Source organism: Leptosomus discolor, chromosome 15, assembly GCF_034619465.1.
Source record: "Leptosomus discolor isolate bLepDis1 chromosome 15, bLepDis1.hap2, whole genome shotgun sequence".
NCBI lineage: Eukaryota > Metazoa > Chordata > Aves > Leptosomiformes > Leptosomidae > Leptosomus > Leptosomus discolor.
This window is the reverse complement of record NC_141405.1, coordinates 14893880-14961732: the sequence shown is the minus strand read 5'-3', so window position 1 is coordinate 14961732 and position 67853 is coordinate 14893880. Positions and strand designations below refer to the sequence as shown.

General features: G+C 49.5%; 6 protein-coding genes across 11 annotated transcripts in view; 2 read left to right on the top strand and 4 right to left on the bottom strand.

The window, feature by feature from the left end:
* Positions 1–4425: 4425 nt before the first annotated feature.
* Positions 4426–11253, bottom strand: SUMO2 (small ubiquitin like modifier 2). 2 transcript variants are annotated; one of them, XM_086473449.1, is made up of 4 exons: positions 11063–11253; positions 9201–9332; positions 6052–6123; positions 4426–4498 (listed from the first exon to the last, which is right to left on the bottom strand). In XM_086473449.1, exons 1-4 carry the CDS (start codon positions 11081–11083, stop codon positions 4436–4438), a joined length of 288 nt encoding a protein of 95 aa, XP_086329575.1. In that variant the 5' UTR covers positions 11084–11253; the 3' UTR covers positions 4426–4435. The 2 variants fall into 2 exon arrangements, with proteins under 2 accessions (XP_086329575.1, XP_086329576.1); XM_086473450.1 differs by lacking the exon at positions 6052–6123.
* Positions 11254–18061: 6808 nt separating this feature from the next.
* NUP85 (nucleoporin 85) lies at positions 18062–30316 on the top strand. 2 transcript variants are annotated; one of them, XM_086473466.1, is made up of 19 exons: positions 18062–18094; positions 18263–18356; positions 18432–18594; positions 18976–19046; positions 19572–19615; positions 20402–20471; positions 21376–21497; positions 21872–22006; positions 22590–22712; positions 23074–23205; positions 23577–23683; positions 23987–24070; positions 24687–24752; positions 25218–25369; positions 25462–25579; positions 26879–26979; positions 28682–28833; positions 29451–29537; positions 30127–30316. In XM_086473466.1, the coding sequence occupies exons 1-19, from the start codon at positions 18062–18064 to the stop codon at positions 30226–30228; spliced, it is 1956 nt and encodes a 651-aa protein (XP_086329592.1). In that variant the 3' UTR covers positions 30229–30316. The 2 variants fall into 2 exon arrangements, with proteins under 2 accessions (XP_086329592.1, XP_086329590.1); XM_086473464.1 differs by having other exon boundaries at positions 18263–18594.
* A 466-nt stretch (positions 30317–30782) lies between these two features.
* GGA3 (golgi associated, gamma adaptin ear containing, ARF binding protein 3) lies at positions 30783–51365 on the bottom strand. Of its 2 annotated transcripts, XM_086473817.1 has the most exons (17): positions 51326–51365; positions 45811–45895; positions 44982–45057; positions 44354–44452; positions 43413–43536; positions 42360–42463; positions 41745–41825; positions 40505–40642; positions 39439–39520; positions 38855–38971; positions 37583–37852; positions 36887–36954; positions 36165–36487; positions 35400–35665; positions 35046–35215; positions 34231–34341; positions 30783–33074 (listed from the first exon to the last, which is right to left on the bottom strand). In XM_086473817.1, the coding sequence occupies exons 1-17, from the start codon at positions 51363–51365 to the stop codon at positions 32964–32966; spliced, it is 2265 nt and encodes a 754-aa protein (XP_086329943.1). In that variant the 3' UTR covers positions 30783–32963. The 2 variants fall into 2 exon arrangements, with proteins under 2 accessions (XP_086329943.1, XP_086329944.1); XM_086473818.1 differs by lacking the exon at positions 44354–44452.
* A 153-nt stretch (positions 51366–51518) lies between these two features.
* MRPS7 (mitochondrial ribosomal protein S7) lies at positions 51519–55466 on the top strand. Its single transcript, XM_086473659.1, has 5 exons — positions 51519–51574; positions 52250–52441; positions 52750–52813; positions 53698–53865; positions 54699–55466. The coding sequence occupies exons 1-5, from the start codon at positions 51519–51521 to the stop codon at positions 54918–54920; spliced, it is 702 nt and encodes a 233-aa protein (XP_086329785.1). The 3' UTR covers positions 54921–55466.
* Positions 55467–56113: 647 nt separating this feature from the next.
* Positions 56114–60350, bottom strand: MIF4GD (MIF4G domain containing). 3 transcript variants are annotated; one of them, XM_086473689.1, is made up of 5 exons: positions 60269–60350; positions 59411–59520; positions 58679–58834; positions 57769–57932; positions 56114–56689 (listed from the first exon to the last, which is right to left on the bottom strand). In XM_086473689.1, exons 1-5 carry the CDS (start codon positions 60348–60350, stop codon positions 56404–56406), a joined length of 798 nt encoding a protein of 265 aa, XP_086329815.1. In that variant the 3' UTR covers positions 56114–56403. The 3 variants fall into 3 exon arrangements, with proteins under 3 accessions (XP_086329815.1, XP_009957462.2, XP_086329816.1); XM_009959160.2 differs by having other exon boundaries at positions 56114–56631; positions 57840–57932; XM_086473690.1 differs by lacking the exon at positions 58679–58834 and having other exon boundaries at positions 56114–56631; positions 57840–57932.
* A 6917-nt stretch (positions 60351–67267) lies between these two features.
* Positions 67268–67853, bottom strand: part of SLC25A19 (solute carrier family 25 member 19) — a 5577-nt gene continuing 4991 nt past the window's right edge. The window contains exon 6 of the mRNA XM_009948856.2: positions 67268–67468. Coding sequence (XP_009947158.2) covers positions 67268–67468 — 201 coding nt within the window. The remainder of the gene's footprint in view (positions 67469–67853) is intronic.

Genomic DNA, 67853 nt, shown 5'->3' with positions numbered 1-67853 from the left:
GTTTGGCAACCAGTTAACAGCCAGAATGAACAAACCTCAATAATCCGGAGAACGAAATGTATTAATTACATTAGTAATATAATTAAGAATAATTCAAGTTATTTAAATGCTTTTAGATTGTCTCTTAGTACTTTACAACAGCCCACCACACCAGCTGATACAAGTGTTCTGAGAAGAGGCCACAATGTAAAACTCCAACAAAAATCCTTCAATTTATTGTTCATTCTCAATTTAACAGATGATGATGACGGACGCATCTAGTTTTTCATTTTTAGCTTTGAAAACAAATCGCTATTCCCTAGAAATTCAATTCTTTCCAACTGGCTGAAGCATAGAAAGTATTCTTTCTTTAAGCCAGTCACATTATACCTTTTCATTAATGTTGCAGTAGCTCACAATAGAACCGGCATCCAACAGACAAAGCGACAGCACTTAGATTACATTGTCTGACTCAGAACTGATGAAGTGAAGGTCCTAGAAAGGAATATTCTTGCAAGAAAATAATCTTACTTAGACCATAACCTTTGCATAGACGCTGTATCTGTTTTGATACTGCCGTTATCTTGAAGCGGCAATTCTCTTAGTACTACTTTGGAGGGTTTTCTTTTGTTGGGAACACCTCCACATGCCAGTACAAGGATCCCTCTCACATTACCACTTGCAGCATTTCCTTACACTTTGGCAGTTCAGCATATTCCGTTTCCGAACAGCCTTGAACTCCCAGAACCCCTCCCGAACCAGCACCTCGGGCCACTTAACATCGATCCTCACACCCACCCTGTTCAGTGGGTATTATCCACGCTTGCAGACACACTAACGCACTGATGTTCAGGTGTTGACTAAGGGCCCCACCAAACTAGCTGCAATCTGTCATTACAGCCCCCTGGACGTGAACAGAAAAGCCTTATTTTAGGTGCCTGAAACAAGCAGTTTTGGTTATATCTTTTTAAATAACCAGTAGTGGCCATTCCACAACTTAACAGTGTTTGAGGGACTAAAGATCCAGCACACACTCAAGGCAAGGTCTTACCACCCACAAGAAGTCGCTAGACTATTGTATCTGATTATGACTTACCCCATTCTTTTACATTTAAAAACCACAAGAGGAACACTGACTACCTGGCACGGCAAACACTTTAGAACACGTTATTTGAAAATTGTGGGTAGTAACATAATTTGCCCAGGCTCTGAAAGACCCCAGCTGTTTAATAAACATGAAAATCTTACCTCCAACTAGCATGACAAGACCTCTTTGCCCAGTTTTCCTTTATCCTCTGACACGTGGATTTCTAGTAGCCCATTAGGCTACCAGCGTAAACATGAGAACTGTTACAAATCGAGCCAGGCCCAACGGCTGAGTGAACTCCAAATAATTTGATCCGAATTGTTTATATCCCTGTACTTCACAGCACTTCTGAATCACCATCCCTAGCAGCAGCTTCCTCAGGGAAGTCACAGCAAAACCACCGAGGTCCCAGCAAACAGGAACCAACAGGTACATTCGCTAGCAGCAGAGGAGCAGTACTGACAAGCAACGAGTTCTGTCATAAGCAGGATATTTGCAAGATCATGCAAGAAGAGTTCTAAAAAACCTAGTTTTTAAAGAAAAGGTTGGTATTTCTGCACTGCCGTGTACACAAACGCGTTATGTACCCGAACGTGCCAGTCCACCTAACAGTTTGCTAGATTAATGGAAATGAAATGTTTGGGGCTCTTAAGAAACCAAGTCACTTAAGATCTTTGGGAGTTTCTTGATTTTTATCTTATCAAGAAAACACCTCTCAGAAAAGATCATTTTATCAGTTTTTGATTGCAGTCACCATAATCTTACACAAACACTATTCAGCACTGTTAGAGGAATTACTTCAGAAATGAAACGCAACCTCAGGTGAAGAGCAGAAAGATGTCAGAAATGGAAAAATTTAGGCAATCAATGCCCCTCTCCTTTTTTTTAATAGCCTGTTGCTAAACACTAGAGGAAATCTCCAATTATGCTGAATTAAGGTGTATTTCCAAAGCTGCCACATCAATTCCAAGGTACAAACGCCTATGTTTTCCATTTTTGCACAGGGGAATTTCGGTAAGCTAATCAAAATTCATGTTAAATGGTCTCGTTTTCTTAATGGAACACTACAAGAATCCTGCCCATAAGTTCATGACAGATGAAGCACCACTCTACTAATTTAGGAAATTCAGACATTGTTGTTGACAGCATGTTGTTCGGTACCTGTCACTTGACTTCTATTGCCTCAGGAAAGAAAAATAGCGGGCAAGATACAACAGGGTTTTGAGCTTCACAGTCTTAAGCTGGGCTGAAAAAAACCCCTGTATTCAAGGAGACCTCACCCTTTCTTCAGAAACTAAAGCAAGTCCAAACATCTTTTTTGGCCAAACAAGATAAAGACAGCTTTCTCCTGGGAAAAGTCCTGGCATGACATCAAGTTGAAAGAATTTTATACACTGTTATCAGAAGTCTAGCCAGGTCGACAGCCAGAGATTCTAAAGCCAGAGGAACGTATTCCATGTCCAACCTATGAAAGGTGTTGAAATAGATCCTCCACCCCCCACCCTTTATTTCAAAGAAGATTTTTCCAGGCCTTTGTGGGTTTGGATATGAAAACACTTGTTCACAACAGGGAATTCCAACCTTGCAATATACCACGGAGGTCTACAACATAGATACCAGAATAACAAATAACCTGCTTAGCAGAATTAAACCAGTGGCATACAGCAGATTACATCCTTCAGCTACATAGTCAAAAGCAACTCCAAAACCAAACGTTATTTTTCTTATAGCTACATTAGACGCAAATAATGTAATACCAAATGAGCTAAAATTGTGACAGAAAACGAATAGGTCATTATCCATCAGCTAAATGCACAGACCCATCGTTTTGCCACAAAGTTAAAGAACTTCCAGGCCCAGCAGGCACAGGCCTAGCATGTAATAATCGCCTCTCAAATTAACTATCACAAAAACTACCACCAAAAAGTGAGCTCAGCTAACAAGTTAATACCTGAAAGAGCATTAACTTACTGCAAACGCTACAAAATATTAGTATTAGAACATTGCTAGGACATCAGAGAATGCTTTGGGGCTGTTGAGTAGACAGGTATATAATCTTTCATGAATGTCCACGGATTTCACCACCTCTAAACTTCCCCATGAGAAAACTCAAGAACAGCCCTGAGGAAAAGGCTCACGAAAAACATCACTGTCACTAGCTCCCTTCGGTACTTCAAGCCTCTCCCCATGACAAGCAGGAACACCACAACGGCAAAGCAGAGCTTGGAATCCACACCAGCATAGCTAAATACACCCGAAAACAGAACTCAAGTTTTTATTTTTGCTTTACATTTCCAAGCATTTCCCATTTGATACCACGGTAAACTGAATGGTTAACGAAATTATTTGCTCTTTTTTAACTTAATGCTTACATCAAAAAGCATTCAAATACAGAGTTTTAAATAAGCTATTGTAACAACAATATTGATGTTTCTATTATAGACTGACACAAGAGTTCAACCCAAAGGCATCAGTAAGTAGTCCAGTACTTTGCAGTTTGCCTAATCAAACATTTTTGGCTTAGCAGATCATACACACACACAAAAAAAATAAAATCAAAAGACGACAAAACTGACTTCTACTTCCAGTTCAACTACTGACTGACTGAGAGGTCTCAAGGAAGCCTTTCACTTCCAACAGTCTTCTGACTGTAAAAGGGGGATTATGCTTACTTACCGCGTACAAAGCTGAGAACTGAGAAGCATAAAGTGCTGCAGAGAAAGAAACACAAAGTGCTGAGTACTATTATTCCACAGAAAAATAAAGAAAACTGGTTATTTTAAACAAGAAGTTTATTTAAACAACAAGACGCTTTACTTGAAGGGAAAACTATCTAGGATTTTTGTTTAAAGAGTAATTTACCCCTACTTAGACAGAGATTGCTCTACATGTAACAGCTACGTACAAAAAAGTTATAAAATTGTCCTTGGTTTTACAATGATAAAAGAAAAACATTGAAATTATCCAATCAAACAAGGTATGCAAGGTTTTTGTTTTTAAACAGTGAGAGCAAAATAACTTACTGGAATATAAAGATAAAAGTAGAAGGAGCATGCCACTAACGGAGAAAGGGGCATTTTCACAGAACCAGTTTGTTTTCCCACCCCATCTCCATTAAATGTTGATCAAAACATACCATTGGCCATTTAGTTAAAAAAAATATGCATTATGTCTGTGCACATACACCAGTTACTTTATGTACAAGAGAAGGAATAGGAAAAAAATCAGAGAGAGAAGAGAGAAAACTATACTGCAGTAGTCAGGATGTGGCTGAACCAAGTCTCATTTTTCTAATTGTGGATGTGTCGCCTGTGGGAGCACAGTTCTGGAGAGGAAAGTAGCAGGTTCTTTTTTGTGTGTTTGTTTTTTTTAGTAAACTCCTCCTGTTTGCTGCTGGAACACATCAATTGTATCTTCATCCTCCATTTCCAACTACAGCAGAAAAAGAGAGAAAAAGGTTTTCAACTCTTCTCAGATCCCTACTATACGCTGGGGTGTTCTTATATTTCCTACCTCCGTGTTTACTTTTTTATGCAACCTAACCAGACCAGCCCTGCTCCCCTCCACCATCATCGCTTTGTACATTTAACCTACCTTGCTGTAACTCAAAAGCAAAGAAATCACATGGAAAAAAAAAAAAGCCAGCTGATAGCTGTTGTCCTAGAATGAATTCTAATAGGCAACTTCAGGGTGCATTGCATGACTCCTATGGAAAATATCAGCATTCATAACGTTTTAATTCTGTTGCCTACTTTGCCATTGCATCTTCTTTCGCCTATTTACTTCCTCAGTTTACCTTAGAACACTGCCACAATTCCACTTTGCTGCTGCTGTTCAAATGTGCAAATGGGCTTCAGCCACAGCACTGAAGAAAGGAGACTATAATTAAGGCCCCTAACCCAACAGGACAGCAAAACTGAGCACCAGCAAGCAGAAAAAAACCTAAAAATACCTTACATGGTCAACAATGAAACAAACTGCCAGTGAGGAAAGCAATACTTCATGAATATAAATCTTTTTTCACCGCAATTTTAACAGTCGGTATTCCTGGGATGTTAGCACTACCTACTGACAAAGTCTGCACCAAGACTGAAGGAGCTGCTATAACTAAGTTATATTTCTGAACAGTCTCAATTTCTGCTCCAGGAAAACAAACTGGTCTATGGCATTTACCACAGCTATAAATAGACTGATCCTTAGCTTCAGCTTAACATGGATGGAGAGAAAAGCACCCTGTTGCCTCAATTATCAGTGTTCCAAGCTAAAAAGTTGCATAAATTGTGCCCATGAGAGGCACGTTCTTCGGACCAACTGCTTAGAAAATGCAGATCTACTATAAACCTTCTAAAACCAGGAGTCCCTTCTTTTATAATAAGTGGTTCTGAAAAGCCTGTAAAACTGTACCACTTGGAGAGGCTGATTAAAACACAGCTACGTGGAGCAGTACAGAAAAATACTCAAGGAGTCACAGTCTCTTCTCGGAATGGCCTCCCTTTTAACCAGTTACAAACAGACAAGCCAAACTTCACAGTATTCATTAACGTTTACGCCGCTGAAACAGCTTCAAGTTACAAATAACAGAAAATTACTTTAGTATTACAACTGCAAGTTTGCAAATAGGATCTCCAATACCATCCTGGCAAGCTTTTATAAATAAATAAAGCCACTGCTTCAGGAAAAACCCAATTCTTAACTTACCGATTCTTATCTTAGAGCCGTGACTCAATAAAGTGACAGTTTTACAAGACTCACCATCTGTACCCTGTACTTCATTTGTGTATTTTATTACTACAGTGATACAGACTTATAATTCAAAACGCTGCAGAAGCTCACACTCCATTTCCAATAATTCTAAACTAGTTTAACCAAAAGAATGGTAAATACACTAATATATACAACTATGCAAGTATTTTATACGAAACAGAAGCATCAACTCCTGCAGCAAATTTCAAATACAGGTCTTTGGTCTTGCTTCTGAGGTTTACCTGTGCAGGTGTGTCTGTTTCATTAATTGGCTGCCCATCGAACCGGAATCTGATTTGCCTCATTGACAACCCCTGGACAAAGAGAAGTAACACAAAGGGAAGTAAGTCTGGTGTAAAAGTACTCAGCAGTTTTCTCTTTCACTTGACACTGGAATTGCAGCACGATCGTTACAAGCCACCATTCATAATGCACGATACAGTTTTCGTACTCCCCTCACGCACTGACTTTAAGGCATTTCACTACAAATCCTTGCAATCTGTTTTGTATTAAAAACTGTATTGTGTCCAGCAGCTAAGAGAAGCAACAGTGCCCCCACTGACTGCCAGTTAAAATAAAGCAATTTCTAGTACACAAGTCTCACCCCAAAGGCCAGGATTTTTATAGTTATTTTTAATAATAATTCTCTTAAAAATTAGATGCAACACTTCAGGTAACGAATGTCAAACAGTAATATTCACTACTCCTTTTTGATCTTCCCCAAAAGCAAAAGGTATTCTAAGATTATATTTTTTTCCAGAAATGCAACCACCATCTATTAGTCTGCCGCAGCAAAGAGTAGGCAGTGGTAACCTTTTGACTGTGAATTCCTATTAGTAAGAAATCCATGGATCAAAGTACTACTGAACCGTATTCTGAACTAGCATGTCTACCATACAACAGCCATTTTGCTGACTTCTTCCACCCCCAAAAGACTACTTCTCAGTCTCGCTTGAGCCAAGAGATTCAGAAAGATAACTAAGGAGCAACAATTCCTTCTACTAATAACAAAAGCTTCAAATTCACAAGTAAGTTTTCGAAGGTATTCTACAGCACACTACATTCTGCAAAGGATGATGAATGGAGTTTGAGGACACAACCAGAACCAAGAACCTTGATGTCTGCTTCTTTCCCCATGCTACCTACTCTCTCTACAGAGCATCTAAAAAGTCACTTTTGAAGTAAATCCCGTGTATTGCACGGTGCTGCTCTGGTATCTCTGAACTAGGAAAGAAGCCTTCATTTAGCAATGCAAGAGCCGATGTGGCACACAACAGAAAGCTCACTGTAATAAATTAGTATTAAGAAGTTGATCTGTCAGGAAAAATATTTCAATAAAGAACATCAGTAAACTTTTTGGTAAGACTTCGTAGTTCACAGCAAAATGCCGTCTCTTGCATGACTAAGATTCTGCACTGTTCACTCAGAACACGATCTTAAGAAAACCATGTGGCTGAGCGTCATGGCAGCAACACGTTTTTGCACAGCAACATTTGGTTTGAGCCTTTTTCTCCAACCTTGTGTTTCTTAAAATACTTATTTCCTATTCCAAAAGTGCCGGGTTTTGCAGGTTCCTGACAACTTTATCAGCTGAATAAATGCTAGCTGAAAACAGACTGAAAAACTGTTCCTTGGTGAGATTAGGATCCACAAAAAATTAAGTATATTCCATGGATTATTTTTCCCCCCACTTACAATAATCACAAATAGTCTTCATCTTCTAAACCTATCATTCAGGGTTTAGTTACTTCCATTTTAGGTCTACTACATGCAATACTTCATTCTATAAAGCTGCTAAATTCTGTACCAGATGTAGCTTCCACCTCTCCAAAATTAAATCTATAGTCTGCAGCTTAACGATTTTAAGATTGGGCACACCTAGTTAGAAACACAAACAAAATCTAACTTTGAGAGACACACAGAACAAATGCTTTTAAACAAAGTTTGAGAAGTAAGCACCTAAGAAATACAACTTAAAGGCAAGTCCATCTCCACAGAAATATCCTTTGGATACCTACTAGCTTAAAAGTAAAATCAGAAAAAATGTCTCCCATTCTACAGATATTTTTTTTTTCCTCTTCAATTGATACCTGAGGGTTTTTGTTTGTTTTGGTTTTTTAAAGCAGAGCAGAAATTTAGGTGAAAAGTTTTAGAACCTTTCTTTCGTTTGTATCCAAGTAACTGAGGAACAAATGGAACTTTCCAGGACTTTACAATCAACCAATCCTCAAACTCCCAAAAAGACAGATATAACTGCACTTTGTTTGGAAAAAGCAATACACAGCAATTTACATAATATAACACGAATTTGTGTGACAGAGGTAAGAAAAATGAGCCCACAGCCTCAAACGTTCACCACTTTATCCCCAGAACATGCATACAAAAACACGTTCACACATTTCATTCTGATCTTCCCTGTTGTTATTTCCATCACTATCCTGTTGTGGCAAAGGCTAAACCAAAGAGGTTTTACCACTCCGTATGTGAATGAGTTTGCTTTTCTTGGTGGTGAAATAGTTACCTCAATATTTTATACTGATTTTATTGTATTCCTTAGTGTATATTTGCATTTAAAAAACCAAAACAAAACAAAACACCTTCCCCAGTCCTAAATGCTTTCGTAGAGATGGAACTTTTTAAAGGCAGTCATTAAAAAAAAAAAAATCACAGACAGCAGAGACAAAATTTTCCTAACCAAAAGCTTCAGAAGAAAATGTTAAACAGCACTACTCTTATACAGGTGTTTTTAAACCTTCCAATAGATGCTGCAACCTAGCGGGTTGGCTGCAGTTGCCACACTAGCAAAACACATTTTTTTGTGTCCCTCAGAGGATTAATTTGACAACTAGGCCGCAAGAGAAAAAACAAAGCTCATCATTAAACGTGCAAGTTCCTTCTCAAACTAGACATCAGACACCTTTAAACTCTGGAATACTCATCGATATTCTCTCAATACAGTAATACTAAGCTAATAGATCGGAAGTCTATGACCAGACCAAGACGTTACTCAGAGTTGTAAAAGTACCTCCGGTTATCACTCAACCCTCGAGCCTAAGTTCATACCGCAGGTTCCTAACCCACCCTTTCCATACTGGCATTTTTGAGCAGCAGAGTTCACAGTCGCCTCCCAATAGCCTCCACCTACAATGCAATTTCACGAAGACACCAACACATCTTTATTTTACCCATTTCCTGTCACGACCCTGTCAGTCCACTCTGTAACAGACCCTAAGAGCAATACACTTTCCACAACATAATTAATTTCTGTTAAGTCTTTACGATAATTTTGCATATTTACATAGTTTTAAAACTTTACTGTCTTCATCTGTCTCTATGGAGATCCCCTCTCCCCCAGACACCGGTTCTCCTGATGATCACACAAGAACCATACCTGTCGTTCACAATAGGCTTTCATTAGTTTACTAAGTGGTGTATGCCTCTTAATCTTAAACTGCACCACAGACCCATCTTGCCCTGCCACCTTCAGATTAATGTGGTCATTGTTTTCAGTCTTCACTCCTTCCTGTTGAGGAAACAAAAAAAAAAAAAAGAAAAAAACCCTTTTTTTTAAAAAGGTATGAAACAAGAAGTTAACATTTTACCAAAGTGCAACAGGTCATTAAAAAGGAGGAAATAAAGGTATTATAGCTGTTTTACCAACTTGAAACTTGATTCATCAGGAAATAAATGTCAGTGCTTTTTATTTGAAAATAAAATTTAAAAAAGAGCCACGTGCAAAAAAAACCCAAACCTTACTAATATTAGTTGTCATTCTTGAGACTGGCTAACATGCAAAGTAGCACTGAAGACTTACTAGACCAGTTGTTTTACAACAAATTGAAAAAAAAAAAAAAGTTATTTCTATCAAGGGCACAATAACATGCAACACTACAGCTCCCAATCAAAGCAATAAAGTTATTTACGTTATAACTATGATCTCAACCACTATCAAGTCTCTCTCTTGCCATATCTCAAACTTTTTTCTATCAGTTGAGTCACTTCTGAAGAAAATTTCAGGATCCTTTAAAGGACTGTATTTGAAAAGGACAAAATCTGAAAAGAACGAAGCTCTCTCCTTCAGAAAACGTTTAAGGAAAGACCTTCCTAAATAAGCAGTCCGATCCTCTCGCTTCCATTAGAAGCCGCACGCAGAAACTGCACAGAACCAACTTCCAACTCCCTTGCTCGTGTTCCGACCCAGACTACACGGCAAAGAGAAGATCCCCAGGCAGCGCCCGCTCCCGAGGTGCCCGGCAGCATTCGCAGCTTTGTTTTCTTTAGGAGCAGCGACCCGAGGCCAGAGCAGCGGCCCGGGCCGGGTGCGGGTCCCCGCCATGTGACAGATCCCCGCACGCCGCGTTCCCGGCCCCGGCACACCGGCCCGACGCCGTTTGTTGTTTTCTGGCGCCTTCGAATTCAGTTTAAAAACAGGCAGGGGAAAAAGAAAAAAAAAAAAAAAAAAAAAGAAAGAAAAAAAAAAAAAAAGAGAGAGAGAGAAAAAAAAAAAGGAACGGCGGTAGCGCGGCGTTCCCTGGCTGTGGGTTTGTTGTGGTTTTTTTTTTTCGCTGTGGTTGTTTTTTTAATTCCTGCCGTTGGAAAGCGAAGGTCCCTCCGCCCGCAGGAGCCCCCCCGGGCGGCCCCTCCCGCGGCCGGAGGAGCTGGGGCGAGAGGCAGCACAAAAGGGGCAGGAGCGCTGCCCGCCCGCCCCTCCCGCGGCGGAAAGGCCCCGGCGCGCTCCCGCCAGCACCGTATGGGAAAGGGCTGGCAAGTGCCCCAGCCAAAGGCTGGTGCGAGCGGGGATGCTGCGCCCGAGCCAGCCCCAGCCACCGCCGGCCGCGCAGGGAAGGCCGGATCCGGCCCTTCGAAGAGGAGGAGGAGGAGGAAGGCAACAGCAGCAACCGCCTCCGGACCTGCCTCTCTCCCTGAGGAGGGCGGGAAGGGAGCCCGGATTCGCCCCCCTCGGCCCCCCCCCCCCTTTCCCCGCCGCCCTCCCCGGGGATCCTCCGCCCGCCCCGGGAGGCTGCGGCCCCGGCCTCCCTCCCCCGGCGGGGCGGGAAGGCGGCCGCGGCCTGGGTGCGCAGGAAAATGGCGCGCAAAGCCGGCGCGGCGGAGCTCAGGCCGCCGGCTGGCCAGGCCGGGGCCGGGCCCGCGGCCGGGCTCTGGCCTCCCGCCGCCACCGTCGCCTGAGGGGCGAAGTGAGGCGGCGGGGGCGAGGGAGGGAGGCGGAGGGGGGCGGGAGGGCGCCTGCCTCACCTTGGGCTTCTCGTCGGCCATGGCGAGTCAGCGATGTCCGGGCCACTCCGAGCGCCTCACAAAGGGGGGGAAGAACCGACCGAGCGCGGCGGAGGAGAGAGGAGAGAGAGAGGGAGAGAGAGAGAGGGGAAGGCGGGGGGGGGAAGGGAGCGCGCACGCACTGCCGCGGGGCCGCGCCTTGCCCCCGTGCGTGCGCGCGCCCGCCCCGTCCGCCGGGCTCTCCCCCGCCCCCCCTCCGCGCGGCCCCGCCGCCCATTGGGCCCCAGCGGACGGGGGGGGGGGGCGGGGACAGGGCGGAGGGAGGCGGGGAGGGGGGGGGGAGGGAGCGCGCGCGCGCCCCGGCCGTTACATAACGCGGCGGCGGGAGGCGGAGCGTGCGCGCGCCCCGGCCGCTGCCCGCGCTGCGTGCGCGCGCCCCGCCCCGCCCGCCCGCCCGCCGGGCGCAGAGGGCCCTGCCGTGCGGCGGGTATTGTCCTCCGCAAAATGGCCGCCGGGCCGCGGCGCCCCGCGCCCCTCCCCACCGCCCGACGAGGGGCCGTCGCCGCCCGCCCCGGCCCGCCAGTTTCGCGGCACACCCCCCCCCCACACACCCCCCGGCTCGGCCTCCTCAGGGGCGCCTCACCCGGGGGCCCTGCTGGCTGCCCTCGCTGTCGGGCCTGCTGCGCTCACCCCACCGGCACCTTTTCCCTGATGCTCCGCCGCGGGCGACCCCTCCGTCTCGGCCTCCTCTTGGGCCTCCTCAGACCCCACGCGTTTCCCCCCCCCCCCCGCACGCCCTACTCGCGGCCCTCTCCGTTTCACGGATGACACCCAGACAGGCTGGAAGGTTTGACAGCCATCCACTGCACTTCTGCAATCCCCGGCCTCCCCCCCCCCCGCCCCGCACCCCGCGGAAGGCGAGGCGTGAGTTTGCCGTGAAATACGTGTCGCTTCTGAAGAGGGAACTGAGACCCGCTGTGCCTCTCTGCCACGCCTGAAAAAACGCATCTTGAATGTAATTACAACAGTTGCAATCAAGGTTTACTTACATTCTTCAACAAGCTAAGGACGTGGTGCAGCACCTCAAAAATTATAAATAAGAGGATATACTACTAATGATTCGATTCCTTCAAGTTCATTCCAATGGAGGGAAGGAGGAAATTCTCAGTAACTCCTGGGATTTCACTGAACAGGTTGCTGCATAACAGTTTCTGAGCCTTTCTTCACCTGTGTTAACCCACTGCCATCATTTCTCAATCGTTTGATTTGATCATTTGACAAAATTGACCCTTGAAATACTTCAGGGTGGATTTACCAGGTGGGCATTAGTCCACACCAGCACCATTCCATGTGGTGAATACACTCTGGATCATGACACAGAGGTGGCCACATGGTCACACCCCCCCTCTGCTCCTCAGATGACAAAACCAAGGCCTGCATGTAACGCACCTCCTGCACCGTTTCAGAGACGTTACAAGCCGGGGTTTATCCAGAATAAACTACTCAAGTAGTAAAATACCACTGGCAGAGAAACTCACGAACAAAGCACAGCCTGGTCTCGCTTTTCACTGTTGATTCTGATCCCCCTCCTCTGCCTTCTGTCACATTACTTCACATTCCAATGAAGTACCTCCCTTCCGAGTGCAGACACACTGGGATTTCTTTGTTTTACTGCAATTGTCTGGAAGTTGAAGAAGAGTAACACCCGCTGAGGATAGGAAGCTGAAGCCAAACCTTTACCCAGGTCCACAATTGAGAAAATCCCACAGCCTGAACCCTACCTGAGGCAGCGAAGATGGCCCACGCAGCCAGCTGAGCTTCCACAGTATGCAGGCAGTGAAGTCTTTCACCATCTCCTTGTAGACTAGGCTCCCATATATTGTAAAATCTTTCCTCTGCTTCAGTGCTCTGAAAGATCAAATTTAATCTACAATTTCGTAGAACCTTTTAGTGTTTAGCGTTAGTATTGTGCTGAGTCTTTATGAGTCAGTTCTGGAAAAATCACAGGCACTGGAAGAGCTCAGTCTGACCCAGGAAGGCAGCTGAGATGCTGTTTTAAATGGTGACTGCGACCCAAACAGATACTCCTTTGAGCTGTACTTTCCACTCCTACCTGTGTCATTTTCCTTGATTTATCATCAAAAGACTGTTCTGATCAGCCTACCCTGCCTCTTTTCCCTGCATTTAATTACTCATGCTATTATTTTTCTCTTTATTTAAGCGACCGGGAGGCAAGAAGCACTTGTGGCTCGAGAAAACAACGCGGTTCTGTACAAATCCCCCTTGCACAGTCTGATGGTGTATCAGCCCCCTACGACCTCCCTTCACCTTTTATTTTAGCTCTGAAGAGCAATGGGCAATGCCATTTGGACCTTCTGAAGTCCATTATCACCTCTGAGAAGCAGGACTACATGTGAGAGCAAGGAAATAAAGCATCTTAAACCCCACTCTACTCTTCTACCTTTTACACAGCTTTTTAAAGTGAGACTCCAAACACACGGGGTACTTTACAGAACAAAAGACAAGTGCCATTTCCCAAAGGACCTTAAGTTCTATTTTTAGAAATGATGCAACATCACAGAGAAGCCACCGCTGTGAGGAAGGGCGTCACAAGACTGATGTTGCTCGACGGTCCCGTTTTATTTTGCTCTCGCCACTTCTTCCCCCTCCCTCTTTGAAGACCTGGGTGCTGCAGCTCCAGGAGGGGGATTTCTTTGGGAGGTGGGACGAAACTGGTCAAGGCCTGAGAGCGGCACGCAAGAACTGAATGCAGGAATGGCGCTAAGTGAGACACACGGTAAGGCCAGCGTCACAAACGCAACAAATGTGCTTAAAAGGAGACAGGGAAATATGCTAGATTTTACGGGAACCGATGAGATTTCGCTACCGCTGCAGCTCAAAAAAGCTGAAACCTGTTTCAGCCGTGCCACCGTTGGTCTTGCCACCAGTTACGCAGAGCCCCAGTCACAGAGCGGGTTTCTACAAACCTCATGTTTACGTGGTTTTTCTCCTTTCATAGCAACAGAGGAAACTCACATTATACAGGAGATTCAGGGAGCTAACAATAACCGGAGCGCCAAAACCCGCCAAGATAGCTGGCGAGACAGCAGCACTCGAGCGAGCGGCAGGGGAGAAGGCACACTGGGAACTACAAAGGACCCAGTCCTGCAGGGTCCGGGCTGCAGCAGAGGGGGGCAAAGACAAAGCTTTTTGTCTCTCTGAGCTCCTCCTCTTACACGCAGGGAGCTGAAGGGAAGTAAAAGGGGAACGCATCACAGCGAGAATTCCAGAGAAATTCCATCTCTGGGAAAAAAAAAAAAAAAAATCCACCTGTTGTTTCCTAAAATATTTCCATGCCTTGTTTCGTTCTCCTACAGCAGTTTTATAAGGACGAAATACAACTTAGCTAGATCTTGCAGGGCTCTTTGGCTTCATTCTCCACCCTTTCCTGAAGCGGGCAGGCGATACGGGCGCTCAACATACATTCCCTTTCACCCCGAGATGTTAAAACATTAAGATTTTTCAGACACTACGACAGCTACAAGCAGGCGGTGTGTGCTGCTGCCCATGAGCAAGCATGAGCCTACAAAAGCAACTCCAGCCCCTGCAAAACGGTGTATTTCTTTGCAACCAGTTCAAGGCAAGAAGGGAAAGCAAACAGTTATTTGAAGGTGGAAGCAGGTGAGTAGGGCTAAAGCTGCCATCTCAGCCTGGGCCCTGAAGGTCTGAGTGGTTTATTCAGGCGTTGCTCTTCGTTAATACTGGTTTAGCAGTGGAAACAGAAAATTCATTTCGCCTGGGGCACTGCCTGTTCTGTGCCTTCCCTCTTCATGATGCTGATCATTCCCTCTGTTGCCCACGTCATGAAAGAGCTTCCAAACCTCCTATTTCACAACTTAGTAATGCCTCTCCTCATCAGGCCTTGACTTTTTTGCCTGGGTTTTTTTTTTATTTTAATGGGTTTTTTCCCTGACTGGAAAACAGTAACACAGTTTCTCTTTGCCTTCCTCGCTGGACCCAGAGCCTGTACTCCAAAGCCTTTTTGAGAAATATGAATTTCCATGCTGAATTGCATGGACGGGACGGGCACAGAAGCCTTTTTGCAAGGTGTGCAGGAAGGTCTCCCTTCTAGATGTGTGCAGACCTCCAGCTGGTGTTCAAAGGAGGACCAAGAAATTTGAAGATTTCATACTAAAACTCACCTTTCCCAAGACAACTTCCCCGGGAACCACCAGCCACCCTCCTTATCAGTTCAAGAGCATCAGACGCTGCAGATACGAAAAGCCACTTACACTTTGGTGAGTGAGCAAAGTGGACCGTGTGTGCCAAGAGACAGCAGGAGAGGATCAAAGAGTTCCTGGACCAGCTTTTAGCGTCTCTTCACACAGGATGGATCCTGGAGCAGAAGAGGACACTGTCCCACTCCTAGGTCTACCACCTCAGTAATCAACACTTCTCTCTTCATGCTGACGAAGAGAAAATAAGACCAGTGAGACCGATGGGTGCTCGCTGGGGTTGTCAGGCCTTGCAATAGAGTTGGTAAAGGCCCATCACCCGCCTTTTTGGCTGCCTCTCCTGCAGGTAGGGCTGTGGTTCCCTACAGAGCGGTCCACAGAGACAAGCGTTATGGGTGGAAAAGGATAAAAGGAAAGCAAGAGAAGACACGCAGCACCGTGATGCTGCAGGCACTGGAGCGTCCCTAGGAAAGGCTCGGGTGTTACGTTCTGCTGTCACAGTTGATACTCAAATGAAGCTCACGGGGAGAGAACTCCTTAGCTCCGCTACGTGGAAAACACAGAGCGACTCCCATCCTCCTAACAGGGATCTCACTTGGTAGGTAAGTCTCAGATTTCCATTAAGAGTTAGCCAGCTCTACAGTAATTACGCATTTTAGTTGATTAGCAGCTTTTAATTATGATGCCCATACAAGCAGCGGGCTCTGCATTTTTCTCCAGCGCACTTCTGATAGCATAAGCCATTAGAAATCTCCTTCTACCAGTCACAAGAAGCTGATGCCTTTAGAAGCAGCACCTTACCCTCGAAGAATGGTGGCAGAAGACCTCTTACTGCTGAGTTTTCGGACATCCAGTATTGATTTGTATCTGGAGCCCCTCTGGTAACGTGTGAAGGATATTTTGGATCTGGCTATCGGCACTAACATCCTCAGAAGTCTGCAGCGCAGAGCAGCGCCGTTTTGCAAGACAGTAGATGAATTTGCCTTTGTACAACAGAGATTTGAATACATGCACGTCCTCAAATTCCCCCAAAATATAAGACTGTTACCCACAATAAAGCATGAGTTTTCTTAAAACTGATGGGTTTTAGTTTCTGAAGTAAGTTTCAGAAGATTTAAGCTCTTCTACCCTGCAACAAGCCATTCCTCCCTACTGACCTGAACAGACACCGCTTCCTTTTCTCAGTACTTTTGGAGTCACAACGTGCTCCTACCAAAGATAACTGCTATTCCAATATTTTTATTGGAAATGATGGATGCAGTAGCCAATAAAGTAAAAAAGGGCAATTTAGCAGTGGAGTGTTGCACCATTTGTCATATGAGGCCAGCGAATGATTTAAGCTGTCTTGAAAAATTAATTCTTAGTGAGCTTCTCTGAAAAGCACCAGTCTGAGCAGGGCTGTCTGCTTCTAGCTGCGAGTTCAGCAAGAACAGCATTGCTAATATGCCTCTTAAAAAGTGTATCGCTGGGCAAGTTTGTCGTGGAGAGGAACAGGCAGAAAGCGAGGAGTATGCAGAGATGGGAAGGCGAGCAGAAGGGAGGGAAGGGAGCAGCGTGCCGTTAGTGTTTTATCACACCAAGTTATTAACGGATATTCAAGTTCAATTCCATCAGTACGTGAGCTCCCGGAGTTGGCAGAAAGTTGATTAGGCAGCCTCAGAAGGCAAACTCTGCCCAGGCTCCAGGGGGCCTCAACTCCCACCCTGACCCCTGCCAGGCAGAGAAGGGAAAAAGTCTCATGACCCTGAGTAAGTGAACGAGGCACAGCGGAATTCTTCCTGACACCTGCCAGCACCTCTCCCCAACCTGCTGTGATGGATCTAATGCTTCCTCCCCCGTCCTTCTCCAGCCTGCAGGCAACCCACTGAAGTCACAAAGCACCTAACTCCATTAGTCAGCTTTAGCAACGAGCCCGCCCCAGAGCTCCAGCAACTCTACTCCAGAGAACGTCACCTTCAACCACCTGGAGGCTCATCCATCCGCAAGCGTTTGAAGCGCATAAAGAAATAACAGAAACTGGTTATTACAAAGCAATCAAGTCAATGAACTGAACCCGAAGACAATGTCGACCGACCAACTAGACCACGGCGCACCCGGAGCCCGCCCCGCATCCGCGCGGCACCGACACCGTCGAGACAAGAAAATGAAGTTGATCGAGATGGGGCGGCCTCCTTCCTCTCCCTCCTCCCCACCCCGGGCCCTGCGAGCCGGGTACGAGTTTCGGAGGGGCTCGGAGGGGAGCTCGCCCCGCCGTGCTGCCTCAGGCACCCGCTGCCTCTCCGCCGCGGCGCCGGGCCCTGCCCGAGAGCCGGCGCTCGGAGACCCCCGCGCAGCACCGGCCCTCCCGGGGCCGCCACTGCCCGACAGGGCTCCGGGGGCCCGGCCCGGCGGCTCACCCGCCGTGGAGCCTCGGGGAAGCACCCGAGGAAGCTGCGGGCGAGAGCGGAGCGGAGCGGAGCGGAGAGGAGCGGGGCCCACCCTCCCCGTCCCGCCCCAGCGCCGGCCGCGGCGCCCCGCTCCCGCCCCGGCGGGGCCCTTGGAGCCGGCGGCGCTTCCGGGGCGAGCGGCCGGCGCCTGCCCCGAACCGGCGGAGCCCCGCGGGTCCCCTTCCCCCCGGCCGGCGCCTCAGCTCGGGTCGGCGGCGCGGCGGGGAAGCGCCGGAGCGCGGCGAGGGCTCGGGGGCGGCGCGGGCAGCGGCGCGGGCGGCAGCGCAGGCAGCGGCGCGGGCAGCCGCGGCGGGGCCTCCCCGGCGGGCGGGAGGCGGGAGCGGAGCGCGGCCGCCGCCATGGAGGAGCTGGACGCGGAGCCACCGCTGATGGTGCGGGACGGGAGGGCAGAGCCGGGACGGGAGGACAGAGCCGGGCCGGGCGGGTGCGGGCAGGACAGGACAGGACCGGACCGGACCGGACCGGACCGGGCGGGGCCGGGCCGGGCCGGGCGGGTGCGGGGCCGCGGTCGCCGCTGACGGGCCGCCGTCCCCTCACAGGTGGTGCCGGGCGCGGACCCGTCCGCCAGGCAGCTGTGCTTCGCCTGGGGCCCCGCGGAGGTGCTGGTGTGCGAGACGCTCTTCGGTCGTAGAGGTGGGTCCCCGTCCCGGGGCGAGGGCGGGCCGGGCCGGGCGCTCCCGCCCGGGATGCTGACGGGGTGCGTTGCAGGTACCGGGGAGGGAGGGCCGAGCTCATCCCACGTCTTCGTGGTCCGCAAGGATCAGGACATCTACATCCAGACCCTGCGGAAACTCTTCAACGAGTCGCACGGGATCTTCATCGGGCTCCAGCGGAGCGAGGAGGAGCTGGTGGGGAAGTCGAGGAAAGCGCAGTGAGTGATGGAGTGATGGGGCGCGGGCAGCACCCGGCGTGGCTGCTCCTTCCCCGGGCAGGCAGATGCCATTGACTTACTAATGCCTCCAGTGAGGCACATGCCATAGACCAGCCTGCTTAGAGCTGCTGAAATCAGCAGCAGTACAGAAAGAATGACTGTTTTGGGGTAATTTTACAAAACAAGGCCCTGATCCTTCCAACAGCCGTGTTGACCAACGCCTTTGCCTGTCTGTAGCCAGCGTGTGTACAGCCACTGGATTCACCCAAGCACTGGGAGTGTCTGCTGCTGCAGAAGAACTTGCAAGGCCTTAGTGGACAATAGGTATGAGACTAAAACCCAAACAGCTCTCTCTAACCGAGGCCTTTTTGTGTTTGTCAGATTGGTTCAAGTGAGTAAAAACTACCGATCGGTGATAAGAGCCTGTATGGAGGACATGCACCAGGCAGCTAGTAAGTTTGTTTGTTCTCTCAGTGCAATAAAAGGAGATGTTATTTGGGATTATAAAAGTAGCATTTAGATCGTAAGTTGTTGTACCTACTGTGAAATAGCATGCGTAGATTTCAGTATTTATCAAGACTCCATTTCCATCTGGGAGATTTCCAAGTCGGTTTGTAAATCTGGTTAGAGGTTTGGTTTATTGGGGTTTTTTTCCACTGTGTTTTAACTGATTTTCTGGGGACTTGCAGGCTTTTTGTATCTCGGGTTGCAGTTTCATGGGAAACTGAATCCAAACTCCCCAAAAAAGTGTGAGACTTTACTCTTCCCTTCCATCTGTGCCTTGTAGCGATCTCCAGATTTGCACAGGATTTATAAAAAGAAGTTATAAAGTTTTGTATAAAAGTTAGCTTTGCCATGTGTGTGCTCCTTTAGGCCTGTGCACGGTGAGCGACCAGGTATTGTTGTCTCTATGAGCCTTGAAAGGGCTGTGAAAGGTAAATATGTTGCTCTTTTGACTTTCCTTATTCTTCCCCCAGTTTCAACGCGGGACCCTGCCCTGCACAGCCAGTACAGCACGCAGGTAATCCGCAGTCGTGTTGTGTAGCCACAGCTGAACGTGAACCACTGGCTAGTGCATTCATCAAGGCCAACACCGTGGCAGGACGGCGCTTTAGATTTAACTCTGGCTTAGTATATTGGATGCATTTCATGACCAAGAATAAATAGGAATAAATCATTTGCTCCTGTAGATCTAAAACAGTAAAAAGATGCCCAGCGCCTGGATTCACCACCACTTCTTAAACACACTTTCAGCGTTAAAGGTGTGATGTTTTCTTGTCGTCTCAAAGCCAGCTGTGGGCCGGCACTCGCCTGTCTGAAACTTCACCTCTCGAACACCTCAGCTGCACCTGAGCCTCGTAGCAAGCTCTAGATGTTCACCGTGAACTGTCGGACATGTTCACCGTGAACTGTCAGACACCACAAGAGTGGTGTGGGAAGAGCAGGGCGCTCAGAGCAGCTCTTGGCTGCGCTGGTGTTGCTTCATGGACCTTCCTGCCTTTGCTCTTTGCGTTGTTAAACCTTAGGAGCGCAAAAAGGCCAAAAAGAACACTTGCTGCATTTAGTGTTGCCCACTGATGACAGATGGCTGTTGCTTTCACACCAACAGCTTCACTATTTTCTGAGCTGAACGTGTGTAGAGTTGTTGTGGCCTGTTTCTGTCTTTTGTATCTCTGAAATGTCGGTGTGACGCTTCTCCTGTCGGTAGGAACGGAGCTGTCCTGATGGCTGTGGGCAGCAGATGCCTTTGTGTGATTAAAAAACCCCGTAACTGGCGTAATTTCCAAATGTGCGCTGCTTTTTTCAGGTTTCTATTCTCTCTGCGATGGAGCTGATCTGGAACCTGTGCGAGATTCTGTTCGTTGAAGCAGCTGCAGGTGAGCAGTGAACTATCCTGGTGTTAAGACTGAAGGGCTTTTTATTTGCATATTTATTTGTTTAAATGTGTCCATTGCATCATATTTTAATGTTTTAGCGATATGACAAGTGTCAACAAGCCTTTTAATAACTCTTCTGCCTCAATAAACTGCCTTCTTCATATTGAATTATGTTGAGCCATTAGATTTGCCTTCTGCTTTTCCCCCTCGTGTAGTTCACTACAATTTAAATTGTCTTTTTAACAGAAAGGTAGTGAAGAGGAGGGATATCAAAAGTTGATGCCAATTTATTTTACTTTGAAGCATAAACACATCTTTAAGCATCAAATGTGTTGATGCCAGCTAACATTTACGCATTCTCTGATGCGGCTCCTTTAGCTTAGGATGCCATTTTTGAAGTCAGTTTGTTTACACCGGCGTTTTAAAGTAGTAAATAATTTTTTAAGGAAATTGGATTATGCAAACAAATACGCCACTTGCACAGTCCCAAAATTCAGCAGAGAGATTCACAAACTGTAGGTTACTTAATCCCAAGAAAAGTTAATCACCTAGGGCCAGATTTCCTCCTCGTATTCAGTGAATAATAATGAGTTGAAGAAACATTCTCTGTGTGTTTTGGCATTGCGAGATCTATGATCGGAATCACTCCTCTCTCATTTCTTCAAGTGACAGGTTAGGTGTTTCTGCCGGACTCCATGGCTGTTCTCTCTAAAATTTGCCACACAGCAGTCTCAGCAGCCCGGTGCTCCCACGGCCTGGCCACTCAAGGAACTCCTTTCCTTTGTGGTTTGGCAAATAGAAATCAGTCAGTAAACCTCATGGAATGAGTGTCAAACCATTAAGATGAGGAGCGCGTAAAATAGCAGTTTGGGGACTAACAGAATGAAATCTCCTCTGCATAAAGCTGGTTCCCTTCTGCTTCGGCTCCTCGACTGGGTTCGCCTCCATGTCTGCGATGTGGACAACATGGTCCGTGAAGTTCTGAGCAGTGAAAACCCATCGAAACACGAGCTCTTCTGGAACGTGGTGAGCAGAGTCGCCTCTCGGGTTCTTAAACAAAGAGAATTCACGCCGAGGTGTTGTGCCTTCCTCCTCCCCACTCGACACTAGACTACATCTCAAGCTGACGCTAGGTCACTGCCGCTGTCTGCCTGTGTAGGGTTTGAGCTGAAGCTGTTCTAAAGCTCATCCTACTCCTCCTTCTCACCCTGATCCTTTCACTTTCATGCTCCATAAAGGCCTAGACTTACACTGTGCATTTGAATTAGCAGGTCCTACCGTTTCAACATTTTACCTCCACTTAACTTGCCTAAAGCACGAGTTAAAATTCCCTCCGATACTCTTCGGCGCGTTCCGTGGCCTCGCACAGCGCGGTGCTCACGGGCAGGGGGGGTTTGCAGGTGGATGTCTTTGTGCTGCAAGGCCGAATGGATGAAGCACGGCACTTGCTCTCCAAGGAAGCCAGCGCCAACCCCACGTCGGTGACCATGTACAAAATCTTGGATGACCTGATGAAGAAGATGCCTGTGCCCAGTGTATGTACAAAGTGGATTTTTTTTTTTTTCATGCAGTTCCATTGGGAAAAGAGATAAGAGGGATGACGGTCCAGACGATTTAATCTGGGCTGTGGCTCCTGTAACATCACAATTTGTTGACCATTAAAACATCTCAGTTCTTAATCCTTTACAGTAATATTTCTGTTCTTGCATTGCCCAAAAGCCCCAACCATACAGGCAAAAACCTGTTAGGTGACAAACCACCACAGTCAGATGGCTTTTGCAGCAGGATACGTTCTCCAGTTGTCTGAAATGATTCCTGCTGAGAACTTCTCTTGGTTGGAATGTTTTCTGGAGACTTTGCCAGCAGAGTTTCCCTCTGTTGCAGTGATCTCCTTGTGGAGGAAGAATTGCAGCTGCATCACGGTAATCTCCTACACGCTCTCATTTACCTTATTTAGATGGGTAGAGAAAGACACTTCAGATGCAACTACAGGGCAAGGAGCAACTTGAGAGCAGCCCTGTATTTAGTTTTTTAGCGTGAGTGACCGAGTTCAGCCCGAGCACCTGCTGCGATTTGACTTGGTGTTTTCTTTCTTTCATGTGTGTTACCTCTGTTCAGCTTGGCAACACTCAGACTCTGACTGAGATGGAGCTGAAGTGGCAGCACTGGCATGAAGAATGTCAGCGCTATCTACAGGATGGAACTTTTGCTTCCAATTCCCACATGGAATCCATCTGCAAGGTGTGTTTTTGCTGGGAAGGAAGGAAACTGGACGAGTATTGGATCCATCCTTGTGTAGTTCAGGAGCCCTGTGTAGCCATAAGTAACTTCAATGTTCTGGATGGTCTGTTCATTAAATCATGAGATTTCAGCCGGTCTTCCGTGCTGCGTTCTTTGTTTTGCAACAGTCTTGGCAAGCCTGGGCAGATGGTTTTCTCTTTGTGTCCAAGGCCATAAGGCTGATTAGGAAACTGGGCTCTGAGAAGGATCTTTGTCCTTTGTTATTTAATTTTGATTAAATTCTCAACTTTGCAAAAGTTACAACGCAGCTGTGTGCATTGCTGAGTTCACAGAATGACTCCCTGGGTTTTTCTCCCATTAGATCCTGCTGGGAGATGAGGATGCCATACTGGAGAAGAAGGAACTCATGACTACGTGGTACCACTTTCTCGTTACCCGACTCCTGTATTCCCATCCAACTGTGAAGCCAATGGAACTGCGGTTTTATGCACAGGCATGAAGTAGAATTAATTTTATGTTCTCCGCTGTTTCTGGCACACAAGGGTTACTGAACTGCAAGAGGAACTTTGGGAGGGTTGACATCTTACAGCAACTACAGACCTGTAAGATGTTTCCTGCAATTTGTAAGTGAACTGGGAGACTGACTCAGGGGACAGATAACTGTGGAAGACCCTGTCTCTTCAGTGTCTAATGTTACCAAGTTTCCTTACACTAAAATAAGGGAAAATCTTTGTTAATGTGTTCAGTCTCTATGACCTATTATTTCCCATAAAATGACCTAAATGAGGCTGCTACATCCAAACAAATGTCTTTTACCTTCTCACAACTTCTGCATTTATCATGTCCTGTAATCTCATTCCACAGTCTAGTATGGACCTGTTCCTGGGTGGAGAAAGCAGCCCCGAGCCTCTAGACACGATTTTGATGGCAGCCTTTGAATTCGAGATGCATCAAGTGATCAAGGAATGCAGGTTGAGTTTTAAGGGTTTTGGTTCTCTAGTTCTACAGTATGGCTTCTGTGTGCGTTCACTCCAGTAGTATTTGGGGTAGAGGATACGGCTACAGCCCACCTGATCATCCTTTCAAAGAATTTAGCAAAAATACGAGAAGCAGGCAGCAATTAAAAGGATTGCATTAGGTCTGGGACATCGCAGGCAGACACTGTACTGTAATACAGCTCCTGGGTTGGTAAGAAATGTCTGTGGAAAACGTGACGCGTTCCTTGGCAGCGGTAGGCTTAGGTTTTGTCTTTCTTTTGCTTGCTTCAAACACAGCATTGCCCTGAGCAACTGGTGGTTTGTGGCTCATCTGACCGACCTACTGGATCACTGTAAACTCCTGCAATCCCACAATCTCTAGTAAGTATTTATTTACGTTGATTATTCCAACACCCAGAGCGGGGATGACTGAAACACCATGTGGATTTTGGTTGAAAAGGTGCGTTTTGGGGCATATACAGAAGAGGGAGAATAAAGGTGCTGGCCTGTGCCTCTGAGGTCAGAGGCAGCCCGGGTGCTCTGAGAGGCAGAAGCAGTTGCTGACCCGATGAACGAGACATGCTATTCAGCACTGCCTCAGTACAGCCGTAGGGGGGTTTTTTAAATATAATTTTATCTGAAATATAATCAAGGGCTCAAATGTTTGTGATTATTGAGAATGGTAAGAAACTAAAGTACTTACATTCTGAATAAATTTAAGTTTGAGCAGTTGCGCTTTGCGGTCTGAATTCCCGTGAAGTTTCAGCTTCTTGAAGCACTTTCTCTCAGTTATATTCGCTAAGTGCTGTAAATATTTGGCAGGTCTCCCCACGGAGAAAGCTGACCTGCATGCTTAGGCCTGAGGGACGAAGCTTATTAAGACAGCCCATGAGAAAACATGCTGCATAAATTAAAAGCAATTGTGAAATAAAGTCAGCAGTTTTATCCAATGAGGTGCAAATAATAATGCCCATTATTTTCTCTCTTCCCCCCCCAGTTTTGGTTCAAATATGCGTGAATTCCTTCTGCTAGAGTACGCCTCAGGACTCTTCTCCCATCACAGGTAGCAACCTTTTTTTTTTTCACTCAGGGTCTAGACTAACATCGAGGCACCCGAAACAAGTAACTACGTGTTAATGAAGTAAAAAGGCAAAACTCACAGAAGCCCCTGTCAGGATTTCACAAGGTGTCCCTAAGGATCCCACGAGCCTGTTTCCTTGCCCGAGTGAAAGCCCCGAGCCATCTGTTAGAACCCATCGAGCACGTTGGCCAGGGTAGGGTTACTCCTGCCACCGTGGCCTTTTTGGTACAGAGCAGCTTGCGCCAAAGCTCCCGTGAGGTGCAGGTATTCCACAGCTTTCCAGTGGGCAGCGGGTATTCAGTAGAAAGTAAAAGCCTTTTTAGGTCTGAATACTGGGTTAATCAGAGCTGTTAATGCAGACCGAGAGCCTCCTCGTGCCTTTACTGTTGTGCTTATTGAAGCTCTAGATGATGGGAATGATTGATGGGGTTTTTTTCCCTCTCTCAGCCTGTGGCAGCTGGGGGTGGATTACTTTGACCACTGCCCAGAGTACGGCCGGGTGTATCTGGAGCTTCATATCGAGCGGATACCCCTTAACACGGAACAGAAGGCCCTCAAGGTGCTGAGGATCTGCGAGCAGAGACAGATGCACGAACAAGGTGACCGATGTTGAAATCTCATCGGTTTGTAGCGACACAAGTGAAACCCCTGAACCTAACTCTTTCCCTCTTCTCCTGTGTTTTCTCCGAAGTTCGTAGCATCTGTAAGATCATGGCCATGAAGGCGCTGCGGAACAATCGCTTGGGCTCTGCCCTGTCGTGGAGCATCAGAGCCAAGGATGCGGCTTTCGCTACGCTAATATCGGACCGGTGAGTCCGAGCCGGCAGCTCTCGGGCGACTGGAGCTGGAGTCGGGGGGTAGGAAGGGGAGCAGGAGCCGCCCTGCGATGGACCAGCAAAGGTCCTGCTGCAGGCGGGTGGGGAGTGTCTTTCCCTCGGACCAAGTACCTGCTTCTGGACTGGAAGATGACATCCCTGGGTACTCTCACCCGCAATACCCGAGCTGTTTCTTTTCTACGCTGTTTTACTTCATGAAACCTAGAGATGAAACAGATTGGCTTTATCTAACAGTCCAATCCTCTTTGACTTGCTTTGAGAAACATTTCTTTTGGCAATAGCTCTGTTCTATGCACTGCCCTGTGCCTTGCTCCGGCGTGGCTGTTCAGTGGGCCGTGCAGTGAAGAGGGAACTGATCTGGGTGGAGGATAATCCCCCACTGTGCTTTATTCAGGTTATTTTTAAACACTCTGGTTCACCGTGCAGTCTCCAAACAAGCCGGTAGGAGCCACTTAACCCACCGTTTCTCAAGCCACAATTAAAACTGATGTAACAAAGAGGAAAGTTTTATCATGTCCCTGGTTTTGCATAAGCTCGTCCCAGCATCTGACCCTGCAGGGCTGGGAAAGGGGTTACTGACTGAAGAGGGCACGAACACTTAGCTTAGGCCTAGACAACAGACACAGCAGCTCTCTCCGTGCTTTTTTTAATGTCTAGTGATCCATGTCACGTGTTTTTTTGCTAATTGGAAATAGGCAGCTACCAATCTCTTTGCATAGTTAGAGAGTAATTTTGAAATTACACTCTGGGTAGGTGGCCAGGCGCTATTCTGTCTTCAGCAGCGAAAAAAGGGAGTAGTAAGAGACTGCTGGTTTGGTTTTGGTTCTTTTCATTTGCTCTTTGGGGGAGTAGGAATCATGGCATTTCTTTCAACAGAAGGTGAAAGAGAACCATCGCAGGAAGCAGCTCTGAAAAAAGCAGCATAACAAAGGCTGTGATGAAACAGATGAAAAGCTTTTAGAATTGTTTTTTTTTTTCTGCTGCTTATCAACTTCTTTTTTACACAGCAGAAAAATACAGCTTTTGTTACGATCTGGGAGTGTTATTTATGCATCCACCAGCCTCAGCTTCCTGTGCTCCTTCCTTCACTTACTCCTTTTAAAGAGCAGACCACAAAATCTAGAGGAATAAATAAAGCCTCTGTTAAAGGCACAGTACACCAGTGCGTTGGCCACTCCCAGGAAACGTTTTGATGTCTTCTTAGGAGAGACAAAATGAATGTGGACGATGTTCTCCCCTCTGAGCTTTTATTGTGCTTTACTTTCTCCCTAGATTCCTTAAGGACTACTGTGAAAGGGGGTGCTTCTCTGACTTGGACCTCATCGATAATTTGGGACCATCCATGCTGCTCAGTGACCGGCTAACATTTCTTGGTAAGAAGGGTCTACAGTTTCCATTCTGGTCTGTTATTTAGAACACAGTTAACTCCAGACAATTATTTGGATTTGTCTTTTCCTCCACCTGGCTACATCCTGGTTTAGTGATGAGGGGAAGGCAAAGGACTGAAGGCCCTTTGGGAGGCAGCCTGCTTGCTCCCAGGAGACTGCATCTACAGCTGCACTCCCAGCGGGCACCTGTCCTGCACTGCTGCGAGCAGGACAGTCTGAAATTCTGACACTTGCAGGCTTCCCCTTTCTTGGCCTCTTTCCAGACTCTAGCGCTACCTCGAGACACTCTGAAAAACTAGCGAACACAATCTGCAGGGCCCTAGGGCCCTGCCTTAGAAGACTAACCGGCTGGTTTATATTGACAACGCGATCATTTTACTGACTTCACAGAGTTCTCCAAAATCCCAACAGCTTCGGTTGGTTCAGTGTGCCAGTTTCAGGCTCACTCCAACACAAGCTCTCTCCTCCCCTTGCACGTTGTGCCAAGCAGCAGGGAGGGCCTCCAGCACGTTCCCCTCACACACCACAGCTTCCTTCTCCGGGCTGTGGGAACCTGCCCCGGGGCTGCAGCTGCTCCGGGGCCTTTAATGGACCCAGACGGAAATGGAGCTAAACTGCACCTTTCTCTGGAGTTACACAAGCCCAGTGACCGGGGCCAAAATGGAACAAGAATTTGGAGTAGCTGTTGGCAACTGGGCTGACCCTCTGCTGGCTGACACCAGCATTGCAGCGATCCTGAATTGGAGCTTTTCCCATTTGGGCCAAGCTCGCAGAACTGGAACTGTATTTCCTTCATTTAACCCTTATCCTAAATCAAGCCGAGAAGCTGTGACTTACCAAACGGGTAATCCCTCATATCTCTGTATGCCCAGTGTCACCCAGGGACCCTTGCATCAGCCCCAAGGATTCGTACTTCCGTTGTGTCCCTGTGTTTATAGAGAAATTACCTCCCTTGCTGCTTTTTATAAAAAAAAATCCTGAAAGGCCTGAAAATATTTCTGCTTGTTTTTCCTTCATAGAGGTTTTAGAAACATCAGGTGTATTTTTGCAGGACAGCTTTCACAGGTCTCTGTCTTGAGCTCAAGCGTTAGTCAAAGGTGAATCTGGATGGGAATCATTACTTGCAGGTTTTTTGACAGTTTAGTGGATACAAACAAAGCTGCAAAATAAACCCCGCTTTCCTCCTCAGCCAGTTCTCCCGTGCTGGATATCGATCAAACTAATTCTTAGCAAAAGCAGAACTTCCCACATCAACAAAGATCTCGGTTTCCACTTAAACAATCAGGAAGACAGTGAAGCCTTTCTCCTCCCGATACTCTGTGATATCAAAACGAACATTCACCCCCCGCCTCTCCCCTCCGGTTCCCGGTTTTTGCAGACGCCACCAGGCTCTCTGCGCCTCTCGTGCTGTCGCTCACCCTGCACACACGCAGCGGCTGGCGAACAGGCTGGTTCAAACACTAAACCTCACCAAGAACACGAACGGGTTTTGGCTGCCTTTTCAGCCAGCCTCTCTTTTAACCTCTCTCCGTGCCCAAGATGCCCGTTCCCCCAGGCTCGGCTGCTTTGGAGCCTCATTTCGGGTGCGGGTAGTGCTACCACAGGCTTCACGGGAGCAAACAGAGCGCCTGGCATCCAGGCCTGACAGACACTGACGCCTTTTACCCTTCACCAACACCCCGTGTAGGCAAGTACCGAGAATTCCACCGGCTGTACGGGGAGAAGCGGTTCTCCGAAGCTGCCAAGTTGCTTCTGATGTTGATGACGGCTCACATCGCTCCGTGCTCCTTCTGGATGACCCTGCTGACAGACGCCCTGCCCCTGCTGGAGCAGAAAGAGGTGAGCACGCTGGGCAGAGCCCCCCGCACCCTTTCTTTTCTTCTTGACAAGGTACCTCAGAGCGGTGCCCCCCTTTCTGCCCCCGGGGTAGGACTTGCACGGCCAGGGCAGAAGAGCTGTCCTGGCAGTTCCAGCCCTGCACGGCTGCCCCCCGTGTCCGATCAGTGGGAGCACACGGGAGACCCCGGACAGGATAATCCTAACTTGGTTCCCTGCTTTTGGAAAACAGCAGTGGCATGCATAGAGCCTGATGATTTAAGTACCAGTTCCTCCTGGTTCTTGGCTTGAAGGTTTTTCTAGCGGGTTCCTTCTAAACCCAATTTTTGCTTTAAGATCCATCAAGAAAATGACAGTTTAGCAATTACAGACCCATGGCTGGACGAAGCACAGGCACCCGCTCTGCCCTCACAGCTGACCCTGTTTTGTGCAGGAGGTGGCACTAGAGACCTCCCAAAGTCACTTCCAGCCTGAATTACCCTCTGATCCCGTGATTTAATGGGTCAGAATGGCTCCGTGGGAGTCCGAAAGCATTCCCTTCCTCTCCACGGAGTTATCTTCTCGGACCGTGTGATGTCTGAAAACTTGATCATTTTCAGTAAATCCTTTCATTTCCACAGGTCATATTTTCAGCAGAGCAGACTTACGAGCTGATGCGATGCCTGGAAGACCTGACAGCGGGGAAGTCGGATAAGCAGAAATTCCAGGTAGCTCCTGTTTTGAGGACAACGAATCGGTGGGGCTGTGGGGAGGGTGGGGGAAAGCAAGCTCTGAATTTATATTCCCATGTCGGGGCAGAAAGGGGGAGAGCCTGAGTTACCGAGGCTGGGATGTGGTGGGGGTGTTAAAGGCCAACGGAGGCATCACCAGAGCTATCTCAGTATATGCAAAGCCAGGACAGGGGTACTGCCACTCCTCACTGTTCTGCTGATCTGGATTGGACTGGGATGCTTTTCCAAGATAAATAATTGCAAATCACCCGAGCGCTGAAAAGCTGAGATGCTGCCGTCGAACAGCTCGAGCCGTGACACGTTCCAGGCGCAGAGCAGGGAGCCGTTTGCTACACGTGCAGACCTCTGCAGCTGCCAGAGTAAAGGCCTGGCAATGCCGCCTGGTGTGGAGCTAAAAAGTAGGAACTGGAGCTTTTGCTCCTCTCAGGAGGTCCCTGTAACGGGTAAATCTACACGTGCTCTCCCTCTTAATGACCTGCAGCCTCGCTTTCCAAAACGCAGAAAAAGAACCTCTCGCCAGCTCACTGCTGCCTGTAGCAGCCTAACCCCAACTGCTCGCTTTTAGGACGATGACGTCGAGACGATGAAGGTGGAAATGCTGAGACTTGCCCTTGCACGAAATCTTGCACGAGTCATCGTCAAAGAAGGCACCTTGGAAGGCTCTTGAAGACGGCAGGATGTGATTTTACTCTTCCTCTGTGGCTCACTGTACATAAACCTGGCTGCTTTTCTACGAATAAATGTCTTGTTTTGCATATTGCTTGGTGATTTGTTCCGGTCTTCCATAAAAATAACTTTACAAAAATGTACATGTAACTTTTAAGAAGGAGCTGCATCACAAGGTTAAAAAGTTGCTTGTTCCAACTTGGCCTGGCAACCCTCCCCTGGTAAAGTGAACCTCATTTCCAGTGGCAGCGCGGCCTTGGCTCTTCCAGTTGCTTTGCCTCTACTACCCAGCACTGAAATGAAGCCACCTTTTAAACCACTGGGGACTCAGAAAACAGCAACTTCTCCGGTTCCACCTAGTTTGGATGGTCGTGAGGTGATGGGCTGAGTTTTAAGATTTCCAGGAGCGGCACGGTACTCGCGAGCAGGCAGGGCTGTCCACAGGGCAAAGTAGGGAAAACAATTTATTTAACATGCAGCAGAACCAATGCATTTGAGATGTATATACAGTTACGGCTGTTTGGTATGAAGCAGGAACCTCACCCTACAGACAAGGAACATTCATAGTTTAATTTCCAAAGCTTTTAACAACGCATTTCCACGCAGCAAGACTACGGCCTCTTTCCATTTGGCTGTACAGCGCGGGCGGCGCGCTGCCGTTAACACCGAGAACGAAGCCGTTCTGCAGAAAGCACTCGTGCTCTTCTGACTTCCTCAAAGTCACAGTGAGATTCACGTGTAGGCATCTAAAGCAGTGAAACCTGCTCCCTCAGGACACACCACCGTGACCCGAGCACCACCCCCATGCCTACTGTGTCTAAAGTGCTGGCAGGAACATGGCTGAGGCAGAAAGAATTCTCTCCTTGTCCCCTATCCTAGTCCCTCGATTTAAAAACCGCTTTCTTTAAGGATCCAAACGATGTACCCAACCCTCTGACCTGCCTTCTACGTCAGGGAGCTGACAGGGCTGGGGTCTTCATGAGCTTCAGACCAAGAGTTTACAGCAAGTTCCTTGGCCAAGCTGCGATTCCACCTTCAGGGGCTTCTACGGCTGCCTGGTGCCTCGGATTAGGACCTCAGGCCTTCGAATCCGCTGAGTTTTCACCTCTAGTGATTTTTACTTCACAACACAGTAAAGAAAATTCAACTATAAATAACTCCAAGCTGCATTTGCAGTAATGGGTTTTACAGCCACCATTAATTCCAGCAGCACAACCTCCTCCGGAGTTTTCTTCCTACAACAGGCAGGGGTCTCCTCCTGCGCACTGATCTTCTCAGGGCTGGAGCCGACTGCTCCCCCTCGCAGCTCGGCAGGAGCTGGGCCTGACAGCACCGCTAGAAACGCTGAGCTCGGTGTCCAAGGGCCCGCCCTGTCTGTGCTTTTGTCAGTGGATGTTAGAAAAACCCGTTCATTTAAAACAGTCTGTCTCAAAGCCAGCTGAGGCACTGCTTGAGATTGGAAATCGAGAGGGAGAAGGGAGGGACTGCTGGAATCAAGTTTTGGTGATTTAAACCCAGTTTCTGTGAGACGGTAGCTAGAGGGGGCAGCTCTTCTGCCCCCTGTTAGCGCAGGTGTCCAGCAAAACCGCTTTCCCCCTCGTGGAGACAATTGCACTTAGCCACTTAATACAGGGAACAAATAAAACCGGGCACTAAACCCAGCACATGCATCGCCACAGCCCAGTGGCGCCTTCTTTCCTTTCGCTGTCTGCTTGTCTCTACTTAGATATCCTATAGCTCTATTATTTACATCTTGTATGTCATTGTACTCAAACACAGTATTCAACTACAATAATAATACTGCCCGCAGGAGGGGACACAAGAGGCATCTCTCCTTACCCCTGGAGTCAGTCACTGCACCCGATTAGTGATTGTAAAGACACTTCTGCACTCCAGGCGCTGTCCTCCACCCCTGACCGCTCCTTTGCAGCCCCGTTTACCTCCTCACTACACATTTCCTCGTTCCCCCACACTGTGGAAATGCAGTGAAGGCAGAAAAATAACCAGTGTAACCATTTGCTTACAGAACTCGGCCCCAGCTGCCCAGAACGGACACGACAGGGAGGCAGCCAGCAGTGTAAAATAAATGCAAGGGTTAAAGGTAGAGCAGTGTCGCCCAACACACAGCGAGGGTCTGCGTACACTGGCCATGGGCACGAAGCAGCGGAGGGGGAGGAAGGGAGCCAAGTGCCATTTCAGTGTAAAAAAAAAATCAGCATTCCCTCACGGAGCCAGCGTTATTGCTCAACATGCTTAGCGGGTCCGGCCTGGCACTGAGGAGGTAAAAGTCCGAGGGAGGGCACGTGTAAGGGCTCTGCACTGAGGAAGCTCACGGTGGCATCATTACCCCACCAGCCTGTAGGTATCTCCGGACAGCAGTACAGGAACAAGCCAACTAAATCCTCTTCTGCTGACAGGTCTCCCCTCAAAATCCCCTAACTTCAAGTTTAATCGAGTGGAAGATAGAACCAGATTCACCCAGAGGTCAAGATAAAAGCAGCCAGCACTGCCTGTTACTGGCTGCCACTCTGTTCATGCTTGGCATCGATGTTCCAGGACCCCTTCAACGTGGGGCAAAACATTCTGGACTAAAGCTACAAGCAGAGTGGTCAGGACATGTAAACAAAGCTGAACGTCACCAGTGGATAGCATGTGTGTCCCTCCCCACGTCACATTCATTCCAGTCCTGTGGGATCCTTTCCTGGTCCTGTCACAGTCTCTGGCAGTGTCCTAAGGTCATAGATTCCCCCACTGCTCTACCGGGGGAAACTGATCCACCTCGCCAACCTCTGTGCTGGGCTGGTCTCCCAGTGTGAAGGTCAGTCTGTATCTCAGCCTCACTTTCTCCTGCAGGAAAGACAAAACCCAAGAGCAACATGAGAACAGCCCCGGTTACTCCCCAACAAAACGTTTCATTGTTAGAGCTCTACAGAGAGCACAACGCTTCCGTCGCACAGAGCAGGGGGAAGAGGGCCAAGGTTGAGCTCGTGGAGTAGTTCAGCTATTTAGCAAAACTGAGTTATTTACCTTCCAGTTTTTATACCACAAAAGCTTTATTGCTTAGCATGGAACAGGAGGAGAAAAGCATGAATGACCTGCGATAGCAGCACATAGGTGGCCAGCACCCGCTGCTCAGCTGCTCTCCAGTGAGCCTGCAGAACGCTGCTGGAATAGTTCAACATTTTCAAAATTAAATTCCTCACCACGTGGAGGAAGATAAAACAGTTTCTGCTCTGCAAAATTCCCAGTAGAACAGTAAGCAGGAGATGGAACCGGTTCCTTCAATGAGGGGGATCTACATTGGTTTTTCCACAATGCACCAAACCCCTCTGGCACTTACCCTGTTGGATCTCAAAGCTTTCAGCTGGTATTTTAAGGACCCTTTTGCTGTAATTGTCAAGTAGTAACATCCAAATTTGTCAAATAATTAGAAACTTCAGCTCTGAGCTTTATGGAGCAGGCTACTTCAGTGACTGACTACAGCAAGGAAAAGAGCTGCTCGGAAAAGAAAGCGGCAGCCACGCTGCTTCACTGGTCACAGGTACATCCCCAAAGAATAGTGGGAGAGGCACGATCTGACATTTGTCAGTTGGTTCAGGTCTGTCAGGCTACAGCCTCAACACAGCAAATGTATTTCTACAGCACCAGCTAATTTGACACCAATCTAGTTATCAAAACTAGGCCCTGCCAGTGCGCAGGGGAGTCAGACAGCTCCTGACGCAGCTCTGACTGCTGCCCTTTATGGCTGAGCCTGGTCTCACCGTTGCCCTTTTGCTGGGAGAAACGTACGGGTCGTTCTCAGACCTTTCCTTGCTGACAAAGTCTGCTGGGGAAGAGTCTCCCTCTAGCCCTGAACTGAAACACCAACGTTGTGCAGTAACCACCTCTGGAGGGCAACTTAGGAACAAACAGCTGTATCTGCTCAAGCGTTTGGTCCAACTCCCCTGCAGAATTCAGCTAACATCAGATTTGTCTGACCAGAAACCCCACTGCCCCCTCTCACCTTCGTAGGGTTTGCCAGAAGCATGACTTGGGTGATGGCAGCAGGCGGCTGGATGGGATTGAATGGAGACAGCTCTGTGCCAGAGGGTGGCTGCAACTTCACTTTCATGGACTGCAAACGAAAAAGAAAGCAGACCTCAGGGATTGTCTCCTACCTTGGGGACAATGAAGGCTGAGGAGATAAGAGCACACATCCAAACCGAAGAGAATCAATCCACATGTGAGGATGAGGACACAAGAGCCAGCCCAGCTTGCGCAACACGATAGGAACACCTCGACTGACAAGTCGGCCCGGAGTAAAAGCACTGGTCAGGTGAACACCACAGCAGCCTCCCACCCGAGTGCTCGTGTCAGAGGTTTTAACGTGAACGCCTTCACAACGGTGGGCGGATCGTAGCTGAGATGGAGCCAGTTTTCAAAGCTGGCCACCCAAAATTATCTAGGTGCAGTAAGACCAAAATGGAACATACTGTCAGATTTAGGATGTCTGCTGGAAGTTCTGATTCTGAAGACCTCAAGGATGGCTCTGCCCACGCAACAGTCCTGTCACTGTGCTACCTGAGCCACCTTCTTGGACAGACACAGCTTGGTTGATCTCAGATAGCAAGAAAACCCGAACACTAACTACCTGCAGTTCTTGACTTACCCTAGTCAGCGTTTTCTGCCTCTGACAACCACCCTTACGTTTTGGAAACAGGCAGAGCACAGCCTATAGAAGGCAGGACCAGGCTGTCCCAAGCCCCCCGCCCCGTTCACGCCCAGGCCTTGCCGAAGGCACAGTCCGGCGTCGCCGTGGCTCTGAGCCGCGCGTCCTACCTTCGGCACAGCAGCCTGCAGCACGATGTTCCTCACGGGAAGCGGTGCCGTGTTCAGCATCGAGACCACCACGACGAGCACATCCGACCGTCCCGGCGGGCACTCCCTGGCGAAGTGCAAGAGGATGCGGAAGCCGTTCTTGTCATAGGCTGTCACCGGGAGGGCGCTGCCTGCGGCAGGGAGGGAAGGGAGAGGGGCACAGGTTACGCTGCGGAAGACGGCCTGTAGCTGCGTTAGGCAGTCTGACCGTCCGGCTGGGACACCTCATCCTTCCTCTCTACTTCAGAGGCTTTGTCAAGAAGCCTTGCTTTTCAAAAATGTTCAGAGAAAAGGTGGAAAACCTGAGATACTTACTGGGTTTAATGGATTCTAAGGGAACGTGGACATTGGCCAAAGAAATTTCAGGTGCTTTCACGGGACTGCCTTGCTGCTGGAATGATGCCGGCTGGAAGAGAGGACTGCCTGAGCCAGCAGTGCAGCTGCTTGGGAAAGGAATTGGAGGGGCTCCCGGGGCAGGGGCTGGCAGCCCTGCAGGTGCTGTTAACGGGGCAGAGGTGACAGTGGTTGGCAAAGTAACCCCAGGGAACACCGAGGGCGTCACCATGCCCTGTGTGGCAGTCCTGCAAGAGAGACAGAAAAAACACGGGAAACAAGAGCTGAAACCCAGAGATACCGGCAGATCACGAGGACAAAGCAGCGGCCCAGAGCCAGACCGGAGTCTGAGACAGTACAGGCTCATGGAAGAAGAGCGACAAGGCAAGTGGTGGTGGCAGGGTTAGGCATCCCTTCCCTAAATCAAGAGGAAAGCAGAGTCCCACCTTGGCGAAGGTGAGCAAGGTTCAGATGGGCCAAGGCCTCTGTACCCTACCAGCCTGTTCAACTTCACACCGCCCATTTGCATCAGGCACAGCTTTGGGCTCCGCCTGGTAGTGCCTGCCTTTCCGTCCCCGAGGTGGGACCCTTGTATTAGTTTGTAAATTTAAATCCCCTAAGAAGAAAAATCCCAATTGCACATTTCTACCCAACCAGAGAGTTGAAAGTCTGCCTCTGAACCTGATGCTGCAGCAGGCTTGGCTTTCTAACCGCAGAGACAAAGCAAAGCCCAGGACTTTTGGTTACCCTTTGGCTTCTTCAAGGAGTTGTCCCAATGCATCCATCTTATGTGACATATTGCTCCCCACAGATGAGCTGAAGTACCCAGGAGCAGCTGGAATAGCCTTAGGAGGCCCTGCAGGGGCAGCCGGACCAGCAGAGAACACAAACGGTGCCGAGTTTGGTGCTGGGATGCTGGGAGCAGTCTGAGAGGCTGTGAAAGCAGAGGGCAGCGTCCCTGATGTTCCACACGTGGTCTGTGATGTGTGATGGAGAAGAGGGTTCCCTGCAGGGTTGCAAGCAACAGTCACCATCTTCGGATTAAAGAAATCCAGGTCCAACTGGTCATTCTGAAAGAGAGGACAAGTAGATGCTCTAACTCACTGCTACCCCCTGTTGTAGAGACGGCACTGTACAGAGGGAGAGAGATTTACCGCAGAAACAGGTGCTGGGTGGCAAGCAGCAAAGTCAGCCTATGTCAGGACTACATCTGATCTGTAATTTAAGCAAAGGAAGTGCTAACATCATGGGGGACAGATGGGAAACTGAGACAGCCTGGTTCAGGGATACCTACACTGTTTAGACACAGCTATCCCAGATTTTAGGGCTAAGCTAGACTTCCCCTCAGGAACTGCTGTCCCTCTGCCTGTATGTGTGATCACATGCTTCTCCAAGGTGACAGAGTGTGTCCTGAGACCTCCCACAATGACAACCTCTCCCTCCCCTTCCCCCGAGCCCCTCCGTTGTACCTCAAACATGCTCCACTGGTTGTTTTCCGAGGTCTCCTTCGCGGCTGCAGGGGCTGGGTCATTCAGGCCTGAAAGGAAAAATAACACCTAGGTGAGTGGAGGAGAACATGAGTTAGTGTCATCGCTTGGCAATTATTTCTGTACCATCAAACTACTTGATTCAGCTCTGCCAGGGCCCAAGAACCTGATGAAAGACTGAAACAGGCTGCAAGTCTATAATGAGGAAAAGAGACTGACAGCAGTAGCTGACAGTGCCCCCTGCACACAGCTCTTCTAACCCTTCCCGATTTGCAGCGTCTTCTGCTGTTCATACCCGGGCTCCGCAGGCTCCTGCACACAACCCCTCAAGGCACCTCGCTCCTCAGCACAGCCACCAGGTCAGGGCTGAAATCCGGCCCGAACTGCAGCCGGCATGTCCAGCACGTGCAAGCGCCTACAGAGGTCAGGCTGCAATTACACTCAACGGTTATTTCCCTTGGAGCCTGCTCTGGGAAGATGGGAGTTTTTAATACTGACTCCCTGACCATATTCAGGATGATGCAAGGGAGTGTTCCCTGGACTTCTCTAGAAGCCAAGGGCGTCTCACACTCCTTTGAGGCACGCCACATGCGCAGCCAGCCCTCACACCGAAGGAAGAAAGCAGTCTTTGTGAGGCACGGATGGAGCAGCCCTCTTCTGGGCTCCTCGGTGTCTTACCTAAGCACAGCAGCTCCTCATCCAGCAAGGAGAGGGAGTTGGCCGTGCTGCTCTGCTGCGCGGGCGCGGCTTCCGCTTGGCTGGAGGAACTGCTCCGCAACTGGGCCAGCGTCTGGGGAGGAGGCGGGAGAATGGGGATTTCTGCTGGGGCGGGGGCTGCTGTGGGGGCTGGCGTCAGGGTGGTGGGTGGCATTGGAGGTGGCGGGGTGCTGGTGACGTCCAATCCAGCAAGATCAATGAGGGTGTTGAGATTACTGCTGGAGTTACTCCCTGCAGCGGACAGGAGAAGAGCACTACTAGGAAAGAAGGCAAAAGGCTCAGAGCAAACCCAACGTACAGAGGAAATTATGAAAGAGCTGGTTTAGGTAACACGGATCCGTCATTTAACCAGGGCTTATGGCTCTCTGTAACAGAAGGGCCACGTGCTTTCCACCTGGCCACCTCCTGTCCACAAGCTACCTAAATCAACCCAGATACTTAGGAAATTTCTGTATGAAAGCAACACCTGCTCCACCCACTGCTCCCTCCCCAGTGCTTCCTGTAGCATAATCTGTCACCTTTTCAAAATCTTTTATGCTCAGATGAGGCTTTGGAAGATCCTACAGAATTACAGGAAACAAAGGCTATCAGAGAGCTAGAGAGCTGAGGACAATTCACACTGTCTGGATCTTCATATTTAGGACAGTCTTGTCCCAGTGAGCAGCTGTCAGGCAGCATTACGCACTCCCCTACTCCTCTCCATGCAGAGCATTTCAGTGACTCCCAAATGGTAATTCTGCCACACACACGTCCAGAGCTCTCAATGGTGAAGCTGAAGTGTAAATGGGCAGCTGGCCTAAATTCATAAATGGAATTGCTGGCAAAGCAAGGAGAAGACCCCTGGCCTGGCTCCCACTCTCCTGCTCTTCTCCATTTGATAAAATCATTGTTGTCTTACACGTCACCATTAAGAAACAGGATAAATGTGGAGAGGAAAATGTAGGAGAACTTCCAGCCACACAAACTGCTCAGATGCAGGTTTGCTACTGATGTTATCAAAGGTTTCGATAATATGGAACGAGCGATGGAAAATGCCAAGCTGCAGCACTGTTGCTCCTGTCCACAGCTGTTTAATCCCTGCTTAGGAGCTGTCTTGTCCCCCTCTGATTCACAAACTGCTGGCCACAAGAACCATCAACAGCTTACTTTAACACGATGAATAGGAAACGCTCTCCAAAAGACTTAGAATTGCAGGATTCAAAAATTAAAACAGTTGGCTTCCCAGGAACTCACCTTCCACTACAGACATCACAGGGAGATCCACGTCACCATTCATCACTTGTCCCTCTATTATCTTTTTATAGGAATTTATCACACGGGATAAGTTGTCACTGGCCTGCAGAATATCCCCTACATGCAAGAGAGACAAAAACGGCCTCCAAGACTTTAGTCACTCTGCTCCCACTAATGCTGGGAGTACTCAGTTATCAACTAAATAATCAGCAAGAAAAAACTTCCATTATTTGGCTATAAGCTTTGCCATGCTTCTCTAAGCAATGCCCTGACCTTTCTAGGTCCATGCATATTACAGCCACAACGAAAAAATGAGTCCAAGGCTTTGCTCCCCACAGCAACTCCCTTCCCCTTCCAAAGCAGCAGCTGTCCCCTGTTATCGCCCCCAGCCTCCCTAACCACCAACTCTGCAGTCGAGTCCTTGCCTGAATTTAAATGATAAGCATAAAGAGGCGAGGGTCTTGTCTTTTATCTGCTCACTCAAAGCCAAGAGGCGTCTTTACAGCAGCCGTTCCCTTGCTGAACCCTTGCACAGCCACAGGTCACAAAAGCAATTAAAAAAGGAGAAGCGTAGCGTAGTTTACCCAAACTGCTGTCATTATCCTCCGTCTCACTGGCCAGCTTGAATAAAGTCCGTCTTTTGGTTTCACACCTCTCATAGAGCTCCTAGAAGACAGATTAGGTCAAAGGGTTTCATCAGCCAGGAGCCCCTGTCAGCAACGCCAGCCAGCACAGAACGACTCCCCGGGCGTGCACTGGAACGCCCAGAACAGAGAAATCATCTCCCCGCGCCCGTGCGGCCGCACAAGCAGGATCCCCTGGCCCTGCCCTGTTAACAGAGCTGCCAAGCCTTACATTAAACACAGCCTGCATTTTCACCACAACATCCCTCAGTCCTGCCTCACATCAGCACTTCCAGCCAGCTCGAGTCCAAGAGATGTTTGTTCCTTGTGTCCCAGCAGTCCCTAAAAGCCCGAGGCAGAGCAGAATTGTGCTTCAACGATTAGGCTTCAATTGTGCTGCAACCACCCAGAAAAAAGGTGGCAAGAAGGAAATGTTTCACAGAAACAAACCAGTTTCTTAAGCTTCTTACCACGGTTTCAGAAGCTTGCTGTTAAAAACAAGCAGGTTTAACTTTTTAAATCCGATAAGGTGCAACTCTTCAAGGCCCTAGGCCTATCCAACCATCTCTGGTAGCTGTCCTCATTTTTACCTTCTTGATGTCCTCCCAACCTTGTAACACTAGCTAAAACTCCTCCTTTGAAGGGGAGGACATACTTTCTGCCCCATTCAGCCTTTAGTTTATCCATCCACAGTGCTGTAAGGGATTGCAGTTCTGATCTGCAATCAGTGTTTCCTAACAGGAGCAAGAATTACAAACTTGCAGCTTCTACAACGTCAGGTCTTTGGAGAACAGCTCTACCTCACTTCAAGCAGGTGCAAAACCAAGCTATTACCCACCAAGCCCTTTGGTGAAAGGCGTTAAAAACGTGGTTATTTTCTTTCCTGCTGTTTCTAACAACTTGCTCTCGTTTCTTGCCATTGCTCTCCATTTTACTGCACTGTTTGTAACTCTCTGCAAAACTCAAGTCTGTGAGAACAAAGGACTGACTGCAGGATTTCTGGGAAGAAGGAGCAGCCCAGACCCACCTTCATGAGCTCCCTATCAGCCTCTGATGAATCCTCTTTGCTGTAATGAACCAACATCTCATTCAGCAGCTTCACGTTGTTATTTACTTCCTCCAGCGTGTGCATGCGTTTCGTCACTTTCTGAATCCGAGCCTCATCCTTCAGGGTGTAAAACACAGACATAAAAAGTGAGTTGCCCCGTAAAGGTCCACAGTTTCTCAACAGCAGGAGTTATCTGTAAATCACGTCAAGTAATGTCTATTTAAGGTTAAGCTAGAAAACAAACAAACAAACAACCTCTCCATTCATGTGAAGCTTTGCCTATTTTACTATCTTTTTACCATCATTCTGAAAGGATAGAAACCCCTGTATTTCCAAAAAAAATCTCATTAACTAGACTTTAATGTATAATTATACCATCAAAAATAAAAAAGTTCCCAAAAGTTCCTTTCTGACCATCTTTAGTTGGAATTTCAAATCAGAGATGAGTGGACACTTTCTACCAGACAGCTAAAGATGCACAGAAGCTGCCCTGGGGACAACAGAAGCTTGAATGGAAACATTTCAGTAATGTATACACCCTCTTCAGTCTAGAGGCTATCCTGTTGGGTTTTTTTCCCCCAGAATCACAGTGAGTCACTTCCCGGACTCCAGGGTTTCCAATGACTGCCATGGGTGGATGCATCACAGCTCTACAGACAGGAAGGTGTTTCCATGAAGCCTGCTTGTGAGAAGACCCAGTCCAATGACTCAGTCCTCAGTATCCAGGGGTGGTACTGCGATGCTGCCTTCAAACCCTGACGTGAAATAGCATCTTGAGTGACGAGCACGTAGTTAATTACAACAAGGGGCATTCAATCCTTGCCCCTTCTTGCCCTCTCCTCCACCAGAGACACCAATTGTAGACATTTTTCTGATACAAACATGTCCCAGTTGTGAGCTAGAGTCAAAATTGTAACGCATTTGTATCACACAGAGCCCTCCTAAGTCATCAGGCACCCCCTTTATCCCAGCAACCACAGGGACTAGATGCAAGTGAGCATGTTAGAGGTTTTTAAAGACAATAAAAGGCTGGATGTCACTGATGGTCAGTCTCGTTCAGTTCCCACAACCTAACTAAGGGATGTGCTCCCGGAGCCTGAAAAACCCAGGTTCTGGCAGGTTCACACAACTGTAAAGCTCTCCACCATTTTGAAGCAGAATAGCTTAAAACCTGGAAAGCAGACTGCTGCCTGGGACCAATCCTGCAGGAATTTCTTACCTCTTTTACCATGGATTTTATAAGCTTGTTGGCCTCTTGTAAATCATCTGGGTTTTTGCTCTTCAGCAGTTTAGCTAGAAGCTGTAAGACGAGAAGAGGATATTCAGGAAACAAATCAAGACCCTTTGGCAAAGGGAAGCAGAGAAAGGAATGTAAGAGAACAATTCAGGGGAACCGAGATACAGCCCGCTATGACAAAGCTTACACTGCTCTCACAGTGACTTCGGGAGGAGTCATTTATGGTTCATTAGTTTATGTGAGATGCTGCATTCTTGTTTCTACACAGGACACATGCTGTGAAATCTCAGAGACTTCTGACACCAGATAATTACTCCTCCCATACGTCATTTTTGGGCCTGTATGCGAAACATTCTCTGCCTTCTGCTACTACAGCAGGATGGCACTTTTACCAGGAATAACCTCATCATGGTAACACAGACAAGGCCTTAACTGGATCTTCAGGTTACGTAGGTGGACAAAGCTGTGAGTTCTGTGAAAGTACACACCACCACCCCCAAAAATAAAAGGCAAATTAGTGTATTTTACTTCCTTATTCTAAATGTGCATCGAGTAATCACTTTTCATTAGTGATTATGATACAAGTCTTCGCTGTACCTTGGATTTCTCCTCATCATCAAACACAGGGTTTTTGGGACGAGGCGGTGGAGAAGGAATCAAGGTTCTATCTGCAGGAATCACAGGATCAAACATAACGATCCCTGAAAGCATAAAGGGAACCCACGTGGGTTTGCACACCCAGTCACACCAGGCAGTGGGCCCAGTTACTCACAGGCTGCTATCAAAGCGAACAGGCGGTCAATCTGTCCATTGATACCAGCCCACTGTTCTAATGAACAGCACAGGATCAAAACCACAGAGCATGCTAGCTGGAAAAACAAAGAAAGTTCTCTTTGATGAAGGCCAAAACCCCCGCAAATATGTTGCCATGTCCATACTGCTCCTCTAACAGCTCAGTACAATCAATAGCTTTCGACTATTTGTCTTTCCCCCTTTCACTTTAGCTGTTGAACCACGAAGCGCGGTCCCAGACAACCCAGCTTTGTGCAAACTCAAGGGCAGGACATTGGTTGGTACAAATGAGCTGAGCAAAACGGGGCGATGGGGAGACTCCTATCCACAAGTGGGGAAGGAGCTAAGCTCCCTGCTTGTTCCATTGGCAAATCCTTAGATTCGTGCTCTACCTCAAGAGCTTTCCTGGAACCAATTTTTCTCGTGTTGAAACCACATGTTTCTGAGCTGAGCTTTTGTCACTGTGCCTACAGGAGACATTTGTACCCGTTGAACTAAAGGTACAATTGTAAAGTGATCTAGTTAAAAGAACACAAAAGGCTACATGAGGCTCTTATTTCACTTTAAACTGGACTTGTTCAAACCTTTAATAACTAGTTCCAGAAAACCTCAAAAAAGGCCCTGCAAACCAAAACAAAAGCATTTGCAAGGTGTTGAACTAACCTAGTTAAAAGAGCCAAACCAATGCAGCCCAAGGCATTTAAATACAATGAGAAGCTTTTCAGGGAATTTCTCCCTTGCTCTGTCTCCCCTCAGAGCTTGCCTTGACCCCATGTAATTAGAAGCTGTGTATTTTGCGACACTCCTGCTCAAGGCACAGGCTGGAGAGAACGGACGAACGAGCAGCCGACTTCCTACCTTGTCGCTTCAGCATGTAGTAGGCATCCTTGATTTTGGATTCTTCTGGCAATGCCACTGTCCAGCTATACAGCAACTCAATGACTTTGGTCTTCACCTTCTCCGAGACTCGGTCTCCCAGGTACTAAGAATGGAAAAAAAGATGTAAATTCTCCACACTCTTTATTTCTTGTTAAAACTAAAGCCCAAACCCAGAGAATGGAAGTTCAGTGATACACACTGAAAGGTGACTAATCCAAGTTCCACGACGATCTAAGATACATTTTATTAAGAGGAAAAAATGCTCTTGTAATATTTGAAATAATACAAAGAGAAGCTTTGTGATTATCTTCAGCAAAAGTAAAAACAGCTATTCTGTTGGTTTCAGGATTTTGCAATCTAAAAATTCACAGCAATACAGGTAACCACTCCCTTCCCTGTCTTCTCAGGAAGAATCTGGGAATACTTTGCTGCATCAGTCATGCCATGGGGCGCCTCTGTCTATTGTTTGCCATGTTAAACTGACCACGAACGTTGAGGAACTGAGCCAGGCGCTCTTACACAGCAAGTCGGCAGCAGAGCGAGGACTAGAACTCTACTGTGTGTGGCCAAGTCTCTTGTTTTAACCCCTGCATCACTTTGACACTGGAGTTTTCTTTGTTTGTTTGTTTGGTTTGTTTAAAAAAAAACACAGCCCAAGCTTTAGAAACATGAGTAACATGAAGGATTAGAACAGTACAGAGACTACTTACTGATGGTAAATAAGTACAACTTACTGTGAAAGACAGTAAGCAGAGCATTAAACAAAACAAAACAAAAACCTAGCTAACAAATACACTTGAATGTAGGCTAATAAACGCAGTGAGCCAGAGAGAGCACTGCAAACGTTTTGGATGCTGCCTGTACGGAGCTTACGGTGGCCAAAAAAAGAGGAAACGCGGCCGTAAGGCTCAGGCACTAACCTTTGGAGACACAACTTTTATTAACTCGTTCAAAAAGCGAAACTTCCCTACTTCATTATGAAATCTTCTCCCACAATTCTTCATACAAGCTTCCAGCACCTGCATTCAAGGAACAAAAACAGGGGCTGAAATGAACACCAAAACTCTTGGTTAACAGCGCAGCTGTGGTCTGCTTAGAGGGGAACTGAAGGACCCGTGTCAGGGAGACACATACTCCTGCTCTGCGATAGAGGCATGAATCTTCCGTCTGTAGGGGTGACGGATCAAGACAGGCTGGTCTCCGCCCTCAGCCATGCTCACCTGGGTCAGTTATCTCACCATTAGGTCTCATAACAATGAAGACAAATCTTGCCTGAATATAAGAAATGAAAGCAGCTAAAACTAAACCAGAGTTATTTCTGACTGCTCGACTGCTCACGAGCAATCTGGACGCTCCAGTTAGGTAACTGCGCTCCCTCTCCCCTCTTGCTGTCCACTCCCCCCCCCCGACAGAGGGGAATCAGGGCTTTCAGCCCCAGAACCAGCCCCAGCTAACCCCACTGACACCCACTGTGCCCCCTAATACTCTGCACAGATGATGTCAAACGATACATTAGTGGATTTAAGAGGAGGGGTAAGGACTACCTACTGTCAAGGCTTGGACTGCCTCCCATTCCTGTGGCGACTGGATTTTATGAGCCAGAAGTCTCACAGCTATCTGTGGCCTGAAACAAAGCAGATCCCAGTTACAAACAAAGCAGCTGAACACGTTGAAGGATTTAAAAACCTTCACAAATGCTGCTGTTTAAACGAGCTGCCTTTCACATCGTTAAAAGGAAATGCCATTCAGCACTTTTCCTCTTTCCATCAGCGTACAAAGTCTAACAAGAAGGGTTCAGGGCATCTGTGTAAGCCTGGCTGTTGGCAGATATGAAAGGAAGTGAGGGCTTGTAGCCTGAGCCAGCAATTCCAGATTCCTGCTTGGGAGGGGCCAAACAACTCCCAGTACAGTCCCCAGCCCAGGAAATCACTTCATTTCTCTTGCATTAGTTTCCTTTTTTCCAGAAGAAAACACTTCTTCCTTAGCTCACAGGAATGCTGTGACCCAGGAGGTTTCTTCGGCTAAGCCTTGTAAAGATTTCAAAGACGTGAAGCCCCACCAGGCACGAGGAGTTACAACCCCATTTTACAGACTGGCAAACAGAGTGACTTTGGCTAGATGAGCACCCTGCAGCTGCAGAAGCTGCCATTAGAGGCAGATTCAGAATTCCCATTTTCCTAGTGCTCAGACTGTGTACAAGCCACGCTGCCTTTCACAGGAGAGAAACCACGCTTTGCAGCATCTTGTTTCTTTTGTCGACAGATCTTCCTTGCGCTATCAGCATATATAAAAGAAAACATGAAAGTTTGATGATCAAATTATATATTTTAAACTGTGAATGTTAGTTATTAAGTCTAGAGCAGTTTGGAACACCCACCCTTCAAGTTCTTTGTTGATCTGGTCACAGAATCCGATGATGTATTCCCAGTCTTCTTGCCTGTTAGATGGGTTAGTGGCTTTATCTTTGGCAAGGGAAAGAGAACATATTACCAATCAAGCAAAAGAAACAGTATAAAAGGTCGTGCATTTCCTAAAAAAAAGCATTTGGCATCCATTGCCAACTATAAAAAGGGAGAAAGAAGTTCACACATGGTGTGTCTGTTCAGGGAAAAGGGTGTGTCCAAGTTGAGACATCCAAATATCCAGCAAGAATCACCACCTTCCAAAAAAACAGGTGCCAAATCTCAAGTACTTAGAAACACACTATTTCCATGCTGCAAATGAGAGTACAAGATAAAACATTTGAGCTCACACAGTTTCCCTCTGCCTGAAATGCTATCTCTTGCTATTTGGCTATAACATTAAACTCCTTAAAGGCTAAACCCTCGCGCTTTTCCACATAGGAGATTATTTTTGTATTCCCTGGGAGTTCTGTAGAAGTAAGAGCTGGAACATCAGATGTTTAATATAAGTCATTTAGCATTAACACTTGTTTTTAGAGTGCTAGCTGATTTGTTAGACGCCTTTGCATTTCTCCCAGGAATTATGAACTGAAATTCATTACTATACATTGAGTTGTTCCTGCAAGTAACAAACACCACAGCCTGTACCTGATCAGGAATTCAAACCCTATATGCTGAAACTGAGGCCGATGCTTTACTGACTGGGCTATTTCAGGCTTCTGATAGATCCTCCCTCGGGTACCAGGGCCTCGCTTATTGTACTGATTGCAGAGTAGTGAGGCTATCAGCAGCTTTTTTTCTTATGAATACATCTTCTCCATGTATTCTACTTAACTCTGACAGAGCACTGAGCTTACAGCAGACAAGATTCCTGCTTTAACCTGATCTTCCAGCCAAGATGACTGGACATGATGGTATTTCTTTCCCGCAAGGGAAGAAACACCACACTGTAGCTATATATCTAAGGGCTGGCCTTTAAAAAGCCTTCCTCAACATTTTGATACCACGGAAAGAGACACAGAAAAGAAAATATTGCTTAGCCAGATAAGATAGAGCAGGGGGTGAAGGACAGGAAAAAACCCCAGTACACATCCCTGTACTTTCATCATAGAGGGAAGCATAACGAAATAAACACATGCTACATTACAAAGCGTCATTTTTTACCACGACTAAAACATATCCTTTTACTGTTCCACAGGCAGATAAAACCAGCTGTTCATCTACCCTGAAACCTCACTTTCACAATGCACCTTAGTCCTCCTACTGTGGCAGTCCTACGAGGTTTGCTCATAGTTTCCTCCTCACGGAAGGGCGGCTGCAAAGCAGTTTTGTAAATCGTTCCAGGGATTGCAGCTGCAGGGGTCACTCTCTGCGCCCGCTGCGGGCTTTCCTGGGACCCCAGGCAAGCACCAGGCTGCAGCCAGGGAGGACTAACTGTAGTATCACCTCTTGGCGTACAACGTACCAAGCTATTTTTTGAACCCAAGAGGTTCAAGGGAGGTTTAGTTTAAAAAGCAGCTGCTGTAGAGCCAAGTAACTGTTCAAAACACATGTGGCACTTAAACCTTATTGCCACACTCGCAACCGCCCTGGAAGCATCACGAAGCCGTGGACTTACAACAATCTAAAGTCTTTTCATGCGAGTCAAACGGCATTGTGCATGGCTCGGTGCTTCAAAGCACCTCTGCTGCTCTGCAGGCCTAGATGAAAGAAACCCAATTCTTGGCTGGAGTTAATGGAATTTATCTAATAAACGCAGGAAGAGCACAAACAAGTAAAGACACTCCACTAAATGAACTCTTTGTTGGCTGCATATCCTGACATTAGGAAAAAGATGTGGTACAAACAGGAAAATGTAACCAACATTTCCATGTTCCAAGGGTGATTTTAAAGCTGTTCCAAATATCTCAAAGATTTCTTGGAATGACACTGGATTTGGTTCAGACTCATCTAAGTTTTTGCACCAAAAGCTCTCGCATAAAGATAACAAAGTCTCAGGAGAGACAGATTACTGAAGAGAAGTTATGTTCCACATGAAGAAACTCCCTATTTCTAACATCCATAAAGTCTCCCACGTGAAACCCTAGTTCATGAAAGTTAATAAGCTTGATCAGAAGTCCTGCCCTGGCTCTGGAGAGTGATGGGTTTGCAGGACACAACACAATGGTGCGCATGGGTTCTTACTACGTCCTACCAATCTCAGGACAGCCACATGAACACAGCACCCCAGGTGAGCTCCATTACCTCGGCTCAACCTTTTCAGGACATGCCTACATGAAGCTGCATCACATCTATCAAGGCATAACTTAAAATCTTCTATTTTTATGCAGAAGACTTAAAATGCGGGCAGGGAGCTCCTCTGCACTGCCTTATAAATGCTTCACCCTTATACGAAGGGATTCACTCCAGGAAGGAGAGTTTGGTCCTCTGGAACATCAAATCCTTGGCTTCTCTCTTGAAACCGCCAACAAAGGTTACAGTTTGCTTTCAGAGACGCTTGTCCACCAGGTTCCCATCGCGAAAATCCCATTTCATACTGGCAACCAAGTGTATCTGAATTAGCAACCTGGGAACAGAAGCCTCAGCACCACTCCTGCCACCATGTCTGCCTGAGCTTTCAGGCACTGCTGCAGCTTAGAAGCATAAAGTTGCTTCACACCTGACCGAACTGTCAGAGCCACTCAGCCCTCAGTCGCTCTGCTAGACCCCGAAAAGCTAATGAGTCAACACCCGGAGGCATCGTTAGATAGGAAACAAAGGTGCTTATTTTCTCTATAGAAAAATGACGTTGGAACCACAGACAATTAATTGGCTGGTAACGAACGCTCATATTTTCCTAGGTTTACTTCTCTATTGAAGTGAGACAAAAGCCATCCCAACAAAGGTTTCCCCAGGTCAGGCTTAGCATATGAACTGGGAATCCCCAGCCCAAGCAGGCAGAGTCTAACTGCCGGATTCTGTTTGTACCCCCTGGGTGAGAAGCAGAATGCTGACCCATGACAATACAAGGAAAAAAGAAATTAAGACAATGATAATATTTTATCCATCTGCATCTACTACATCGTTGGCCATTGCCCAAGCCTGACACGGGTGTGATACAATAAGCTTTCCTTTGGATGCAGTAGAAAAGGCAGAGCTCAAGTCAAAGGATCCAGCTGTGTTTGTACAGCTGATGTTATTTTCTAACCTCCTCTTCTATTTCAGCGAAGCGCAGAAGAAGAGCCTGCCTGCAGGGAAGAGAATAGAAAGGATCACCTTCTCTCATCCCAGCTGCCTGAAACGAGGCAGGAGACATGAAGATGCTAGATCATCACTGGCTGAAGTGCAGATCCTGCTGCAGTATTTGGACACGAGGATGCTATTACTTCATGGGTCTATGACTCCACCTGATGACAGAGACAGGGCAGTGTGGAAGCTGCATACCACCGGGACAGAAAAAAAAAAATAAAATCACTGGCAATAAGACATTTTCCATCCTCCCGTGAGTGGGAAGTTGGCTGTGCTGCTGAGCCGTTCTGGCCCTTCCCTTCAGCGAGGGCACAGCAGGCGCGCGCCCTCAAGGTTAGCATCCGGCACGGCACAGCTTTGTGATGGCTACAAGAAAGCCAAACCTCAGGAGGCCTGGTGAAAACCCTCGGATGCACCAGCCTCTGCACTCTGCCTTCCCGGTTTGCACAACTCCTCCGACAATTTACGTACACCAAATGCTCCGTGCTCCCCCACCATGGGAGGAGCGGTACAACCACACCAGCACAAATCACTGTAGCAGTGACCTGGCATAAATGCACCCTCTTAAATGAGAGAGCAACACTCAAGCCTTGAAAAATGTGTGCGCTCTGCCATCAGGCTCACTGCAATATTTCTTACAGTGAGTAAGGCCTCTGCAACACTACCCTCTAGCACACGTTCTCTGGTGCAGAATATCCTACCGCTTGGCCAAGGAGAGAGAACTTCTCTCTGAACTTCCACCATGAGAAAATAAGCCCACAAAACAAACAGTCAGGAAGCTTTCCAGGCTATACAACCCAAAATATCCTTCCTACTAGAGATATTTTCACACACAAACTGAACTGGGTGAGTCACTTCTCCTCAGAGAAAGATTAAAAGGAAGGGATGTGGGTGTTTCTTCATGTGTCTCGCTGGCTATAATAAAAGATATTGACAAACTGTGGGAGTTCAGAGGAGGAGCGAAAAAGGTAAGGGGATGGAACGGATTGACCTAAAATGAGAAGAGCTGAAAACATCATTTAGCCAGATGATGTTAGCCTGTAACAGATGACAATACCATGTATATGCTTGAATTTTATATAAAAATACCAAGAAAGAACAAGAAGTATTTAATCTTGTTTATGGAAAGATCGCTCCAAACAGGTAACAAGGTATTATACTCTAAGGTATTTAGGGTAATGACCACCTTCTGCTGCTTGCCTAGTGCCCAACTACTTAGGAACTTCACTCACTGCTGCAATTGAACAAATAACATATTAAGAAAGAAGAAAATCTAGGCAACCAGTGAGTGATGTGCAGGATAGCCTCTCAGGGAGAGCAGCAGGAGCCCCTGCACGTGGAATATATGAAAACCCAATACTGTTACGACAGATTCATTCAAGAATCACCTCTCGATCATGGGTTGGGATCCCGCAACGCTAGGTTCTGTCCAGCCAACAGCCCCACAGCCAGCCAGCTCACCAGCAGCACGGACAGACACACAATGAGGAGATGTTCAGCAAGGGCTGTGAATGAACAAGCCATGGCATTGGGGTTTTTTTCCCCCGTCTCTAACGTCTAAGATTCTGTGATAAAAAATACCTTATTTTGGCAAACCATTTTTAAATATTCCAGTTTGTATGGCATGGACAGCCGTACCTCCTACCCTGTAACTGCAGCTAGGCATAAAGCAGAATTTATCTGCTTCAGTATCATGGTTGTACAAGACACAAGTACAATTTATTTGGGAAATCCCTAGTTCCCAACCTCGCAAAGAGCACTGAGGCCGTACACCTAGCTAACCAAAAATCCAGGCAAGGGAAGAAGAGACAGCACGGACAGACGCGTACCACACGCCTTCACGGCCAGAAAAGCCCAACAGCCTTGCAGGTGCTGAGCAAGGCGAGGTGCAAACCTGCCCATGCCTCACACCTCCCAACAAACAAATCGACTAACGGACCCAAACGGCTGCTGTGCCCCTACAACCACAGTTCCGCATCTCTCCTTCATTGCCACTGTCCCTCAGGGTGCTCACACCTCCCGCAGCCTCCCCCGGACAGCACCGCCACGGCCGCGGTCAGCTCAGGAGCTCCGGCCTCGGGGAAGGGCGGCAGGAGGGCTGCGCTGAGGCGATGGGGAGGGCCCGGGCCGAGCGACCGGGGATGAGGGGCCCCAGGCCGAGGGGAGCGGGGCTGCGAGGCGGAGAGGCGCCGGCCCGGGGCTGAGGGGAGCGGGGCTGAGGGCCGGGGGGAGGGGGGGGGGGGGGGGCCGCGGGGTACTCACTCAGCCACGACTCCAGGCTCTCCCCCTCCGCCTCCGCCATGTTGCCGGCCCGGCCCGAGGCCGCGCCCCGGCCGCGCGAGAGCCGAGCGGAGGGGGCGGGGCCTGGCCGAGGGACCGCCCCCCCCCCCCCCCCGCCTCCCACCGCGCTTGGCCCCGCCCCGCCCCGCCGCGCGCGCGCCCGCGCGGAGGGAAGATGGCGGCGCCCAGCGCGGCGGGGCTGAGCCGGCGGCTGCGGGCCTGGCTGCCCCGGTGAGCGGGGCCGGGGGAGCGGGTGGGCGGGCGAGTCACCCGGAAGGCCACGGAGAGGCGGTGGTGGGGCGCTCCCCGGGCCGGGCTGTCTGCGGGGCTCGGGGAACGCGGCCTCGGCGCGTGTGCTGGGGGGCGCGGGGATCGCGGTGTGTCGTCGTCGTCGTCCCCCCCCCCCGTTCCTCTCCAAAACACCCCCAAATGCCGCCTCCTGCTGCGAAAAATGAATAAAGTTCCAGGTTAAGGTGCTCGCCGCGCTCCCACCGGCACAGAATAGTGTTTATTCACGCCACCCGCAACCTGGGGCCTCACGGCGCCGGGTCTGGGGGCCGTGCGGCCTTGGGGAGGCCCGTCCGTGGGTACGGGCAGGGTCTGGCAGGGATGGGAGGGCAGCGCTGCCGGCCTGCAGCGCCCGGAGCTGCGGCCTGGGGCTCCCATTCCCACCCCCCTTTTTGGCGTGGGGGTTGCCTGATGGCTTTGCAGCAAGACTGCGGGCCTTGTTGGTTTGTGCTTCTGGCTTTGCTGCAGCAGAGAAGCGGCGATGGAGAGGAAGGCGGATACCCCTCAAGTCTAACATGTTCTTCTGAGACGTGCTCACATCTGTCTGTCCATACCCCCATCGCGACATACTGTGTGTGCATCAGTTTACAGCCCTCCTTCTCCTCTTGCTCTTTGCAGGCTGACGCAGGTGAGATGGAGCCGCTACAACCCCAGTTTCTTAGAGCCAGAAGTGAACAAGGAATTTTATCAAAAACCTTGGGAGGCGCTGTCTGAGGAGGAAAAGGAAAAACTGGAGCTTAGGGCTGTTCAACCCATAAAAGCTGCTCCTCCCTCTGTCTCCAGCTCTGTGTTCAGCGACCCTATGATCAGGTCAGAGAAAGCATCGTCTCTTCTGTTACAGCTGGGTCCTGTGGAGCCAAAATTCTTGGGAGCTGTGCTGTCCTCCTCAGCCTTCACTTGCTGCGCTGCCCGTTGCCTTCTGTTAAGGCACAATCCCTTTATTGAGGTTAATCTTTTCCCACAAAGCCAATCCACTGACTGACAGTGATTAGAGATAATTACAGCACATCTAGCAGCACCCAGACTTAACCATGGGAACAACACGGGGCGGGGGGCTCATTTCTGTGGGTGACAGAATCAGAATTTAGATCAGATCGCATTTGGCTTTGTGTTTACAGTAAATTCACCAATATGATGATGAAGGATGGAAATAAAGTGCTGGCCAGAAGCCTCATGGCTCAGGTGAGAACTCATGTTTTTTCTCGCTGTTATGTTAAAACAATACAAAATGGAAGGCTGAGACGTCAGTCCCACTGGAATTAGGAATTGCAGAACTTGGGTCATCTCTGCGGTCCTAACGCGTTTCCCTCTGCACACATCATTATTTGTCTGATAAGATGTACATTTTGTACAAGCCCCAACCTCATTCAGCTCACAGACCAGGTGGTGGTGGCTTAATGGAGAGCGTTCTCTTTCCACTCTTCAGTATCTCTTGGACCTTATGTACTGCATAAACTCAGAGAATACCCTTGAAAGCAAAAGATCTTCCTTGTAGCTCTTTCATGCCTTACCTTCTAACTTGCCAGTGAAGTCCCAGTCCCACTAATGTGTCACCTATATGATGCACATATCATATATGTGATGCAGCTTTGACCCCTGCTCTGACCTACAGTAACTGGTATTAGCTGGTGGTCCCATCTGGTGTGTTCCACCCTGAAAGCCCTTGAAATGGGGACACACGTTACCCCAGTTGTTCCCCAAGTAACTGCTGATTCCTTGTGACAGAAAAGGAGCTCTGGGCTGTTGAGTCCAGGCTTTGGAGGGGAGGAGGCTAAGTACACATAGACCTGATTCCTGTCTCCACTCCGACCCTGCCCTTCCCTGGCTCCTGGCCCAGGTTTGTGCTACTCAGCCTCCTCACCCCAAATGCAATATCTGATAGAGACTGAAGAGCTGGAAGAGGATGAAGTAAAACTTGAGTTAGAGAATCCCCAACTGGCCTATTGCTTATAGGGCTAGAAAACCAGCTGCTCAAGTGAAAATGGGGTGCTTGTAAAAGTGATGTAACTTCATGGAGTGGGAAATCCATCTGCTCTGCACGTCTCCTTTCTTGTCTTTGTCCCAAGACTCTAGAGGCCATTAAGAGGAAGCAGCTGGAGAAGTACCACAAAGCTCCAGAAGATGAGAAGGAGACAATTGAATGCAACCCTTATGTCATTTTCCACCAGGCTCTGAAAAACTGCCAGCCCATCATTGGGCTCAGCAGCATCACAAGAGGAGGCAAAACCTACCAGGTGAAAGGGGTGCCTGGGAGCGCATCTGGTTGGGAGAGAGTTAGCTAGGGAAACAGATGAACTGGTTCCCACCCCTTAAGCTCAAGCTTTCCTCTCCTTGGAAAGAGGGACGCTTGGCAATCTGGATTAAAACAGCACCTAGAAACTGTCCAGGATCAGGACCCCAGCCTGGGAGCATGGTAATTCCGCTATCAGCAGTGGTCTCTGCTTCTCTGACTAGATAAGAAGAGGAGCATGCAGCAACTGTTGTCCAAGGAGACAGAGATCAGTGATGGGCAGCAAAAAGAATTGGCATTCCTGGGACCGCCAGTCCCATCCCCTCCGCTGCATCATGTTGCTTGGGTAGAGGTCCCAGCGACCTGGGGCAGGTCAACGTAGCAGACAAGGTCAGCTAGAGACAGTGCAGTATTTAAAACATGAGCAGAACCTGTCTCTGGGTATGGGCTCTGCAGCACTCGAGCCCTGATGGAGCAATGAGGCGTGGAGGCATTTCTCTGTCCTTCGGTGGAAGGGAGTGGTGACCATCTCCCACTTCTGCTGGCACAAACCAGCCTGGATCCAGTTCCCAGATCGGCCAGGAGTCCTTACAAAGGCCAGTGTCTGCTGGCAGTACCCAAGGCTGATCAGAATTTCCATTTTGGTAGCAATGGCCAGTTTCTATGACAGAGGAGGTGAATTGGCACAGATCAGCTGTTGGGAGCGGGTCTTCCTGCAGAGAGCAGCGTGCTGCCACTGGAGTTGCAGCACGGTGTAAATCCGCAAGTGTCCTGCTGGAAAGGAGCAGGTTCCTGCACCCTTGTCCTGATAACTGTTCTGGTTTAAACCTTTCCCAGGTCCCAGTCCCTCTGAAGGACAATCGGAAGCGCTTCCTGGCCATGAAGTGGTTAATCACCGAGTGCAGGGAGAACAAGAACCGTCGGATGCTGATGCCCGAGAAGCTCTCCCAGGAGCTGCTCCAGGCCTTCAACAACGAAGGGCCCATCATCAAGAAGAAGCACATGCTACACAAGATGGCAGAGGCCAACCGGGCCTACGCCCACTTCCGCTGGTGGTAGGGACCCTGCGCATGGGACACGGTGCCACCAGCCCCAGCGCCACCTGCCTGGGAGAAGAGGGAAAGGGGGAAGATCCCTTCCAGACAGCTTCTGAACTAAGCCAGGGACAGCCCATCCGAGCCCTACAGAGTTCGTTTTCTTTGTGCTTGTTTGGATGGGGGAAGGGGGAATCTGAAAGAGTTACCGACCCCTGCCCGGGTGCTCTCGTGATTTCATAATCCCTCTCCTGTGAAGAGAAGCCTTAGATGTTTTTCTTAGAGCAACGCTGCACAAAATCTTCCACTTACCTCTTTCCTGGGGACTTTTAAGTCTCTCTGCTCCTGTAATCAGCAATGTCTTTCCCTTTTTGGCTGCACAGCTAAAAGCAGAGCTGGATTTTTTTTTTCCACACCATCACCGGCCTTGGCGGGATTGGTACAAAAGGCAATAAAAGGCCCTTTTTGATTTTTAGTTCTGGTCATCAGCAACATTGTCTGCACAGATTTGAGGGGAATGTTAACAGAAAAAATAAAAACCGTTTTATGGGGAAGGTTTCTCAATTCCAAACCTTTGTCTTTGTTGCTTGAATCTCACACTGCTCTTTCCAGCTACCCTCTTTGTGTAAAGCCATGCTGACACCCTATGCCAGAGGAGAAAATGAGTATCACAGCCTTACGGCTTCAGTCAGGAGCAACCTTAAGTATTGTCCATAGCTCAGCAGCTGCGTAGAGAGAAAGCAGGGCACGTATTAGTGGAAAACTTTTATTAGAAAATATCCTTCAATAGACTATTTTGTTTCCTTTCTTCCTCTCCCATTCTTATAAGAAAGATACCACAGTTGAAACTCACTAAATTCTGAAAAAATGTGACAGTTACTGTATAAAACTTACAAAACCTGTTCGTAGCTACGTGTGCTTAGGGACCTGTCCTGCTGCAGGCTGCCCTGTGGCAGGTATTGGTGGCTCCTGACCCGTGGGGGAGGCTGTGTGCATGCAGGTGCAGCCAGCGTGCTAGAAAGAGTCTGGGAAAAATAACACTTGGTTGAGAGCTACTTGTGAGGTCATGGTGTTTTCTGTGACTTGTCCCAGAGAACCAGGTACAACCTGAGCTCTGAAAGACTTCCTCTCTGCCTCCTGCAGCACCACTGGCTCTCAGGTGAACTAAAATGTTCTCAGCCTAAACTGTGCTTTTCTTAACACTCATAAAATGCTGGTTTGAGCTAGAAGCCTTCCTTCCCCTTTGCTGGCAGCAGCCCAATATTAGACAGAATCAGGGGGAGATTTGCTGGGTTAAATGTGCCCTGCCCTTCCCACCTCTCCAAACCTCCGAAGTCAAGCTAGCACCAGTTGCACCCTGACTGTTACATGCCCAGAGGCTCTAGCCGGTATAAATCCTAGTCACAGGAAGTGCTAGAGAAACGTTAACATCAAAAGAAATTCAAACTTGGTATGAAGCTTGCTGGTGAAAGTGCTGGAGACATCTCTCCGCCTCTGCTGTAGAGAGGTTAATCCGTCACTTCGCTGTAATAGTATTTCTGGGCAGCGTCCGTCATCTTCCAGTCAGCAGCCCGAAACTCGATGATCTCCAGCAGCAGGAGCTGGGACAGGGAGCTGAGCCCCTCCTGCAGAAGGAAGCCATCTCGGAGGAGGGAGAAGAGTTCATCCATCCGCTGGGAGTTCATCTTCTCCAGCTGCTCACCGATGCGATGGAGCTGTAGGACCAAGCAGTCCACCTTCAGAAGGAAGAGAAGGTGGCTGAGTACAAAGGAATGGGGAGGTTTTGGCTCATCTCTGTGGAGGTCCCCATCAGTCACTTATGGACCAACTCATCCTGTTCCCTCTGTTCTGGTATTTCCAGCAGGCGACAGTTCTGCTTCCCCTAAGTCGCTGTGACAGGAGGCAGGAGAAGCTGAATGTCTCTTCTGCCAAAAGCAGTGTAAAAGCACATCAACTCCCCTGTCTCTCAGACAAAATGGCCAGAGCAATGCACCTGCAACAGGTGGAAAAACACTAATCTCCTGCAGGATGTCCAAGAGGTGATGGCAAGGCTGAAGCTGAGGCCGGGGCAAGGAGGAGGTGCCTCCAAGAACAGAGGAGCGGTTGGAACACACGCTAAAGCTCTTAGAAAGTCCGGTGATTTGCAGGAAACAGGGGCAGTAACTGGATCTTTGGAGAAGAGGGGAAAGTCGGTGGGCTGCAGGGGTGGGAGGGTTGTGCTAAGACGGAAAAAACTCCAAAGGTCCCATCCAAGGGCCCTTACATTTTACAGGAACCCCTCGCCTGAGGGGCGACTCAGCCATACCCCGCGTAGGTTCCTGCACACCCCGATGCGTGCGAAGCTCCCGAAGAGCCTTCTCCAGCTCGCTGGGCTCTGGCACAACATCAGTGCCGCAGGCCCCGGCAGGCGAGCGGCAGCTACACAAAGCATTGCACGTCCCGGGACCTGCGGGGACACCGAGCCACTCCGCGCGCCTACGGCCACTGCAGCTACCTGCCACCACCTCCCAGGGCCGCCGTGCCTCGGCAGGTCAGTGGCTGCTTTTCCAGATGTCTGGCAAACAGGGCTGCTGGAAAAGCAGCTGGTTTCTGTGAAAATGCGGGAGAGTCGTTTGTGGTTTTTTTCTCAGATGATGGGAGGTGAACCTGTGCAACACCGGACGGGCCCCGCTTCGAGGGACAGCCGGGCTGCGGGCAACAGGGAGAAAAGCTGCCCCAAGGGAGGACGTGCAGCCTGGGCAAGGGAGTCACACCCAGCACCTCCATCCTGCCTCCTTCTGGGCTGCAAACCCTCCTGCCGGGCAGCTCTCCTGCCAGCACATACCGGGGATGCAGCTTTCCCTCCTGTGCACCAGCACCCTCTGGATCGCTGCCCCGGGCTGTGCTTTTTGCGGGGCCTTGGCAGGACAAGAGGCGCGTGAGCAGCCCCCTGCCCTGCACTCACCTCCTCCTCCTTCCGCAGGCTGTCGGGCTGCGCCAGCCGGAACAGGCAGTCGTAAACGGGGTTCACCAGAGCCATCATGGGCATGTTGTTCACCTGGAAGGAGGCAGGAGCCATCGTCAGCTTGGGGCCAGAAAGGGAGGAGTTCGCAGCTATTTTAAATAGTCGTTCCCTTGCTGCTCTTCAAAGGCGAAGGGAGCGGGATTTAGTTGTGCTGCCAAATGCCGTATTGGTGGGATTTATGTAGGAGACCACACGTTCCAAGTCTCCAGGAGCCAGAGAAGCTGAACAAATGATGTAAAAAACATCTATTTTTAAATATAAGCAGGTAGTCACGGGAAATACACTTGTTGCAACAGCATCTTCCCTGCCTGCAGCTCTGCTTGCATCATTTTTACATCTACTCCAAGCAGGCATCCAGGTACACACGCTGCGGCAAAGCCTCGCAGACAAACTCTGGCAGGACGTGGGCTAGAAATGATGTGAGCACCCATGGGTTCTCCCCGGGACCTCATAGCAACTAAACTAGTTCAATCTGGGACATTTGGGAGCAGGCAAAGCAGGGGATTTCAAACACCAGGTACAAAATGAGGAAGCTCAGACTTTGTGACTGTTCCCAGAGACAGCTCTGCCTCTCCAAGCCTGTTCGCTTGCCTGTAGGTAGCACCGGCCCCGGCAGCATCCTCGTGCTGAGAACCAGCTCTGGCCCCCGCTGCCGAGCCATAGCCCCGGGGCTCTGTACAACACCCATCCAACACCCCTGCCCTGGCATCTTTGGATGCCCAGACCCTTCTGGCACCCCGAGGCAGCAGCAGCCGGGTGCTCCTCCTCCGGCTCCTTACCCTCAGGTAGTCGAAGATGTTGCAGATGAAGGTGACGTAGCAGATCCACGCCTGGAGCGAGCGGGTGCGGAGCTCCTCCCTGTCCTTGTACTCCTGCTGCAGCCGGTTCAGCAGGCTCCTCCGGAAGATGCTCTGGCCGACTTGTTTGCTCTCTGCCTACGAGCCCACAAAAGCAGGACGGAGGGATGAAATGGGGGTGTGAGCGGGGCAGGGGGATGCTGCTACTTGGGTGATGCAGGACCATGCAGATACCCTCCTGTGACTGCCCAGAGAGGCAGGAAAGCTGCAACTAACTGCCTGTGCTTGCCGGCTGCTCGTCTGGATAGAATCCTAGAACAGTTTTGGTGGGAAGAGACCTTCGAGATCATCGAGTCCAACCTTTGTCCCAGCTCTACCAACACCACTAAACCATGTCCCTAAGTACCACATCTACCCGTCTCTCAAACACCTCCAGGGATGGTGACTCCCCCACATCCCTGGACGGGCTGTTCCAATGCCTGACAACCCTTTCAGTAAAGAAATTCTTCCTGATATCCAGCCTGAACCTTCCCTGGTGCAGCTTGAGGCCATTAAGCTACATTAAGATACTGCCACTGCATGGGGCAAGGGGCAGAACAGGAAAGCTGGCTGAGGAGTCAGAGCGCAGGGCTGGGGCAAAGCGTCTCCTGGCCCAGCCTAGGGACAACTCACACAGCTTAAGTGTCTCGCCATTCGGAGGCGAGGAGCTCTCACCTGGATGATGGTGTAGCAGATGCGCCCCGCCTCCTTGCTGAACACACAGTCTTTGAGGGACTGATCCACTATAATGTTGGCCACTTTCTCCAGGTCCACGTTGCTGGGGTCTGCAGGGAGGGAGGAACACCGTCAGGACTCAGCACCCTTTGTGCCCTGCTTGCTTTGGGGTACCTGGAAAGCAACCAGGGCTGGCGCGGGGCCTGGTACAACTCCCGCATCAAGAGTCACAGCCCCTCTCGCACACCAGCCGCTTTGGAGATACCATCTCCAACCATGCATGGTCCTCCCAGCTGGAGATGCAGCCATCATGATGGAAAAGCAATGGAGGAAAGCACATAATACGGGAAGAAAGAGATTGATCTGAATCTGATATTCCAGCACTGCTTCAAAGTTGGGTTAGTGGGAGCCAGATGTGTAAACTCCCACTGGGCTTTGAATAGAGACCAGACCGGTGAGCATGAGAGACGATACGGCCCCACAGTGGGGAGGGGTAGAGAGCAGGAACTAGGCACTGGAGAGGGGTGAGGGAGCAGCTCTGGGGATCGATGCTGTGGTAAAGCAGGAGAGGAGGGTACCCTGAAACCAGAGAAAACCCCAATAATGAGAACCAGGAGCTGAGCCTGAACAGCTGCACCATTCAACAGCGGGGAGAAGGTGAGAGGGGGCAAGAAGAGGCAGGGAGCAAAGACCTTCCTGGAGGAGATTCACCAACAGGACCCAGTGAGCGATGAACAGTGTTTATGAAACAGCTTTTCTACACTTAGCAATTGGTGTTCCTTAAAGGGGTCCAAGCATCCAGCCTCATCTGCCAGCCAAGCTGCGCGTGGCAGAGGAGCTAGTAAAAAGCCTGCTGACCTTTGAGGGCTGTTTTCAGCAGCTTCTGGGTCTCAGTGTCAAACGACTGTATTTTATACTCTTCTTTGCCCGTTTCCCCCATGACTGGCTTCCTCCAAGGGCAAGAGTCAGGGCAACGGATGGGCTAGTGACAGTCCCTGGGGAAAAAGCATACAGAGCTTAGTTGGAAAGAGAGGCAGACCCTTCATCCAGCCATTTGGCAAACTCCATCTAGTGCTGGAGCACAGGCTGTTACCCTGACAGCCCCCCACCCCAAGGAAACTCTGTCATTAGGGCACCTAACTCCGCCCCTAGATCTGAGCAAAGCCTCACTCCCACATCTTTTCAAGACCTGCTTCCTACCAGCCTGTGATAGGACTCCATCTTCACAGCCTTTCCATTTTTCTGATATGAAAAATGCATTTCAGTCTGTTGATCTGCACGTTCAAAGCAGACCCCAAAATACACCGATCTCCCCTCAGAAGGCTCCCCTGTGGCTCTATCACAGCGAAACACACGCAGGAGCACCTAACGCAGCCTCTCCCTTGTGCCTTTGAAACACTAATTCATCTGGTTTCACACAAAAACCTGCAAAGAATCAAAGCCAGCACTTAAGCATCCAACGCACACAAGCCAGAGCGAGCAGAACACCTCTCCTGCACTGGAGCCAGGCACCCTCAGCTCCCAGAGAGACACAGCAAGCTCTGCAGCCAAATCCCCAACAGCAACAGCTCCTGTCTCATCCCCCTGCAGTCAAGCAGAGCTCCCTGCAGTACCAACAGCGCTCCTAAATAGTCTCTAGATTAATTTTTGTCTGCTTCGTGATACAGTGAAGACAGCGAGAGGGTACGCACGGTACAGAGAGGAAGGGCTTTTTTTGACACGCACACGAGATGATCTGCTGAATGCAAAATGCCAGGCTGGCCAGACCCAGAGCACAAACAGGAGAAGGCAATCAGCCAAATGAGTTTTGCCAGCACATCGAAATTCCTGGGCCGTTACTCACCCCTCTCTGCAAACAGGTCCCTGCTTGTATTAAAGCCGAAGAGCCCATGGCCCTTTAGAGGCACGGGACACGTATCGCAGCCTGACCCCTCAGACACACCACTTGCCGTGAAGCCATGGTACAACACGAAATAACTGAGAGCAGAGAGCGGAGCTCACCAGCAGGTAAAGGCCCATCTCTGCGCTCCCCACGGGGCCCAGGGCAGACCTTGCCCCGTGGGGGTGACAACCTGCTGCTCATGCTGCTCTCGCAGCCGAAGCTCTCACCTGCGCAGGGTTACCTGCCTTGGGGCCTGCACGGAGGCTTCTTTCCCAGATGGGTTCACAAGCAGCTGGGTACCCTCCGTCCTGCGTCTGGTTGGCAAGCGCCTTCCCATCCGACCTCTCCTCCTCCTGCGCTGTCTCTCTCCCTCTGTATCCGCACTCACGCCCTTCTGCACTGCCAGCAGAGCAGCCCGAGCTCACCAGCAGCCCCACGGCCCACCAGCAGCAGCCCCACGGCCCACCAGCAGCAGCCCCACGCGGAAGGAACCTGGCGAGCGCTCGGCGCCGCACACAGCGAAGCAGGAGGCGCCCAAGCCTGTCTGGCAGCGTCTCTGCCATCATCACCCAGTGCCTCTCCCGGAGCATCCTTCCCCACGGCTCCCTGGGGATGGGCACGGCTGCTTTGAACTGCTTTGCCAAATAACCCTGCCCAGAGCGAAGCACAGCCTGTTATTGTAAAACCAGCCAGGTCTCATCGGCACCAGATCCTGCTGCCAGGACCACCTTGCCTGAAGGGCTGGTGGCAGTGGGTGACACCGAGCACAGCATCACCCGTGGGTACCGATTCCTCCTCTGCGAGTGGTCTCCACTAGACGAGCTCTCCCGGGGACTAAGGTGGGAGTCAGCACCCTCGACCTGCCGGTGACCAGCCGGCCCGTGTGCCAGGGCCCTGCCCAAGGGGGGTCACACCCGGCGGGACGGGCTGGACGCGTCCCGGCCATCGCAAGGGGAGGGAGAAGAGCAGCGAGTCTCCCCTGGCTCCCCTCCGCATCCGCCCGGGACCCCCGTCCCCTCCCGGCCGAGCCCCAGATGGAACCCCCAGCGCCGAGATGCCTCCTGCCCGGGGCATCTGGACCCCCGGAGCCCCCCGGGGAACCGCTGCCGCCCCTCGCCCCAGCCCCGCGGGGAAGCCGCTCCGCGGGCGGCACAAGCCGAAGGGCCCCCGGGACGGAGCCAGCGGCGGATCCCGGGAAAAACAGCTCCAACCATCCCCCCCCCCCCCCCCGGGACAGGGCGGGGGGAGCCGGGCGCAGCCCCACCGACCTGCCGGCCGCCCCCGCTGGGTCCTCCGGCCACCGGGGCATCGCCGGAGCGTCCCGGGCCCCGCCGGCCCGGCCCCGCTCCCTCCCGGCACGGCCCAGGTTTCCTCTTAGGTCATTTCCTCGGCCCAGCCGGGGGAGGGGAGGGGAGGGCCGGGCCGGGCCGGGGCGGGAGAGCAGCGGCAGCCGCCGCAGCGCCACCGCCTGCGAGCGCCGGGCCACGGCGGCCCGCGGGGCTGATCCCCGGCGCCCCCGCCCGCTCCCCCGGGAAACCCCCCCCCTCCAGGTACGGCCGGCTGCTCCCCGGCTCCCCCCGGGCACTCCCGGCCGCTCCTCGGCTCCCCCCGGGCACTCCCGGCCGCTCCTCGGCTCCCCCCGGGCACTCCCGGCCGCTCCCCGGCTCCCCCCGGGCACTCCCGGCCGCTCCCCGGCTCCCCCCGGGCACTCCCGGCCGCTCCCCGGCGGGTCGAAAGCGGCACTTACCGCTCTGTCCCGGTCCCCCTCGGGGCTCCCGCGGCGAGAGCACGGCGCTGCCGCTGATCCGGGTGAGAACCGCGTTTAATCCGCCCTCCCCTCCAAGCCGGGGCAGGCTGCAGTGGAGAGGCGTAAAAAAAAAAAAAAAAAAAAAAAAAAATCAATAGGCGGGAAAAAAAAAAAAAAACAAACAAAATCAGGAAAGGGGAGATGTACTAAAACCAACTCACTGCCACAAGAGCTGAGTGCGGGGTAACATACTTCACGTTTCTCCTCTAAACTCCCCTTTCACAGTGGAAGACCCCTCTGGGGTGAAGCCTTCGCAGCATTTAGACATCAGCAGAGCAGCCAGGCTGCTGAAACCGGAGAACAGCCCCAGGAAATGCAGAATGAGCAGTTTGGGAACATTTTCTGCAGCGCTGTGTGGCCTGGCGAGATAGAAACAAAGCCTGAACTCGGCCACCACGGGTTGGTGGCTCAGGACCAGCCGCCGTGGTTCTGACAGTCCCTCTTGGGCACAGCAAGTGGGACTGGGCAGCACAAACCCCCTCAGCTGAATCCCTCTTGGTGCAGTTCTCAACAGCGATACCCAAAGTGTCACCCCAAACCACAGAGGGGATGGGACGGTTCTGCCTGGTGGCGAGGAGCACCCAGGAGCCAGCGATGGGAAGGGAAAAACAGACAGCTCCTGCTGCCCCGCACTCTGGGCCCTGACTGTCCTCCCTTTCGGGCAGCAGGAGGGCCAGGGCGCTCCTGCAGGGTCCAGCTAAACGTACACACTTAGGAGGAAAGGAATGAACAAACTGCAGCCAGGCACGAGCGTAACAAAATATTTAATGTACCTTTGCTCAAAGGTAGGCACGCGTTGTGCGCATTATGCTCAGATGCTTTCAGACAACAGCAGCTGCAAAAGATCCACTCAGGCAACACAGCAAAATGCTGCAGAGAATTACAGTCCTACATCACAAGAGAAACTTAAACCCAAATGAAATACAGTCTGTTCCAAACGCAACCCTAAAACATTCATTTCTTTTTAAAAAAAAATGATGCTACGCAGCTCTGGATGAGCATCCTGAGAACAGGCCGGCCCTAGGAAGGCGGTGAGCCAGCCGGCGCTGCAGGAAACAGCGAGTTCACCACAGAACTTGTGCGTCAACGTTCTCCCGCCCGCGGCCAGCTGAGAGCGATGGTGGATCCCCCAACAACCACAGCGCAACTCGAATGCTCTGCCCACTAAAGTGCTTTTGGATGTTCCGATGGTAAAAGGCACCAGAAGAAAACAATCGCAATCGCTGAGCAGCTCGTGAGGTGAGCTTCAGGGAACGCAAATCCCCGCCGACAGGATGACAGCAGAGTGAAATCCAGCCATCCCAGCGGGCAAACTCTGGCGCAGGCTCACAGCGCGTCACTCACCACGTTGAGTCACTCGAAACTGAACTGGTGTGTGGTTTCTGAGGGCAAATCTGTTCCAGCACACGGGAGAATGAGGTGACTACAGATCTCTCCCATCTCCCGCTCCTCTAATTCTAGGAAATTTAGCTTCAAATGGCATCTGTCGTGCCACAGCAGCATCAGAAATAAGACCTGTCCTCCTAGTGCTTTGCACTAAGCCAGTCTCCTTCCCGAAGAGAAAACCACATTCCTGCTATAGCCCTTTCCCCAGCAGCGACTCCCATTTAGCCAAGTGCACGCTGGATATTTGTGAGAGAGATACTGCTGACCAGAGGTGAGCGATGAAGCGAGTCTAAGTGCAACTTCTAGTATTGTATACTTGAGGTTGTCACTTCTTTCTCCTTCACTCACTAGAAGCCCAGGTGCCCTTATGGGCTTGTAAATTTATGACTAACAGCCCCAAGGGATATATAAACCAGGCTGCGCACCAAAGCCCTCCGACCAGGGAGCGTCTCTTCCGCAGCCTGGGCCAGACTGGCACAACCTAAACTCTGACTTTGCCATCTCTTGGATGGAGGCAAGCGCGTTTAATGCGGAGTGGAGGAAAAAACTATCCCAGAGAGGAAAAGCTGCTCCCTATTCCCCCTATTTTGTGCAGTTTCACAGCAGCTCTTTGACATAAAATGGAAAACAAGAGTCTCGTAACGGTTAGACAGGATGGAAGGGTCCCAATTTCCTATGGAAGCCTAGGTCAGCACAGAAGATTTTCTGCTGGAGCCAGTCCTGTCCCTGCTAACCATGGCAGCTTTCCTCTCTACCAGCAGCCAAAAGACAGTAACAATCCCAACCTGTCTGTGTCTGTTTCAAAACGAGGTATTTCTCTCCCTCAGAAGGATGTCATGAGGCAGAGTTCCTCACTGGTTATGATGCCTTTCCAAGAGCAACAGATGAACAATAAACAAAGGCAAAATATCGTTATGACGACTTTGGGGGAATCTCAGAAGATCCTTAACACCACAGGAAAGCGCAAACAGGATCGAGGCACTTTGCGAAACTTCACATTCTTTGCATTTTCTCCTCTAAGCAAAACTGCCCATTTTTAGAGTACATGCCACTATCGCTCCCTCTTCGAAGCACATAGATCAGCCTCCTGCCTGACACTGCTCAGTGAATTCAATTTTACAAGCTCTCGAAGTCACCTGCAGTGAAACAGCCACTCTGCACTCCAAGATCTCAAACCACAGCAGCCACAGTTATTTGGCCTGGGCTTGCAAGGAATCTCTCGAGATATCTCAGCCACCAAACAGCTGCTCTTTAAAAACAGCCTCTCACAATAGCTCAGGGTAAGCGAGCAACGCTGATAGGTTCAAAATTGCCAGAAGTTGCATCAACAGAATGGAATTTGGCCAGACCATTTGGGATTAACACCCTGAATATTGCAAAAGAGCCATGAAAAGCTCTGCATTGAGAGGAGAACCATCAAAGCATCCTCTAAATAACTGCAGCGCTCTGCCCTACCCACCACTCCCCAGATGCTTTTGTATCACAGGGGCTCTTCCTGCCTCCCACCCCCTGGTCCAACCACACCCTGTTCAGCTTGAAAAAAAACAGAATAAACGAGGAGGAAGAAAGTAATTTTTCTCTTTTCACTTGTTAGGTAAATCAGTTGTTGGTTGGTTGGTTTGGGTTTTTTTTTTAACCATCAAAAAACCTCCGAAACTCCAGAAAAACACCTCCAGCTCTACTTCTTGCCAAACACCATGCTAAGCCAACCAATTCCAATTTGATGTTCAGTCCTCTCACTTCACCTAATCTTGTCAAAACATTTTCATCTGTTAGCACTGCCACAGGACTGACATTCAGAAATGTTTTGAGGCCACTATAGAAATACTTGCTAGAAACATCCAAAGGTGGTGTTAAAAAAAAAACAAAAAACAAAAACAAAAAAACAAAACCAAAAGACATTTACTAGTTTCCACAGGACTTTTCCTTCATCACTCCAACTGAGACTCAATATTTCTAAAACTCTATACAGCATTTACTCACTGCATCAAAGCAAAGAACCCTGAAGTACAAATTGGGCTTGTGCGTTGAATCCCCTCAGAGCGGGTTCTTAATCTGCGGGTGTTTGCGAAAAGCGCGACTGAGGCAATGCAACCCAAGAGAGGGACGGCAGGACAAGCAGGAAGAGAACCTGGATACCATCATGAACTAGAGTTCAAGAAAGCTACACTAGAAGTATCTGTGTTTCAGGTGGCTCAGAATGCGCCGTCTGCAATCAAGAAGCAGCAGCTGGCAGCAAAGGAAAGGAAACCGGAGGGGCTGTGCACACTAAAGAAGTTTTAACTGACTTGACAACAGCGGGACAGAGGCACCTGTGCAACGTGGAGAAAAGCCTACGGTGCCAACAGCAGGCCCCAGAGCAAAGAAACAAGAGCTGTGCGGATGCAGTGGTCGGAAGTGACGTTAGGTTAAGCAGCACCAGCTCGGCCAGGATCCCTCTCTGATCCAGGGCAAGCACAGGAATTCACCCACTTTATCGGGCACCTTTTCAGAGCACAGTCTCTGCTAGGTACTTGTCTGCTTGCTCCCCGCTCTCCCCGCTAAATGTGCGCTGATAGTAGAGGAGACAGAGAAAAAAAGCGCTCAGTTGAACAGCTTCCAGCAAAGCAGTTCAGTGTCTTCAGCAGAACTGCAGTCGCCTTCTCCTTCTTGGTCGCAGGAGGTGATTTCCCACAGGCTGGTGGAGCTCCGGGAGCTGGGACATTCCCACATGCTCATGACAGAGCACAGCCATGTTTCCCCTCCTCCAGGAGAACACCAGGCAGCTGCACACATGCCCCCTTCAGCCTTCCTTCCTCGTAGCGCAGTCGGTGTTCTTCAGGGCACACAGCAGGCTGCAGAACAGCTCGTACCAAAAGAAGACAAGGCCAGTAGAGACAGCAGCCTTCAGCAAGCTGGGTGAAAGGCCCTTAAAGAATCCACCCGGGCCCTCCTCTCGCATGATCTGCCTTACGCAGTCCGTAAGACCCCTATACGTCCGTACCTGGGAGCGAAACGGCGAAAAGGTTAAACGAGAAAACTCCAGGGCAACTTACCTGGAAAAGAACACAGAGATCCCCAAACTCTACCAGAGCAACATAATCTAGAAGGCAGCCTGGAGATGACTTTCTGGCTGCTGTTATAACTAACTGAAAGTTTCAGAGCGCCAGTTTGTAGAGAGCGGGGCAGAGGAAAAGCCATCCGCAATGGCTTACGCAAATCGTTCTAACTGAACACCTGCAAAATCTCCATGCTACAGCAGCATGTATGACCTACGGGACAAGTCTGTGAAATTATTATTTCAGATTGTGCTGCTGCTGTTTTCCATCCCCTTCACTCTCCAAGCAGGGACATGTTCTCAGTTTTCTGACAGAAAGAAAACACAGCTA

Bases quoted from the DNA above. Each gene is read 5' to 3' on its own strand.
- SUMO2 (XM_086473449.1), bottom strand. From the start codon at position 11,083: ATGGCCGACGAGAAGCCCAAG. The intron at 9,333-11,062 runs GTGAGGCAGGCG...TTTCCTCAACAG, and splicing joins TGGCCGACGAGAAGCCCAAG to GAAGGAGTGAAGACTGAAAA. The intron at 6,124-9,200 runs GTATGGTTCTTG...CTCTTTGTCCAG, and splicing joins AAGCCTATTGTGAACGACAG to GGGTTGTCAATGAGGCAAAT.
- NUP85 (XM_086473464.1), top strand. From the start codon at position 18,062: ATGGAGGAGCTGGACGCGGAGCCACCGCTGATG. The intron at 18,595-18,975 runs GTGAGTGATGGA...TGTGTTTGTCAG, and splicing joins GGGAAGTCGAGGAAAGCGCA to ATTGGTTCAAGTGAGTAAAA. The intron at 19,047-19,571 runs GTAAGTTTGTTT...TTCTTCCCCCAG, and splicing joins GGACATGCACCAGGCAGCTA to TTTCAACGCGGGACCCTGCC.
- GGA3 (XM_086473817.1), bottom strand. From the start codon at position 51,365: ATGGCGGAGGCGGAGGGGGAGAGCCTGGAGTCGTGGCTGA. The intron at 45,058-45,810 runs GTGGGTGTTCCA...GCTTTGTTTCAG, and splicing joins ATCAACAAAGAACTTGAAGG to GCCACAGATAGCTGTGAGAC. The intron at 44,453-44,981 runs GTAGGTAGTCCT...CCTTGAATGCAG, and splicing joins AGGCAGTCCAAGCCTTGACA to GTGCTGGAAGCTTGTATGAA.
- MRPS7 (XM_086473659.1), top strand. From the start codon at position 51,519: ATGGCGGCGCCCAGCGCGGCGGGGCTGAGCCGGCGGCTGCGGGCCTGG. The intron at 52,814-53,697 runs GTGAGAACTCAT...CTTTGTCCCAAG, and splicing joins CCAGAAGCCTCATGGCTCAG to ACTCTAGAGGCCATTAAGAG. The intron at 53,866-54,698 runs GTGAAAGGGGTG...AACCTTTCCCAG, and splicing joins GAGGAGGCAAAACCTACCAG to GTCCCAGTCCCTCTGAAGGA.
- MIF4GD (XM_086473689.1), bottom strand. From the start codon at position 60,350: ATGGGGGAAACGGGCAAAGAAGAGTATAAAATACAGTCGTTTGACACT. The intron at 59,521-60,268 runs GTCAGCAGGCTT...CCCTCCCTGCAG, and splicing joins GCTGAAAACAGCCCTCAAAG to ACCCCAGCAACGTGGACCTG. The intron at 57,933-58,678 runs GTAAGGAGCCGG...GCCTCCTTCCAG, and splicing joins ACATCTTCGACTACCTGAGG to GTGAACAACATGCCCATGAT.